At 34.7% G+C, this 62,821-nt stretch overlaps 6 protein-coding genes and 1 non-coding gene across 11 annotated transcripts; 4 read left to right on the top strand and 3 right to left on the bottom strand.

Annotated features, from left to right (window-relative positions):
• Window positions 1–28,358: 28,358 nt before the first annotated feature.
• Window positions 28,359–30,757, top strand: LOC126673911 (uncharacterized). The gene is made up of 4 exons (XM_050368228.2): window positions 28,359–28,617; window positions 28,775–28,901; window positions 28,992–29,064; window positions 30,302–30,757. The coding sequence occupies exons 1-4, from the start codon at window positions 28,590–28,592 to the stop codon at window positions 30,569–30,571; spliced, it is 498 nt and encodes a 165-aa protein (XP_050224185.1). The 5' UTR covers window positions 28,359–28,589; the 3' UTR covers window positions 30,572–30,757.
• A 429-nt stretch (window positions 30,758–31,186) lies between these two features.
• On the bottom strand, window positions 31,187–32,482 carry LOC126673912 (uncharacterized). Its single transcript, XM_050368229.2, has 4 exons — window positions 32,292–32,482; window positions 32,166–32,219; window positions 31,553–31,622; window positions 31,187–31,477 (listed from the first exon to the last, which is right to left on the bottom strand). The coding sequence occupies exons 1-4, from the start codon at window positions 32,352–32,354 to the stop codon at window positions 31,428–31,430; spliced, it is 237 nt and encodes a 78-aa protein (XP_050224186.1). The 5' UTR covers window positions 32,355–32,482; the 3' UTR covers window positions 31,187–31,427.
• Window positions 32,483–33,154: 672 nt separating this feature from the next.
• Window positions 33,155–33,227, top strand: TRNAR-UCU (transfer RNA arginine (anticodon UCU)). Its single transcript has one exon. It is a non-coding gene; the product is annotated as a tRNA-Arg (tRNA).
• A 352-nt stretch (window positions 33,228–33,579) lies between these two features.
• On the bottom strand, window positions 33,580–36,552 carry LOC126673067 (uncharacterized). Of its 2 annotated transcripts, XM_050367033.2 has the most exons (6): window positions 36,385–36,552; window positions 36,233–36,282; window positions 36,024–36,129; window positions 35,607–35,665; window positions 35,355–35,421; window positions 33,580–33,874 (listed from the first exon to the last, which is right to left on the bottom strand). In XM_050367033.2, the coding sequence occupies exons 1-5, from the start codon at window positions 36,472–36,474 to the stop codon at window positions 35,379–35,381; spliced, it is 348 nt and encodes a 115-aa protein (XP_050222990.1). In that variant the 5' UTR covers window positions 36,475–36,552; the 3' UTR covers window positions 33,580–33,874; window positions 35,355–35,378. The 2 variants fall into 2 exon arrangements, with proteins under 2 accessions (XP_050222990.1, XP_050222989.1); XM_050367032.2 differs by lacking the exon at window positions 35,355–35,421 and having other exon boundaries at window positions 36,385–36,549.
• Window positions 36,553–36,694: 142 nt separating this feature from the next.
• Window positions 36,695–37,532, top strand: LOC126672176 (uncharacterized). Its single transcript, XM_050366121.1, has 2 exons — window positions 36,695–36,709; window positions 36,888–37,532. Exons 1-2 carry the CDS (start codon window positions 36,695–36,697, stop codon window positions 37,530–37,532), a joined length of 660 nt encoding a protein of 219 aa, XP_050222078.1.
• A 367-nt stretch (window positions 37,533–37,899) lies between these two features.
• LOC126673066 (uncharacterized) lies at window positions 37,900–44,408 on the bottom strand. Its single transcript, XM_050367031.1, has 10 exons — window positions 43,932–44,408; window positions 42,859–43,246; window positions 41,936–42,133; window positions 41,573–41,794; window positions 41,162–41,228; window positions 40,873–41,061; window positions 39,520–39,611; window positions 39,211–39,393; window positions 38,996–39,132; window positions 37,900–38,441 (listed from the first exon to the last, which is right to left on the bottom strand). The coding sequence occupies exons 1-10, from the start codon at window positions 44,093–44,095 to the stop codon at window positions 38,204–38,206; spliced, it is 1,878 nt and encodes a 625-aa protein (XP_050222988.1). The 5' UTR covers window positions 44,096–44,408; the 3' UTR covers window positions 37,900–38,203.
• A 9,047-nt stretch (window positions 44,409–53,455) lies between these two features.
• Window positions 53,456–62,579, top strand: LOC126672123 (uncharacterized). Of its 4 annotated transcripts, none has more exons than XM_050366059.2 (19): window positions 53,456–53,710; window positions 54,039–54,257; window positions 54,460–54,544; window positions 54,831–54,902; window positions 55,008–55,067; window positions 55,184–55,288; window positions 55,877–55,987; window positions 56,673–56,714; window positions 57,373–57,480; window positions 57,580–57,764; window positions 58,081–58,211; window positions 58,284–58,433; window positions 58,571–58,662; window positions 59,460–59,508; window positions 59,885–59,955; window positions 60,171–60,290; window positions 60,718–60,803; window positions 61,515–61,560; window positions 62,319–62,579. In XM_050366059.2, exons 2-19 carry the CDS (start codon window positions 54,172–54,174, stop codon window positions 62,349–62,351), a joined length of 1,632 nt encoding a protein of 543 aa, XP_050222016.1. In that variant the 5' UTR covers window positions 53,456–53,710; window positions 54,039–54,171; the 3' UTR covers window positions 62,352–62,579. The 4 variants fall into 4 exon arrangements, with proteins under 4 accessions (XP_050222016.1, XP_050222015.1, XP_050222014.1 ...); XM_050366058.2 differs by having other exon boundaries at window positions 53,457–53,710; window positions 54,463–54,544; window positions 54,831–54,908; XM_050366057.2 differs by having other exon boundaries at window positions 53,457–53,710; window positions 54,831–54,908.
• The last annotated feature ends 242 nt before the right edge of the window (window positions 62,580–62,821 follow it).

Below are 62,821 nucleotides of genomic sequence, written 5' to 3'. Positions count from 1 at the left end.
CTTCCTCAATACCTCTTGATCTGAATCATCAACTTTTCAAATTTGCAGTACATATTTAAAATTGATTTCTTAATAAACCCATTATCAAGAAATCCACATCTCCCACATACACATACATATTCCCACCAATTTTATATTGCATGACCTGTACCTTTCTCTTGCCGTGCATCAAATAATCTTTTAGCCAAAATATGATTGACGCAAAATAATCCGACGACAACCTGAATATGTATATCATTCAATAAAAAGCTTATTAAGAAATACATAGAGAACTACACAATAATAAGCAATCTCGTAAAGTTTTAGGAAACAAACCCAACTGAGTATTGGAGTAATTGACACAATAAAGTACCAACCCAGTAAATTAATGTAATTAATAGTTATCAACCGCAGCCGGAAGACGGTGCTCGGGAGACAAAAATGGAGTTAGCAGAGCGAGCAAGGCTGGTGTAAATATGGTAAAACATAAACCAATCCGCTTGGCTAATGCAAAAACCGCCACCATGATAATGGAGAATTATCGTAGCTTAACTCGATCTTGTTTTGCTGTCTCAAATAGGTAGATTCTAATTCCAAGGGCAGATTTTGGATCCGATTAAAATCCACCCATGAATTTCCTTCCAATTCTTATCTCACAGGAACTGGAGCAATATTAAAACACTAGATAAGGTAAACTGATTAGGAGAAAAACCCTCCCTTCGCAGCCTTCTCCATTTTAAAGTTGCCATTGTGAGCAAAGCCAAAAATTAGAGTATTCCAAGTGCGAACGTCTCTATGGAGAATTTTATCGAACATCTAGTGGGCACCATACGTATTTTGGGAATTCTAAACATAACGATTGAAAAGAGGATCACTGACACCAAATTTTTTAAAAGATCCGGTCCTAATAAGATTGGAGTGTAGTAAATTCGAATTTGTGGCATAGCAGAGAAACCTGAGGATGGAGATTGAAGATACATGTGTAAATGTTGATAATGGCGGTGAAGGTCATAATTAAAGGTGTTTATGATATATGTGATTATGGAAGTGAAGAGAGTGAATGGGTTGTTTTATTGTGAAAAAATTTGCTGCTTAACAAGTCCATCGCATTTTACCGGTATACATGGCATTGAACTGGTTTCCGGCCACACTTCTGCCGTTAGCGAACTCCTCCGGCCAAACACCGCGAATATGGACATGACGAGAAGGAAGCTGTAAAGGCTGTTTGTCTAGCGTTCGACTTCGAGCGATGATTGAGTTTAAGAGTTTTGATTTTGATTTTGAAGTTGTTGATGGCAGAAGGAAGAAGATGATGGAAAAATTATCCATTTTGTCATCAAATTTATTTTGTATTACAATACTTTTGTTTACTTATGATTTTATATGAAATAAGTCCTCAAAATTGATTGCCACATCACATTTTCCGTTAGTTAACGGAGAGTGGGATACACTCTCTTCATTCCGTCCAATAAAGGGCATTCAAATCACAAAAATATTAGTAGAGGTACCAGAGAGATAACTTTTTTGAGATAAGGGTCTTCTGAACAAAACTCGTATAGTACAGGGGTCTTAGTATGTGTTTGGCCGGTATATTATATGTTGCACTTTACTTATTTAGATGCATATAATATCTATAACTAAGAAAGTGATGTACAAAATTATCTACTCCCTCTCTCTCAATAATGCGTGTTCCTAAAATATTTTTAATTTATTTTTTTATTCACTATATAAAAAGTATAATCTAATACATTTATAAGTTGATGGTATTATAAAAATATCAAATTTTTACGATTGTGATTAATTATAGTCAATTTTAAAAATAACTAAATATAACAGCCACTTGAAAGACTTAAATTTAATAAAAAAAAATTAATTGTTTTTGAAATTGAGTATAACTGACGTACAAACTGTTAAAACATATTAAATATAATAAATTATAAGATTTGGTTATATTTAGCCATCGAAAGGTAATTTTTCCTCTCAATTTTTTAAAACTTTTTAATGACTATTTTCTTTTTAATTTTGTTCAATTAAGTTGAATGCAAAATAACTTTCTTTTGTCTCTTTATGTTGTCCTTAAACATAGGTTACTAAGTTTTGCCGTAGTCAAATTTAAGCTTTTTGATCTTTTATTATTGTTACTTACCGACTCTTGGCTAAAATCACATTTTGCAGATTCTTTGACAAATATTTGCATGTCATAAAGTCACCCAAAATGATAATTAAATTCGCTGTCCTCCTCTTTTAAACCGCTCCATTAACACTTTAACCTTTTAAAAAAATTCATACTCATTGAAAAACAACAGAAATCGTACAAATCGTCCATTAGCTACTTGTTTTAATTTACTGGGCAATTCAAATTATAGATTAGTTGACTTGCACAATATTAGAGTTTTGTGTTTTTCTAATTAGAGTTATACTAATTGTTAATTTAATTTTTTATCATTAAAAAGGAAAATATTTTTAAAAAAAATTGAACTCACGACTTTAATAGAATATTTAGTATTTATACCATTTAGAGTTTGTTTACACCGGCCCAAAAGGGTGCTGAGTCAGGAGTTTCAAGTGGGCTTACAAAGGGGTCAGGCCCAAATGAAAAGTCTTTTAATTATTGCTTTTTTTTTCTTATTAGGAGTTTGCAACTCATTAGGAGTATTTTATCTTTTAGAATTTTAGTCCTAGTTGAATTAGGAGTCTTGATTATGAAGAGCTATAAATAGCTCAGAGCTTCATTATTTTTGTATCAACAAATCAATTAATCAAAAACCAAGTCCAGTGCTTTTTATCCCGCAATCTCCGGATTGTTTTAATTTAGGAGTAGTTTTCGGTATTAATCTCGCCTGAGTCCGTGACTCCCAGATTATTACTTCTTAGATCACGTGGTTAAGTGTCTTTAACCAAATAAGCCCTGTGAATATCTGCATAGGTTCGTTAAAGTATCAAACCTCAAACCGATCCCGATTATAAATTCAAAGATTCGAGTCCGGAATATTTCCAGGCGAACATCTTTTGGCGACTCCACTGGGGAACAGTTTATGGTTAGCACAAAAACGGACTTTAAGGACGATTCCAGGCACGCTCGGTCCATACGCCGACAACAACGGAAGGAAGGTGACATAGTAGACGAATCAGATTCGGATAGATCAGAAACCATGGCCAAGGACAAACAGGTGAACCAATCAAGCAAGGTGTCGAATACAACGGACACCGAGGGGAGCCTGCCTAAGGACAAGGTCGACGACGCGACCGATGACATGATAGACTACTCGCGCCAGCTTCCTCCCTCTCGCCCTTCTTTATCACAGGCCGACTTCTCGGCCATGAAGGGTGAAATAGCGCAAGAGAACAAGCAAATGTTCGACGGTGCTATGCATCAGATGTCCGAAGTAATGAGGAACATCATGGCCGACCAAACGTCAGTCCAGAGGCAAATCCAAGGGAACTTAGATGGCCTCAACAAGGCAATGGAAAACCTAGGGCGATTATTTTTTGGGCAATCCGCGGCCGATCAAGGGTACAGGAGGGCCGAACAGAACCAAACACCGAACCGTTTTGGTCAACCAGGTGGTTCGGCCGAACAACAACCCAACAAGATGGGGTATACATATGGTTCCGTTAAGCTCTTAACAAGGAACGAGGCCGAGTTCTCAGGAAGGGCCGATCACCCGGGAGCAAGCTCGTCCAATCCACAAGGCGAGGCTAGACCACAAGGAGGAGCTACTGGAGCCAACACCCAGGAGCCCAACACGGGCGAACGATCGTACTCCGAGGGAGGCGATCCAAGTATATACAATCAAGGGCAACTCGTGGACATGCTAGAAAGGCTCGGGGTGGATCTGCGACCTATGCCTCGCCCATCGTACATGAAACCGTATCCAGACTGGATCGACAAGTTATATCCTTTCCCAAGGGGGTATAAAGTGCCAGAGTTCAGTTTGTTTTCGGGCGAGGAGAAGGGCCAATCGACGGTTGAACATGTCGCCCGGTTTTCAGCCCAATGCGGCGAAGCAGCCGCTCACGATTTCTGGAAGCTCCGGCTTTTCGCCAGCTCTTTGACGAAAATGGCGTTCACGTGGTACTCTAGATTGTCGCCCAATTCGGTGGACACATGGAAGGATCTCGAAATCCTCTTCCATGAAGAGTTTTACAGGGCACCACCTGATGTCACCCTGGCTGACCTCGCCCGAATCTCACAGTTACCGAGTGAGTCGGCAGAGAAGTACATCGGCCGGTTTAGAAACCTCAGGACTAGGTGCTCCACCAAAATGTCAGAGGCCGATTGCGTGCCGATGGTGGTAAGAGGAATGAGTTTCGCCATGAGGGAGCACTTCGAGGGCCACAGGTTTCATGACTTGTTCGAGCTAACGAACAGGGTAACGAGCTACGAAAGACTCCTCCAGGAGAAAGAACAGAGGAGAGGCGCATCTAAAGGGACCTATTACAAAGACCAGCTTGACGTGGCCGTGGTGTCCGATAGCGAGGATAGTGGATCCGAAGATGAAGTCAACATGGCCGAATTTTTGGGAACAAAACCCCTGGAATGTTCGGCTTTGCGAAAGCCTGGCTTTGTTAAAAGGAATAAGACCGCGGTGGTACAAAAAGAGTATTCATTCGATCTGACTAAGGCCGACGACATATTCGATGCCCTGTTGAAGGATGGGCAGATCGCCCTAAGCGAAGGTCATACGATTCCACCGTCGGAAGAGCTAGTCGGTAAGGATTATTGCAAGTACCATAACTCCTGGAGGCACAGCACGAACAATTGCGTAAACTTCAGAAACGTGGTTCAGAAGGCGATTAACGAAGGGAAACTTCTGTTCCCAACAAAGAAAGAGGCCGATGCCAAATACGTGTCTATTAACACAGTTCGGCCTCACTTTGATAGCTACCTAGAGCAAGGGCAGATACAAAGCAAGTGGAACCCTAGGAGGCCCAAGCCGAGAGTAGAGACCGACGGTTCAAAGTGGCGAGGAGAAAAAGAGCGACCTCGGCAACAGAAGAGGAAGCGGTACAGCTCGCCCACTGCAGATATGACTTGCCCCTCATGCAGTACGTGTTTTAAGGTCAAAGGAGGCGAGAACACGAGGAAGCATCCCAAGACCTTTAAACCAAGATCGCCCACAGAACAGTGGCAGAGGCATGAGCCACAGCGAAGGCCTGCCACTAATGTATTCAAGAGGATATTTCGGCCAACGGAGGAGACCCCTCGTATGACGAAAACCCAAAAGAGGCGAATGCAAAGGCTGCGACAAGAGTCGCGAGCGAATCACGGTATAGAATCGGTTCCCAGAGAGCAGCACGGAAATAGGCCAATAGCCGAGAGACTGGGGGCAAGGAACCATGCCGATGCGGATACCAAATCACCTGATAGGCAAAATGCCAAGGTAAGGAAGGTTTGGATGCCGAAGGGCGAAAAACAAGCGGCCGATTTGTCTGCTGCGGCAGTAGTTCACAAGGACGACAAAGATTTCAGTGGCCGATCGTCCTACAAGGACGTACTGGTGTCACACCATGGTGGCCAGCTTAAAGCGAGATTGCCCAAAGACCGCGAGGTCGTCGTTTCACACAAGAAAGGCATGTTGAAAGCCTGGGTCCCAGTAGTAAGGGACGAATACGGAGTGAAAGTGGTCACGCTCCCCAACTCCTACAGAAGTAAACTGGGGCAAAAGGCAACGTTGGAAGGCGATGTAATCGTACCTGAAGGCGATAGCGCCGACGATACCGCGGTAGTATCTCTTAGCAAACCTCCAACAAGGATGACTAGACACATTCGGCCGCTGTATATCAAGGCCGATTTGAATGGGGTGTCCATTAAAAGAGTCCTCATCGATAACGGGGCTGGCGTCAACATACTACCGGCGAAGATGCTCAAAAAACTGGGTATAACGCGGGATCAGCTGGGCCCGACCGACGTTTACATGACTGACTTTGTAGGGGGCGAGACGCCGGCCGAGGGGTACATCACCCTCAGAATCAAGGTAGGGCGAGTAGAAACCGAAGAAGGGTTTTTCGTGGTCAACGCCCGGAGCAACTACAACAATTTACTCGGCCGCGATTGGATACACTCTAACATGTGTATACCATCGACCATGCATCAAATGCTCTTTATATGGCGAGATGACGGCGAGGCAGAAGTTGTTCAGGGCGATCCCAACCCCTTCGGCGAGGACCACAATGTGCTTGAAGCACGTTTATATGATGAGGAAGTGCGCAACATACAATCCCTCAGTTCAAAAGGAGAGACGAACGTCCCTCGCCTGCTTGTTAACACAGATCGGCCCGTATCAGTGACCCTTGGGGGCAAAGGCCGATCCACCATCCTCAGAGATCCAAAATGATAGCACGACATAACGAATTGAGGGAGAAAATTAGACAGCTAACCTCGCTGTACGATGTTACATCGGCCGAATGCATATATGAGGACCAAGACCAAGACCCAACAGGATCGTTGCGGATCGGGGACATAAGATTGGCAACCGGGAAGTTAGAAGATGACCCCGCCCAAGTACAGGACGATCTCCTCGAAATCAATCTGGGGACAGAGGAATCGCCTAAACCCATATACATCAACGCAGGACTGGACGAAGGATTCAGAAAGCAACTGATCGCCCTACTCATGGAGTTCCGCGACTGTTTTGCCTGGTCATACGAGGAAATGCCGGGCCTTGATCCTGATATCGCCGAACATAAGCTTCCATTAAAGAGTGGGTTTCGGCCATTTCGGCAACCTCCCCGGCGAATGTCCAGGGAAGTGGATACTCTCATACAAGATGAGATTAAGCGGCTGGAAGACGCCAAGTTTATTCGGGAGGCCCAATACACCGAATGGCTCTCTAACATCGTGCCAGTAATGAAGAAAAACGGGAAGCTACGAGTATGCGTGGACTTTCGGAACCTCAACTTGGCCACACCCAAAGATGAATACCCGATGCCTGTAGCCGATATGCTGATCGACAGGGCAGCTGGACACACGATACTCAGTTTCCTTGATGCACATTCCGGGTACAACCAAGTCCCAATCAACAAGGAAGACATCTCCAAAACGGCTTTTAGGTGCCCCGGGCCGATCGGAGCGTATGAATGGGTAGTAATGCCTTTCGGCTTAAAAAACGCAGGGGCAACATATCAGAGGGCGATGAACAAGATGTTCAGAGGTCTTGACTGCCTTGAGGTCTACATCGACGATGTCGTAATCAAGTCAAATACCGGCGAAGTTCATCTGGCCGACCTCCGACAAGGTTTCAATCGAATACGATGTAATGGTCTAAAGATGAACCCTCTGAAATGCGCGTTCGGCGTTTCGGCTGGAAACTTCTTGGGTTTCTTGGTTCACCAGCGGGGAGTAGAAATAGACAAGAACAAAGCCAAGGCGATTATCAATGCTGAACCACCCAAAACCAAGAAGCAGCTCCAGAGGCTCATCGGTCAAATCAATTTCCTAAGAAGATTCATAGCAAACACAGCGGGCCGACTTCGCAGCTGGAGTGTTTTGCTAAGAGGAAAAGAGACCGACGAGTGGATATGGACGGGCGAGCAACAGCGGGTTTTCGACGACTTGAAAGGTTACTTGGCGAAACCTCCAGTTATGACCCCTCCAAAGCCGAACAAGCCGTTGTTGCTATACCTATCGGCTGCACACGAGTCTCTAGGATGTATGCTCGCCCAAGAGGACGATGGGGTCGAGAGAGCAGTCTACTACTTAAGCCGAGGATTGACGGACACAGAGATTCGCTATACCGACATAGAAAAAATGTGTCTATGCCTGTACTTCACATGCTGCAAGCTGCGATACTATATGTTGCCGGTCGTGGTGTATGTATTATCCCAGACCGATATCATTAAGTATATCTTATCGAAGCCATACCTGAGAAATCGGATTGGAAAATGGGCGATTGCAATGTCCGAATTCACATTGGTGTACGTTCCTCAAAGAGCAGTAAAAGGACAAGTGTTGGCAGACTTCTTGGCCGATCACCCTGGTATTACCCTCAAGGAAGAGACACCTGATCGAGTAGACATCTCGTTCTTCGACATCGACGTGTGGAAGATGTGGTTCGACGGATCCAGAACAAGCCAGGGGGCAGGCGCGGGAGTACACATCGTCACACCCTTGGGGGCATCCTACCAGCTATCATTCAGACTCCAGTTCGAATGCACCAACAATCAAGCAGAATATGAGGCCCTCATATTCGGTTTTGAGATTTTAGCCGAACTAGGGGCAAGGGCGATCAGTGTAAAAGGAGATTCTTTGCTAGTCATTAAACAAGTGACAGGAGAATTCAAATGCGAGTCCGAGCTGTTGGTGAGATATTGCAACAAGGCGAAACACCTGATCGAAGGCTTTCAAGATACGAGAATAGAATACACGGAGAGGGCCGATAACGGCGTTGCAAACGACCTAGCTCAGCACGGTAGTGGTTACAAGGTAAACCGAGAGTTCGACACCATAGAGAGGGAAACACCAAATCTCCACACCGGGGGCATCACGATCGACGAAAGACAGTTCTCGGTTTACCGGCTGGACGTCACCCAAGATTGGAGGGACGAGCTCCTGAAGTGGTTCGAAAAGCCAGACGCCACGAATAGGAGGTTGAGGACTTTAGCCCTTAATTACGTGGTCTTAGCCGGTGAATTATATAAAAAGGGCTTTGAAGGGCTACTTTTCAGATGCATCGGTCCAAAAGAGGCGATGCTTGCTATGGCCGAGGTACACGAAGGGATAGCAGGCGCCCACCAGGCAGGCCCCAGAATGAGGTGGCTTATCCATAAATACGGCTTTTATTGGCCGAAAATGGAATAAGACTGCATAAGATATGCTAAAGGTTGCGAAGCTTGTCAGAAATTCGGCCCAATACAACACGTCCCGGCCGAAGACCTACACTCCATCATCAAGCCATGGCCATTCAGAGGATGGGCGGTCGACCTGATAGGAAAAGTATACCCCGGCTCGTCTGATGGCCATACTTTTATGATTATCGCCACTTGCTACTTCACCAAGTGGGTCGAAGCTAAACCTTTGAAGTCGCCGACACAAGAAGCGGTGATCAAGTTTTTTAAAGAATACATCGTCCACCGACACGGCTTGCCCGAGTCCATAACGATAGATCAAGGGACGATGTTCACGGGAAGCGATATAAGTTGGTGGGCTTCCCAAATGAAGATAAAAATGTTGCACTCAACACCATACTACGCCCAGGCCAACGGACAAGCCGAAGCCACGAACAAAGCCATCAAGCTCATAGTTCAAAAGATGATTGAAGAAAACCCGAGGCAATGGCATGTGTTCTTATCAGAAGCTGTTTGGGCGAATAGAACAAGTCAGAAGTCGGCCACTGGGACTTCGCCTTTCAGACTGGTCTATGGTTACGATGCGATGTTGCCAATGGAGCTGACCGTCATGTCTACTCGCCGCAGATACCAGAACGAATTGTCCAAAGAAGATTACTTTGACAAAATGGTGATAGATGCCCTTGACCTCGACGAAGAACGTTTAACGGCGTTAGATCACTTAGAAGCTCAGAAAAGAAGGGTCGAGAGAGCTTACAACAAACGGGTAAAACGGAAGGCTTTTACCGTGGGCGATATAGTATGGAAAGCAGTCTTGCCTATCGGCCATAAAGACACTCGGCTTGGTAAATGGAGCCCGAACTGGGAAGGCCCGTTTGTTGTGGTCAATAAGCTAACAGGCGGAGCATACTTGTTGGCAGATATTGATGGGGAAGAACACGACAGGGCGATCAATGGTCAGTTCCTAAAAAAGTACGTCCCGAGCTGTTGGGAGGGCGTAGACCGTCGGTTATTTGGAGCCGACGAAGAATAGTGTTGTTGATGCTTTCCCGCCGAACATCCTAGAATGTTACAATTCACGGAGTACGCGGCGAATATAGGTCAACGCCGATCTTTCGGTAGCACCGTTTGCGATTTCGGCGTTTCACATTCTTTGGCCAACGCCGATCATTCGATAGCACCGTTTGCGTTTTCGGCATTTCACATTCGTTGAGTTTTTTCAACGGGTTCTCCGTTTTTCTCAACATATTGTAATTGTGTTAAAAATAATAAATAACATTGTTTCGTATCGGACCAATTACGGACCGATGACATGAAAATAATCAAACATGAAAGTAATGCAAGTCGTGAATAATGGTGCATTTTTCGGCTCTCTGGCCGAATAAACTTTGAAAAATAAACAAAAATACAAGATACGGCCCCCTGGCCGATCAAAGGGTACTAAAATTCGGTACTTCTACAAATACACAAAATGACTTAATTGTTCTGGACTTGTTCTGGACTTGCGAAAATCTAAATGATAAAAAATTGTTCTGAACTTGTAAAAATTTAAAAATGGCTAAAAATGTCGCCCATTTCACTCCGAACGGTGATAAAAGCTTTGCGAGCATCGTCCACCTGCGGCTTCACCCTTGCAATTTTCTGTTTTAAAACCCCTCGGCTCTTTTTGACGTCGATCCCCTGCTGCAAGCTTTTGTCCATGGAGACCTCCAGCTCACCGATCTCTTTCTCTTCAGTGTCGAGCTCTTGCTTGATAGCAGCCAGTTGATCTTGAAGGGTTTTAGCACGATCGCGGCGAGTAGTGAGGGTCGCAACAGCCGACTTCACATGAGCTTTCAGCGTCTCCAGCTTCTCCTTAGCTTCGGCCTCCTGGCTCGCCAGCGTGTCAGCTTCGGTCTGGACGAGCGCTAACTCATCATGAATCTTCTGGAAGGCAGGAAAAGAGGCCGATAGATTCGCCATAGCTCCACGAGCCTTCTCACTAAGCACCTCTGGCGGAGCATCGGCCAGTGCTGTGGCAGCCTTCTTTAACTTTTCTGCTGCTTGAGGCGACTTGAAGATGGAAGTACCTTCAGGCTTCATCTGTGAGATGATGTCCAGGTGATCGCCCCAATTCTCAGAAGGGCCGCTGCTCACTTCTACAGGCAATTCATTCTCCAGGATGGGCAGCTGATCGTCATCACTGTCAGAATCCAAGAAAGCTGCCGCCTTCGCCGCCACATCATCCGGGTCGGTTGGGCTTAGAGGGATCTGCCATGTTTGACCACAATAAAAAATGAGCTGCTAGGCGAACAGTCTAAAATAAGCAATTATTCAACGTACCTTGGAGTTTTTAGCAGCAGGCTGGGCGTTGAAGTTGAGATACTCTGAAGCCAAGAGGGATATACGTTGCGGGGTCTCCATTCGCCTCAGAATCTCCGAAGCGTTAGGAGTCTGTGAGCTAGAGGCCAGCGAGGTTTGCGTGTTATCTCCACCTTCGAAAGGTTGGGATTCACCCCGGGATTGAACATCGCCGCCAGTCTGTGTATCGCCCCGGGAGGACGAATGGCAGCTCTGAGAAGGGGTAGCAGCAGGAGATGGGTCAAATAAATGAGATCCTTTACGCTCGGACACCTCCTTGACCGATTTGCCTTTAGACTCGGCACGTCCTTTCTTCGCCCTCGGTTCTTTGCTGGACGTCTTGGCAGCCCTCTTCTTCTTGGATTTTTTCGCCGGATTCTCTTCTTCATGATCATTTTCCCAGTTATCTTCTTTTTCGAAGTGGGGAATACCAACTGAAAAGGCACACCGAGTATTAGTAAAAAATAGTCAAGAAAGGTAACCAAAAAAGCATTTTCAAAATACCTGGGATCTTCTGGTAACCGATGCGCACCAGTTCGGCCACAGACTCTTCGTAAGGTGGGCATCGGATGCCAGTATATGTGACCCCTAAATCAGTTAAGTCAACTTTGGCCTTCTTCTTTCTAGACCTGGGTTTCTTAATGGGTGTGATAGTGGAATAATTACATTTTGGAACATGAGGAGACTTATACTTAAATTTAGGGCGAACTTTTTCTATAAATAGTTGGTATGGCAGGTGCTTATATTTTTCCTCCCAGATTTTATCCCATTTTTTATAAAAGTTAGACCGAGCTACTCTCCTATGTTCTTGCATTTTAAGGTTCATTCCTGGGCGATCTAACGGGTCGAATTTGAATTTGTAAAAGCGTTCAAAACGAGAAATTTCAAAATGATAGCCGATAATACCTGTGAAGGATTGTCTTTTTGGGGCCTGCAAAAGAAATAAATCGGCATGAGTAGGTTTTCTATTTAAAGGAGGTAAATCGAAATTATGAAGAGAAAGAATTTCTTTGGGCGATAAATCAAAATATGTTTGGACAATGGAAGTCCACCAGTCGGTGAATCCAGGAGTAGGAATGGGATTGACAGAAGGGCGAGAAAGGTCGGATAAAGGGGGGAGATAAGCTTTGTTTAGGCGGTTTATGTACTGAAGTTCGGTGAAGTTTTCTATAGAAGTTCTGTGGGTCCCGCGGTTATTGAAGGCGATCAATAAAGGACAGGGAATTCCTTGGGCGAAACCTAGTTGGCGAAACACGTAGTTCGGACAGTAGGGTTCAATTCCACTACGATTGTAATCCAGTCCAACTATCAAGTTTCTTGATTTAAGGGCACTTCCCCAGTAAGGACCGCCGAGTTTTAACCTAGGGTCTGCCTCAAGGGCCTCTTCCATATTCTCAATATCCCATCCGGCGAAAAGCCAAGATGGGGGATAGGTCAGCTGAAGAGCGGGACACATCATTTCTGGCGATCTTATCGCATGGTTGTTGAAAACCTGAAGCACATCAAGTATGTGAGGAAGTCGGGTGCCGGCCGAGATTAGTTGAAAACCGCACAGCTCGGCCTTGATGGGTGGACCAACTTCGAAAAGTTCTGGGAAGTACATTGCCAGCCACAGTTGGGCGATCCAAAGAGGGCCACCTGGGCACTTGAAGGTGCGAGGGTCTTTGAGAGGCACAATATCACCTAAGGAGCGATATAAGTGAGCTAGAATAAATTCGCCCAGGTTGCATCGGCGTCCCTCGGCGAGTGCTGCAGCTAACATGAAGCAGTCTTCAGTAACCCGGAAAGAAGGAGTGCATAGTATGTACTTGGCCAGAAAGAAAGCCAAGAAGGCGATATGCTCTTTTTGATCAGGCTTATACGGTTCTTCGCCCATAAATAACTTCACAAAGGGACCGTAACTCTTCTGCGCCTTTGACAGGTTGAACTTCGGGCACTCGGCATAGAGGTTTGGAGTGATACGCTCGCCGTTGATAGGGATGTTCAGCATTAGTGCTAGGTCGAGCAGAGTAATGGTCATCGGCCCAGACTTGAAACAGAAGCAGTTTATCGCGCTTGACCAGTAGAGTGATGCCCCCATGATGTAATGTTTTGCGATGGGCCTGCTCGCCTTGCACAGTTCTATTAGATCAAAGATCCCTATGTCCGTCCACAGTTGGCGATAGTAGGGGGAGAGTCTGACTACCCAATTTGAGAAACCCGTGTTTTCAATCGGCCAGTTTCTGAAGGTGGTGCTAACCCACACTGATGACTGATGGGGTAAGGAGAACCTTGGAAGAGCATTCTCGTGGAAGGGGGAGGCTAGGTCACAGAGATGGCTGGGTGAGGTAATAATTGGGCCGACACAAAGTTGATTGTCGCCAGCATCGGTGATTACCTTAAACTCGGTGTTCGGGGCATTGGTTCGGACTTCGTCAATCTTGGCCGATACTTGTTCAGCAAGGTTCATGTTTGGGGCAGCCATGGTAACTGCAAATCAAAAACACTTCTGTAAGGCGAAAAGCTAAAGAGGGCGATCCTAGTATAGAGGACGAGGATAAGAACTTACCAGAGCAGATTTAGCGAAGAGCTGGGGATTGCTTAGAGAGAGAAAACTTCACAAATGCAGAGAGAGAGTAAGTGAGAGAAGAAATGAAGTGTTGTTTTTCTTAAAAGACAAAATGGAAGGTAGCCGAAAGGTCGTGGAGCCAAAGTGTGACATCGTGGGGGACAGCTGGTGATGATGTGGCATGGAGAGGGTACCGAGGAGTCAATAGATGCGCACCCCTTTGTTTCTGCTTCTCAGAGCTTCGGGCCTCGTTGCTGGGCCAGTTGAAGAGAAGAACAAGCCCAAAAATAATTGTTTCAGACTTGTTGGGGGCATTGTTTACACCGGCCCAAAAGGGTGCTGAGTCAGGAGTTTTAAGTGGGCTTACAAAGGGGTCAGGCCCAAATGAAAAGTCTTTTAATTATTGCTTTTTTCTTCTTATTAGGAGTTTGTAACTCATTAGGAGTATTTTATCTTTTAGAATTTTAGTCCTAGTTGAATTAGGAGTCTTGATTATGAGGAGCTATAAATAGCTCAGAGCTTCATTATTTTTGTATCCACAAATCAATCAATCAAAAACCAAGCCCAGTGCTTTTTATCCCGCAATCTCCGGATTGTTTTAATTTAGGAGTAGTTTTCGGTATTAATCTCGCCTGAGTCCGTGACTCCCAGATTATTACTTCTTAGATCACGTGGTTAAGTGTCTTTAACCAAATAAGCCATGTGAATATCTGCATAGGTTCGTTAAAGTATCAAACCTCAAACCGATCCCGATTATAAATTCAAAGATTCGAGTCCGGAATATTTCCAGGCGAACAGAGTTATAACTCATTGATTATATATACTAATTGTTTAAAGCATCCTTATTAAATATACATTCAACATTCTAAAATATTTTTATTAAATAGATAATTTAAATACCCATACAATGTAATATATTTAAGTTTAGTAGAAAAATAAATCTAAATTTTTGCGGGTTGTTGTGATTTTATCCAAAACTATTAACTTTGTTATAAATTAACTCTATAATTACCAAAATTAACTTTTTAAAATTTCAAAATTTAACTTCTAATATTAAAAAAAATAACGTTCAAATGATTAAGTGAATTTGAGTTAATAATTTAAATTTTTTTAATCAATAGGTTCCTATATTTTTAAATTTTTATTTATCTGATCCTTGTATTTTCAAATTTTTATTTATCTCGTGCTTGTATCTTTAATTTGTTATTTATTTAGTACTTCTTCAAGTTCACCCTTATGCGCGTTTCACGGCGAGTGTACTACACGCTCCTTTTTTTTCCAAAAAAGGATTTAGAAATCTAAAATAAATTAAGTACAAAAACTAGATAAAGATAAAATTTTGAAAAAGGACCATATAGGCTAATAATCACCCATGAACCTTGATTTTAGGAACCCCTTACGAGAAACCCCCTCATTTTAAAAAACGATCAAGAAACTCCTAAACTTTGTGGCGCGCGGTGCTCCAAAAACCCCTTAAACCAAAAAAAAAATGTCTTACGCCGTCTATTTTGGTGAGTCATCATTCTAAAAAAAATATGACGGCGTCACGTCAGCTGACATATCATCATAATACTCTAAAAATTTAAAATACCCAAAATATTTTTAAAGATTAAAAAATTGATTAAAAAATTATTCCAACCAAATTCAATCTAACTAAACTCAAATCACTCATCCACAACCGGCCACACACCACCGCCCACCGCCGTTGAATCGTCTTTGCAGACAAATGGAGAAGACGAGAAGTTGTCTTCTTTAGTGTGAGATCAGATCTGGTTTGAGAAGATTCTCATACCAGATCTGGTATGAGAAGACGAGTTGGTGGTCTTCTCAGGTGAGGAGACAACCAGCTAGGTCGTCGTCTTCTCACATGAGAAGACAACCTACGGCGGGCGGTAGGTGTGGTGGCGTCGGTTTAAAATGTGTGTGGGGGTTGGATTAATTTTATTTTATTTTAATTAAATTTTAATAGTTTTAGGGGTATTTTGTTTGTTTTAAGTTTTTAGGGTATTTTAATGACATGTAACCACTAAATGTTTTCAAAAAAAAGATGACGACTAAGTAAAATAGATTGCGCTAGATATTTTTCGGCTTAAAGGGGTTTTTTGAGCGGTGCCACATAATTTAGGGAATTTCTTGATCGTTTTTAAAGATTAGGGGGTTTCTTGTAAAGGAACCTTAAAATTAAGATTCATGGGTGATTATTTGCCAAACAAACAAAAGTATAAAAGTACATGGACTTTAATATGGATTTCGCCTAAACTATACAGGTGTAAATAGTGATCAAGACAACATTTTTTTCATGTAATTTCTATGTCATTTGATTTAGATCATATATTGTTTTAATTTGTTATTCATGATGTCCTTCAACTATTCCTTATAAGATTTATATCTGTTTACGGAAAGTAATTAATAATTATAAATGAAAAAAAGGTTGTTTATGTCCTTAACTATAAGGTCAGAATTTGCCTTAACGTTTAATTTTGGTTTAAATACAACTCTAACGTTTTAAAACTGACTTATTTATGATTTCATATTTGACGGGGTTAAAAAATTTAAATTTTTTGTCATTTCTTTCTTACGTTAATGATGACATGGCTAGTATAATACCTAACCCAAAAAAAAATTTAACCTAATATTTATCCTGAATTTCGAAATTTTTCCTTAAATTAAACACTAATTTTAATTACTAAACCAACCAAGTTTAATCAAACCAAAAACAACCCACTCAACCTTCTAATCGGCAGCCACCCATCCGCTGCCACCAGAAACTGCTGCCAACACTGAAAACAGATCCATCTGAATTTTTCTTTCAACGAAGAATAGATCTAATATGGGTCTATCCTTCAACAACGAAGAACAGACCTAGATGGGATTTGTCCTTCAACGATGAAGGATAAACCCATATGGGGTCCGTTTTTTATTGAAGGACATATGTATGTCTTTTAACGATGAAGGACAGATCCGGATTAGGGGAAGGACAGACCCAGATGGTCTGTCCTTCAGACGAGGCGGTTTCCGGCGGCAACTACAGGTCAGTGGGTGTCGGTTAGGGGGATAGACAGGTAGTTTTGAGTTTGATTGAGTTTGTTTTGATCTAAATTTTATTTAATTAATTAAAATTAGTGTTTAATCTAACAGAAAATCTGAAACTTGAGATAAACATTAGCACTTTAAAAAACCTTTACTTAGGTGTATAATCGAATAAAGGGTCAACGCGCCCCCTGAACTTATAACACGGAGCCATTTAATCCAGATTTAACTTGTTTGAGCTACTAACCTTAAGAGCATCTCCAATGGGATGCTACGTTTTATGCTAAATTTAGCATGAAAAAGTGGTAAAATGCTATAGATAGCATAACATTTCAAATTTTACTCCATTGCACAAAATTAAAAAGAAATGCTATAATTATTTATTAAGATAATTATCTCTTAATTTTATTAATTGCTAATTATTTAATAATTTTTTTAATTAAATATTTTAAACTAAAATTTATGTAATATTTTTTTAATTTAATTATGAGCTTTTCAAAAGATATAATTAAAAGAATCGATGAATTATATAAAAATAAATTATTATTTTTTATTATATTGATGTATGGTCTACTATTAAAAAATCAAATCGATGTTGTAAAATTAAATAGAAGCACAAAATTTAAAATAAAAAAAGTAAAAATAAAATAAAATAAGTAGGTTAAAATAATAAATGCAAAAAATAACCGTGGTAAATTGTAATTAATAGTGAATTGCTATTGGTTGTTGAATTTTAGCATATGATATAGTGTGTGCTAAATTTAGCACGTGATATAGCATATGCTAAATTTAGCACAAACTATAGGAGAGATGCATTTTAAGATTAAATGCTAAATTATGGCATTAGCACTTCATTTTAACAATGTATTGGAGATGCTCTAACATTTCATTTTTGGGTCAAATTGTCCTATAATTATATTTTGAAAACTCTTAAAATACACATTGGAGGTGAGAAATGCAAAAAAAATAATTAAAATATTCATAAATTGCTGTGATAAAATTATCGTAAATCTAGTTTTTACAATAAAAATATAAATTATTGGATAATTTGACCTAAAAATAAAGAATTTTGGGTTAGTTATTTAAACAAATTAAAATTTAATTAAATGATCCCGTGTTACAAGTTGTCACGACCTATTTTCATGAATCGCGACCGGCGCTAGGGTATGGGTATGGTTGTACCAAAACCCGTAGCTAGCCTTACATATAACCTTATAAATACATAACCTGTAAGAAACCAATGCTCGGGGGCAACCGAGACTTCAGCCTAGTTCTAGCAGTTCATAAAATACAACATTTATATAATAAATGGTCGATCAATTCCGAGTCTCCAACATAGCATAAATATTTAATAACCCAAATTATTATATTAATGTCAAAACAACACTTAAATCAATAGAATAATTCTGATAACAAGTATTAGACAAATACGACTTCTAATTACTACTGCGGTCTAAGAATTAAATCAGTTTAATAGTTTTAATAAAATAAAGTAAACCTCCGAAGAAATAAAGAATCGGAGACCAGCTAACTCTCTCAAATCATAACCCTGGACAATTTGGGAAAACAACGGGGTCAGATATACTGAGATGAGTTCATACAACTATTTACATTTATTAAGTGAAAACCTTTAAAAACCTTAAAACATTTGTAAAGTATTTTACCATTATGGATAAGTATTGAAACCCAAAACCACAAATATCTAAATCCAGTTGTCGTGTCGGTGAGACGTATCTCCATAACCAATCACCGACTGTCACTCAAATAAAACACGTGAGTCCCAGGAGACGTATCTTCCACCGGCGTCCTCACTAGGTGAGACGTATCTCTAACCTACCTCAAATACCATATATGATCATACCGGTGCGCATGCAGTCTCGATGAAGCCCATCGAGTAGCCCGTTCCTATTCAGATCCATAATGCCGAAAAACAGTTCGAAAGCTGTTTACACAATATATATATATATATATATATATGCAAAAATATAATTTACTTAATAAAGCGGTAAATAGCGATATAAACTCACTGCTTGCTAATCCACGTGATAACTCCTGACAAGCAGCCTAAACTCGGTTCGCCTCAAAAGCACGAACGGTCGACAGGTCTAGACAAGGTATAAATAATAATTAAAACCAGACCCTAACTCTAGAGAGTACTAGACACCATGTAGGACTAGTACAAAACAATAGAACCAATGCATAAGCCAACATAGATTAATTACACATACACCAACCATAAGCCAAAACCATAAAATAAGTTAAGTCCTATTGGGTTCCATTTGAAATAAAAATTCAGAAACTTTTCCAAACCATTTGGTAAAACATTTCAAGCCACAATGGTACTTAGCCGAGTCAAACAAGACTTCCAAGCTTAACTCACATGTCGAGCGACCCAAGTCTAACCCGACCCAACATAACCAAGTTGTAAATAAATGTTCAAAATCCGAAATCAAATAATAATTCAAAACCCAAGTTCGAAAAACAAGGAACTCAATATCGCTTAATCAACAATTAACCAACACATAGCAAGTGTTTAAATAAAATCCACAACAAATTAATTTGCTTGAAATAGACAACACAAACCATATCTTTTATCTAACAATTTAACAAGTCGAGTTATTGATACTAGAACAACACTTAGCCAATGTAGTATTCCAAGTAATCTTGTAATCAACATACCAAGACACTATAAGAATTTAACAAATGGCATTTGACATAAACAATTTCTATTTTCAGCTTCAATTCCTTTTGTCAAAACATGCCAATTGATCACAATAATTAAACTAATTAACCAACAATTTGATATACACAAACCCCGCTAATCCAACTCTATTACTTTGATTTTAAATCATCAATCACGTGCTAAATCCTTTATTTACAGCGCTATAATCAAGAACAATAAAACAGTTTATAGTATTTCAATTCCCTACAACATTGTAACCATTCAACCTATGGATTTACAACAACCAAGCATGATTTTATTAACTCTAACAACATAGATCCACTTTAAAACATTATGGCAGCCAATGATTCAACTAAAACAGTTTATACAATCCACACAACCTATAATTTGAATCTATGTCACAATAAACAAGATTTAATCCATAACAATGCCAAATATAATGATGCTACCCAAAACATTATAATTCAACCTAAATCATAAAGAATCAGCCACAACATAAACAAAACTCAAGCCACAACAATCAACAATACCAAGGTAATCTACAACCTAACAATCGCAGCGATATAAAACGATTAAAAGCAAAGTAAAAGGGATTAAATACCTTGATAGATCAAAGAGTATAAGAATCTGAAAGGTGGGTTGGATTCGAAGCTACAAAATTGATTTGAATGGAAAACCATAAGCCTCAATCTATTAAACTAAGAATTGAGATTGAAAAACAAGATTTAAACCACTTACCAAGAGTTTTGGACACCACAAATCGAAGGAAAAATGCCAAGGAAGTGATTAGAATGTGTTTAGGGTTTTAGAAATTGAATAGGGGATGTTTAGGTCGAGTAAAAGTCTATTTAAAGCCTCCAAACGAACCCAACCGGTTCTATGGCCGGTTCTGCCCAGTAGAACCGGTTATAGAACCGGTTTGCTCACTGAAACCAAAAAAATCGAAGTGGACCTGACCTACGGCTTGATCTACCCAGTAGGTCCGGTTAACCCGAAAAAAGGTCAAAACGACGATCCGAACGGTCGAATGAAAGATAATTCTCTTAGGTACAACATATCCAAAATGCAGCCCGATCCGACGGTTCAATTGGGAGATATGAACGTTTTACTACAACATGGCAGATTTGGAAAACATGCGAACATTGTTTCGATAACAACCTGAAAATAAATCAAATACTTGAAGGTTCAAGGGGCACACGTAATTCATTCAACATGACACAACCAAGGTACCACATACGCTAATTCGCACATAAATCAATTTGAAAACAAGTCGGAAGCACAACGAAAACATGTCGAAGTGAAAACACAACCAAAGTTCATCACAACCCAAACTTTAATCGGACAACCAACCACCAAAACAAGTTATAAAAATACGGGCTATTACACAAGTTTAGGGGGGCGTTGACCCTTTGTTCGTGTATCATACATGTCAATATTCACATAGGAAAGAGATGGCGGAAAATTTAAATAATGTAACCTCATAAAAAATAGGCCAAATATCGTAAAAAGACCAAACCTTTCATAAAAATTTGAGATTATTAGATATTTAACTAAAAAAAGAGAATAATAGAATATTCTACCTCAATGCGTAAAAGATATTACAATTACCTCAAGAATTTCTTTTATTTATTTTTATACTCTCCATATTAAAATATTTAAAATTTTACTCTCAACTGACAGCCTAGCCTAACCTAGCCTACTCTCTCTCTCTCTCTCTCTTATTTTATTTTGTCAATTTTTTCAATCCTTAATTTCCATAACCACTGAAAGATCATGGATTCAGTTTTGAATCGCAAGGAAAATCTGCTCCGATGGCACCCCCTCACAAATAGTCTCTCCTCATCCGTTAATTTCAGTCTCAGATCCGGTTCGATTTTTGATAGTAAAGTTATTGGCGGCGAAAATAGAGCCGATCTTCGGCGGCGCAGGCAGAGCTGATCTGCGGCGGCGCAAGCAGAGGCAATTTTTGGAGACAGCAGTGGAGGCGATCTTTAGCAGCGGTGGAGGAACGAGGAACAGTGGATTGATGATAGCTTTGGTTACATCGGCAATATATTTGGTTACATCTATAATTTAGATTGATGATAGATTTTGCTGTTTATTTTGGTTTAAAAAATAAGTGAAAATTGTCATCTGTTTATGTAATTTCTCGTTAATGTTATATATTTACTGGTCCTAGTTCTCTTAGTGTTCATTTTTATTTTTGATTTTTATTAGCAGGTTTAGCTGTAAAATTTATAATCAATGGTTCTAAAGGTGCTTCTTTTTTGTATTTATCAAGTTATTGGCAATATCTATGAGTTATATGAACTTATGGGTTTCTTTTAAAGTTTTGTGTGTTGTTCAAATGTTCAAGTTTAAAAGCAATTGGATTATAAAAAAATTGCCATCTGTTTACTTTCAAATTTCAATCTTGCGTATATATGGTCTTTCTAATAGACTTTTAGATTTACAGCCTAAAAGATCAAAATAAATTTGTTTTGAATTACATTTACATTATCATAATATTATCATTAAATTGTCATAATATTATCATTACATTATCGTAGCCTTATCATAAAATTACCATAATTTTATTTTACGTATTTTGCCTTAATATTATCATTAACATTATCATAATATTATCATTAAATTGTCATAATATTATCATTACATTATCGTAGCCTTATCATAAAATTACCATAATTTTACTTTACGTATTTTGCCTTAATATTATCATTAACATTATCATAATATTATCAATTATCATAATTTTATCATTATATTATCATAATTTTATCATGATATTATCATAGACCTATATATTATTATCATAACTTTATCGTAATATTATTATAACTGTATAATACAAAATTATTTTACATGATTTATCATAATCTTATCATAACCATATTATAAAATTATTATAATTGCATTATAATATTATCATAACCGTATAATGCAAAAATAATTTACATACTTTATCGTAATATTATCATAACATTATCAATGATATTATCATTAGCCTCATCATATTATTATCATAATATTATCATAACTGTATAATGTAAAATTATTTTATATACTCTATCATTAAACTTATTATAATTCTTTTTTACATATTTTATCATAGCCTCTTCATAATATTATTATAACGCTTTCCATGACGTTATCATAATATTTTCACAACCTTATCATAACCTATTCATAATATTATCATAATCTTAGCATAAGATTATCAATAATCTTATCATAATATTATTACTGAAATTTATTTATATACGTTATCATAACCTTATCATGACTTTATCGTAATATTATCATAATATTATCATAATATTTGTATAACTTATTTTATATAATTTGTGCAGAATTAGATCACATTTTTATAATAGTTCATAATATTATCATAACTTTATCCAAAATTATCATATAATCTTATCATAATTTTATTATAATATTATCATTAACTTATCATAACTTTATCATTAACTTATCATAAATTAATTAGATATTATAAAATTATCATAAACTTAATTATAGATTAATCAGTTACCATGCACCCCACAAATAATAAGTAATCAGCACTAAGAAAAATATATAAGTTATATTTATATGAGAATTAGAATTATAGCATTTTGTGAGTTTTACCTGTTCATTTGCTTGTCCAAAATTTGCAAAGAGGACATAATACAAATTTATATCTCATATCCATGATCATATCCATGATCATGTATAAAAATTACGCATGAAGCACACAAACTACAAATGAAGAATTGGATAACAATTCACAACTTTAATAGAAATATAGAATGCTTAAAGAAAAGGAAGCCTCCAATTATATTAAAAAATTGTCAAACGCTATCGCAAAAGCAATCAAATCTATCATCCATCCACAGCTTTCCCGCTCCACAAACGGCGCTGAAGATCGTTCTAGTATCGCCTCCACCTCGCCGTTAAAGATCGCCTCCGCTGCGCCGTTAAAGATCGCCGTCGAAGATCGCCTCCACCTCGCCATCGAAGATCGCCTCCGCTGCGCCGTTAAAGATCGCCGTTGAAGATCGCCTCCACCTCGCCGCTTAAAGATCGCCTCCACTGCGCCGTCGAAGATCGCCTCCACCTCGCTGCTGAAGACCGCCTCCACTGTACCACCAAAGGTCGTGTGCCTTTTAAAGAAACAGAAGAACTAGCAAAAGAGAAAGATAGAGTAAAGGAATAATTGGACAGGGTATTTGTATTAAATTAAAAGAGTAAAAGAATAATTAATTTCAGTTTTGAAGTAAATATATAAAACAGAGAAAAGCGTGAGTATTTTATGTAACTTTTTGATCCTGAGGTAAGTTTTACAAATATTTTAAAAATTGGAGTATTTTTTTTAAATTTCTCTAAAAGTTTCACAAAAATTCTGACCTTTCAATTTTGTCGATTTTGGTCAAAAACAAATTATTTGGTTTCAATTGTGGCCAACTCTCAATTTGATTTCAATTTGCCTATGTGGCGCCTATGTAGCGTCTATGTGGCATGTCAAATATTGAAAGGTCAGGATTTTTGTGAAACCAAATAATCTATTTTTAGCCAAAATCGACAAAATTGAAAGGTCAGAACTTTTGTGAAACCAAATAATCAGTTTTTGGCCAAAATCGACAAAATTGAAAGGTCAGGACTTTTGTGAAATTTTTATGAAAGGTTTGGCCTTTTTACAACATTAGCCCTAAAAAATAAAGACGTAAATAAACCAGTTTTAAAACATCATGTGTGTATTTTAGACAAAATCAAATGTAGAAACAAATTCTGACCATAAAATAAATATTAGAGGCATAAACAGACCTTTCTCATTATAAATCAGTTTTTTACTTTGATGATAAAATTAATTCCCCACTTGAAGTCCTTCATAAATTTTGGAAAAAAAAAAACAAAAAAAATTTCTCAGTAGGAAGTATATGTGATTCTGACAAATCAAATAGAATGAAAAACAAAATGCTCTACATAACATCTATCATCATAAATCAAAATCAAAATCATTGGTGGAACCATAATTCTCTAGGGAATTAGACTCAATAAAACGATCTCCTCGAGCTTTACCACCATGATCGTCACATTGCATATCAATCGTTGATTTTTCCTCCCCCTCCCCCTCCATCATGTTCTTCAACGCATCATAATTAATCTTACAACTCTTTTTCAAAATCGCCGTCTTCGTGTTATTACTCGCTTTATCAGAAACACCGCCTGCATCAATTTTAACAGTTTTCTTAGCACTTTTCTTCATCTTCTTGGCTTTTAAAGATTGCCGGGATCGGCTTTTATCGGTGTAATCTTGATTCATCAGCTCCCACATCATTGTTTTGAACTGCATTTGTTTCTTGTTGAGGATGTAATTGGCAATCTCTCTATCGTTGATGCCGCTGAGATCCAATTCACGGCCGCCGGAATTATTATTGTCTCTTTTCTTGTGCATTTGAAATTATTTGCAATTTCAAAAATCAGATTCAATATGCTGCAAATGATTCGATAATCCTGAGCTATTTTTTAGGTTCGCCGCCTATTTATATGATTTTAGGGTTTTATGAGGATTTTAGGTTGTCTTTGAAATTACTGTAGTGACCTTTCTTTTAAAGTGTTTGCCGCGCTGTTAATCTGTGGAACCATCTTGCGCCAGGTCAGCATATGAAGCGTTATTCAACACTACGGTGGGCTCCATCTGGCACAAAATGTGACATGTGTCTGGCATGTTAAGATCAAGCTGGCATGTTTTCATATGCTATAACTTTAAATGACATGTCATCAGAACGTTATACACAACTGGCATAGTCTTTTATGACAGGTGGTCGTAAATTAAGCTCTGTTGGTTTCAAAATATAATCAGTTGGTTTGCATGCTCCTATGACAGGTGTCATAAATTAGCATATTTTAGCAGCAATCATGCCACATAGTTGTCAAGCTGCTAATATTGTACTCCCTCCGGTACATAATATTTGTCGCATTTAAGAATTTTTTTTGATCCATAATATTTGTCACATTAGAGTTTTAAGAAATCATTAATTGCTATTTTTCCAAAATTATCCCTAACAATAAATACTTTAGAAAGTTAAAAGAACTAGTCAAATATAAAATAAGTGATAATTAATATGAACAATTTAGTAAAACTATACAAAAATCAAGACATATTTGTTATTTTCTTAATTTATGTGAAATGGGCAAATGTGACAAATATTATGGACCGGAGGGAGTAGGAGTTTTTATCCCATGCAATCGTTGTGCCATGTCATTTTTACATCAAGTCAATGAGCATTTGCGATAGGGAATTTTTTAATTATTTTTTTTTATCATTCAATTTTCCACATGCCCAACGCATAATTGGTTTGTTGTACGAATGACATAGCGCAACGGTTGTGTGCAATAATTTTTCATATTGTAGATAGGATATTTGCGACACATCATCAAAATTTGAAACGAGGCTGTCCTGTAAGCAGCTATGCTGACAAAACTTGTGCACTGAAACATGGCATAGCCATGTCATCACAATCAAACCATGCAACTGCAAGGTATGATGCCACATTTTTCATTTCAATTGTTTTCTCCGCATAATTAATTTACGAACAGCGTCATGTTATTCATATAATAAAAACCATAAAATTTTTGACATATTAAAAAATTTGATGATAAAAAAAATCAATACAACTCCATCGTAAATATTCATTAGTTTGTTGTGGATAATAACATGGCAAAACATAAACATTTTTATATAGTCGATAATTGTGAGCAACTCTATAAGAGTATGCAAAAGTTAACAAATTTGACTCAATTAGTTTGATTTTATTAGGAAAAAATGGATTTTATTTTAATATTGAGCAAAAAAATTCAATTAAATTATAACATAAAAGACCGAAATAACCAAATTAAACTAAAATATCGACTGAACTAATCGATTTAAAAAAAATTCTTAAATTTTTTAATTCAATTTGAAAAATTATAAAAAATTTACTTGGTTCAAAGTCTAACTGATTGCACACCCATAATTTGTATCACTTTGAATATGTGTACTTAAGAACAAAGGATCATTTCATCCCTAATGTTGGCACGAATTATCAAAAACATCAAAATTACAAAAAAAGTGCAAAAAAAAACCCACAAGGCAAACCGAACAAAAAACCACAAATATGGAAAACCGGATCAACCCCCCCCCCCCCCCCGGAAAAAATGAGAGTGGGTTTCATAATAAATCATAATTTACTCTAATCAATCATAATAAATTTTAATTAAATTGGAGATTTTTTTAATTTTTTTCAATTAAATATACTGTAATTTTTTTTCTTTTTTTCTTTTTTTTCTTCTCTATTTCAACTGCCACCATCTCCGACCAAAACAATCGTCAAATCGCCGCCATCTTCTCCGAATGAACATAGCTTATCTGAAGATAAGATCTATATCGGCTCGTAAATTTCGTCTTCAGTGCTCATATAAGCAGATATCATCTTCTTCGAAGATGAGATCTGCAACTCGTCTTCGAAGAAGACGAGACGAGCTCTAAATGTCAGTTGGTCTAAGTTCGATGGACATTGCCGGGATGGCGGAGATGGACGACGTCGGGATCGTCGTTGGAGTGAAGGTTGAAGAAGATAGATTTTTGGTAATGTCCAAAAAAAAAATTAGATTTTAATTTTAAAATTAAAATGATATTATCTACTTTTGTTTTCTATGCTAATTCAAAAGTGTGTTACATTATATGTGTGAGAGCGAGGAGGGGAGTATTTAAAACGTTTTATCAAGTTTTAAATAAAAGTGATATGATTTTGTTTTGATATTTTTGATATTTTGTGCCAAGATGAAGGGGTAAAATGATCCTTTGTTCGTGTACTTAAGCTAGGTTGTCCAAAATCAATTAGACAACCCAAATTGATAAATTCACTTAATTTGATTTGTTTTAAAAATATTTAAAAATAATTGATTTGCTTATAATATTAAAAAAAGAAGGAAATAAAAAAATGATTATAGTTCGATTTAAAATATATTTTTATAAAATTAATTTATTTCAATTGAAAAAAATGATAATTTAGTTACGTCATTTAAATGGAATACACATTAGTAGGACTACAAATGTACCGAGTCGAGCTGAGTTTTGAAGTGTTCATTTTTGGCTCGTTACGGTTCATCTTTGTTCGAGCTCTAAGTAAGTTGTTCATGTTTTTTCCTTAATTTAAAAATTATAGTGTTCATGTTCGGCTTGTATTCGTCCGTTTAACTGCTAAATGAACGAGCTCACTAATCAGTTCGCGAACAAGATCGTGAAAGTACTAAACCGGTTTGTTCACGTTTTTTTTTTAAATCAAAATTGCATAGTTTATTTAAAACAATACAATTTTAATGTAAAAATAATATTTTATATTTAATTTAAAAATAAACAGTTAAATCACAAACTCTTTATTGAAATTTTACACGAGCCAGTTCGTGAACTCTTTCTCGAATTCAAATACGAGTTCGTTCACAAACTTTTAATCGAGCTTGTTCACAAATTTTTAATCAAGTTGTTTATGAATATAAACGAGTAGAATAATGTTCATGTTTAACTCGTTTAACTAAATGAACATAAAATCGAATTCGAGCTCGGTTCATTTATAATATAAACAAACACGAATAGGGCGTGTATCGAGCGAAAAACCGAATTGCTCGTGAGCAGTTTGATTCATTTGGAGCCCTATTCATTACTAACCATAACACAATTAATTGTGAGAGTCTAGTCTAATGCTAGATCTCTCGGAATTTGCAGTGAAGCCTGGATAACACAATTCACCGGATTATATATGTTTTCCATTGGCATTACTAAATAATATTGCTACGTTCAAGAATGAATCTGGTCCTCAAGCATCCATAAATTATCTCAATCTTACCAATTTCCATTTCCTTGTCTGGGAGCAAACGAGTTATATTCTGCTACACCACAATTCAGATAAAATGAAGAAAATATTTCCAAATTGAGCTGCACTCATATTATATAGGTTCACGTGGCACACAATCAGCAGCCAATTGAATAATAATTTCAGACATCAGAGGCACACGAATCTCACTCTGTTCCTAAAACACCGGAATTAATTATCAGCCTTATATCACAAGTCTGATACTGACTGGTTCAAAACAAGATGATGATTTTACACTCAAAAAATTATTAATCAACTCAGTAATTCAAACTCTGCATCTTCATCATTTCTTATATTTCTTTAATTACTCACTGAATCTCCAATTCCCATGGGTCAGATCCTAGACAAATTCCATGGTCTGCTTCTTTCAAACCCTTAATTTTAAACATTATTTGCTTTTTAACTAATTTTACTCATAGATTGGCTTCTGGGTTTGTTTTAATTTTCAAGATTATGTTCTTAGATAGAATCTCTTGCTTTTAATTTTTGGGTTTGGATTAATTTTGATTGCAGGTAAGCAATGGAGGGAGAAACAGATAAGGATTATAACGGACAAGGTTTATGAACGCATTAAAAGTCAATCAGGAAATTCTAATTTGTCTTTTGAAGAACTTTACATTGCTGTGCTACTCATATACAAGTAATAACAAGTTCATTTTTGTTTATTGTTGTAATTTGTTCGAATTATATATGGGTTTCATGTTTATATAAGATGCTATTTGTGTTGCAGTGATATCAATAAGCGTTTGCCCGGTCCCCATTTCGATCCGCCTTCTAAAGATGAAGTCAGAGTCCTGATGGAGGTACTCTATATTCTTTGATTTTAACATGAAAAGCTATATAGCACGAAAGGCGAAACAAGAACATGTTACAGATTTGTAGTTTTGGAGCTGTGTAAGGGTTTTTGGAAACGAAAATGAAACGACAAAATGTAGAATTAGAGATGTTTTTGTGCAACGTAGATAAAAACCAAGGCTGTATCAAATATTGGTGTGTGCAAATTAGTATTTAGTTGGATTTGTCTTTAGATTTGATGCCTTCTATTAGTACTAGTAGCCTTTCCTATTACCGAGTTTATTGTAGCGTTATAAATTGTAATTATAATGAAATTGAACTTATCTGCCATTGCCAATTCGTTGCTTTCCACATAATTGTGCCAATTTAGCTCATCATTTAGCTGCATTAGATGGAAAAGAAAAAAAGGATTCTTTGAATCTACATAAAGGAGTAGGATGCATTGGCTATTCAGATTGCGGATATTTTATGCATGATAAGGAAGGTCATTGCTATGGACATGTTCAAACCCTGGTTTTTGTGATGATCACCAGTTTTATGACTTCGAATGTTTGTGACATGAGGGCCTAAAATAGCATGTGTGCATGATTACTTTTAGCTTCAGTGATTCATTATTTATTAGGAATTGTTTAGATAATTTTTTAGTAGCAGTTACATTCTCCTCTATAGGAAATCCAAAAGAACTAGAGTTATATAAAGAGTGAAACCCACCTTGATAACTATGTAGGAGAAATGAAGCTACTCATGGTATCTCTTGAAGGACCCATAAGTTTAGATGGAGCATATATATAGAGTGGAACTGATTGTTCAATCTATGATATTATTGACAGCTATCCTTCTACATAACACTAAAAGCATTCATGAGAAGTTAATTTCTCTTTACCAAGAACTAGGTCATACAACAATGGATCAATAAATATCTCTTCGGATCATATAAAAACATTGTACGCAGGCTAATTTCCAGCATACTAGATCTCCTTTATCAAGGTGGTCCGCGTCCACGATGGGTGCAGTCTCAAAATGATTTTTTTTTTCTACTTTAAGCTATCGCATAAAGTCTTTCTGAATCACTATGTTTGTGTCCCCCCCGACTCAACTTGGAAGTCTGGTATCTCTCTCTTATGAATCATATTAGTCAACTTCTGTATTGTATTAACAATTACCAGTAGAGGTGCCTCTTCTAACATATCAGGAAGAAAAATAAAATCTCGTGTTTCAAATCAATACCTATCCTTTTCTTTACAGGAATGTGACATCAACAGTGATGGAGAAATCAACCATGAAGAATTTGTGAAATTCGTCAAGAAGCTAACGGCAGACGCGTTTGTTGTTGTTAGTCAAGGACTGATAATCACTTTGCTTGTAGCACCCACAGTCGCAGCAGCAACAAAGAAAGCTACGGAAGGTGTTCCTGGTGTTGGAAAAGTGATACAGAAACTACCAGCTTCAATTTATGCATCTCTCGTCACTCTTGCAATAGTATGGTTCCAAACTTCTACTCAGGATAATTACTAGAAACTTCAGTTCAGTTCTTCTCTTCCACTCGGGGTCTTGCTGGCTGGAAAGTTCATTCAATTGCTTGCATGTTTGTAATCGAAAAAGGATACGAATGCTCGAACTGGTTCTGAGTATTGATCAATCTTGTTATAATTACTTGGCTTGTGATACATATACATAATATCCAGTCCCCTGATTTTATTACCCTGATCCTTCATCTTGATCTTTTAGTCCAACGAGTCGCAGTAAATTTTTCTCTAAAGTGAAATGATGCATTAATAAACTGCTGTTTTCGGAGATGTTAACGGTATCTGTTTTCGGAGATGTTAATGATAATAATCTTTTAATCAGGAATGTGCATTTGGTTCAAAACAAACCAAACTAAACTTTTGGTTGGATTTGTATCAAAGCAAAATGAAATATTTTTACTTTCAAATCCAAATTTGCCCGCTCGGTTATTTGATTTGATACAGTTTCTGCGCATCCAAATATCCAATTATCACCAGCAGGCCAAGGTTCAGTTAATAATTGAATGCTACCAAACTTTTCTCTATTTGCTAATAGATGAGAAGTCAAAATAAGCATAAATCAAGAATTTATAAGGTTAAAAAAGATGGGGTAATTCGACAACAATTACGACAAGTAAACTGGATTATAAGTAAGAACAAAATACAAAATGTTTCAACTTCTGACAAATTTTTCCAGAACTTAACAAGATGACCATTTCAAGCACACATCTTTACATTTTTTTAAATGCATTGTGGCATTTGAAGGAGGCTAAACTCAGGTACCCGGCACTTTGTGATCAGAAATGGCGGTGCTACTGCGAAGAAAGATATTAGTCGAGTTTTGAAGCAAACGAACCAAATGGTAGTCAACGAGAGTTCAGCTTCCCTAGATTGGCTTTAGCTGAATCAAGCTGCTCTGCAGAGTGTTCAAGAAATGTAAGAGATAGACAATGCTGCAGAATGAATAGATTATAGAAGATATAGTCCGTACTCTGTTCAGATGCTGTTGCCTTTCGGATAGTTGTACGAAAGAAAAGGTTCCCATTTTTTTGATAGACACCCTACGACCAGGAAGAAAATATGTCATTTCCGGTATGATAAATATTCCGCTAAAAGAAATACAGAGCAAAGGAACAGTTTGATACGGCAAATTATTAACAGATTGAGGTCCCAAAGAACAGAAGCATAGGATATTATGCCTATGTATGTGCTGCACTCGACGAGGCAGGATACGTTTCACAGCTCACATATTATCGAGAGCAAGTTTTCTAAAGCTGCTAATTACTGAAAGGCAAATATCACATTTTTAGCATTGATTCAAAAATCTAAATGACAATAGAACATACTCATTCATCAAATGACGGATTACATTACCATAAAATTAAGAGAAGGCCAAATCATTCTTAAATCCAAATTTTTGCTTTATTATCAATTGCGACCAAACTATTTAATTTTACAATTATATCACAATCTAAAAGGTTTATTGCCATTGTGTCCAAATCTTTACATTCCATTTTCTAAATCCAACCTTAGAAAATGGAAATTAGGTTAAATATAGCAGAAATCAAAAGGGTTTCCAATTCAAATCTCAAGAAAGAAATTACCCGAGAGGAAGAAAGATTATTGAGCTCTGCCAAAGCAACTTCATGGCTTCTAATCTGACACAATTAAAGAAAATCAAATTAAGAAGAAGAATATCAATTCATTAGGAGAAAGCATAAAGTTGATACCTTTTTTATGAGATCGAGTTTTGGGTCCGTAGCAGTTGAGGAAGAAGATGCTGAACTCGCCATGGAGAGACCGAAATTTTTGTTAGCTCAATTAAGATTTTCAAATTTATGTGATTTTATGTAAATACTAATTTTACCCTAAACTTTTTGCCGTTTTAGCAATTTGCACTAGAAACCATTTTTATTGAAATTAATTATATTTACTCTTGTTTTGGGGGGAAAGTTATCATGAGAAATGAGTAAGTGCATGAGATATATTTAATTTTATTTATATTGAGTATTTACATTTATTTTATTTTTTTTCTAAAATCAAAGAACAAAAACATTTATAAGAGTAAGGTTCAAAATAAGTCCGATGATCTGACAAAAAAAAATATACTGCAATCATGCAAATCTGTCTTACAACCCTTTAAAAAGATGAATTTAATAATTGCGTCAAAGTTACTACTATAAAATTTGATTATTCAAAAATCTACAACTGAAAAACTTAAAGCATCGCAAAAAATTAGGAAAACCAACAAGTTTGAATATCACAAAAAACTTAAAAACCATCTAAACAACCGAATTTATCAAGAATTAAAATAGATGATTCACCGGAATAATAAAATCTTGATCGAATTCGAAAAATAAGAATTTAGAACATACCTTATTATTAATAACTATTTCATAATTGTTAGTAATTTAATAGAAACGGGATTAATCAACATTTTTCATGCTTATTATTAATATGAAATTACCTGTTTTTACACTTGATTTTTTTTAACTTTACTCTTCATTAGGTCTCATTCAGTAATGAACAAAAATTGAAAAAGCAAAACATATTAATAATTGCATATTTCTGTACGGCCAACAGTGAAGAAATAGCGCTCGTGGCCTAATGGATAAGGCGTCTGACTTCTAATCAGACGATTGTGGGTTCGAGTCCCACCGAGCGTGTTCTTATTTTGTACCTGAAATTCTGATTCCAATTTTATCAGATCATATCATAATATTGCCATTGTTTTACGAAACTATTCCGAACTATTCCAAACCCCAGAGATCATAGTGATCAGTGCATTAACTAGATACTCCATTTTTAAATCGATTAACTTCCAAATCATGCACAATTAAACTTGTTCATAAATATCTCTTATCGATTAAAATAGCCAAATATAAGTTAATTGCATAAGTTCTTTGTTCCTTACAATTTCACTATATTACCATATAAGTTAATTTAAAATTTATATGGCTCATGAAAACAAACATATTTCTTTAGCTTTCCATGCAGATTACCTATTTAATAAATGTATTTCAAAAAATAAAAATTATTAAGACTGTTGTATACTCTGTTGAAACTCTAATGGAAATGTACAATTCCAGCTGAATCGCAAGTCGGCTAAAGTGCAAGTTCAGAGCTACATTAGCCTGCCTAGCTAATGCATACATAACAACATTGCTGAAATTGTCACACTAACTTAACACCATTCATATTTATACAACTAATGCTCGACTTGGGTTGATATCATTTATAGTTTAATTACAAGTGCATAATTTAATACTCAAAAGCTCCCCTTATACCCTCAAGGGACTCCCCCATTGAATCCCTGCAGAAAATTCCAATACATACGAGTCACTGATTTTGTATGTGAATTTGAGACTTTTCAAGATATAAAGAAATAAACAAAGAGTGAATCATTGTCAACATTTGCAGTAGATAAATTTTAATAAGAATCGGAACAAGAAATTTTAAGTCCGCCAATGTTAGAATGATTTAAACACATGCTTTAGTTATGACTTATGACTAGTTCATTCAGGCACCAATGACATAAAAGAGATAAGAAAGCATTTCAGGAAATGACATGCCGTCAACAGCTACACAATTAGCTCGTAAAGCAAAACAACAAAGCACATAAGAACCAAGAAGTCGAACCTATGTTCCTTGAAGCTAAAGCTTTCCGTCATAATTAAGACAATGAATGTAATGTAATGCTCAACCATGCTTTTCACCGTTGAAAGCGAAAACAACAGAAACACAGACACAATTTTTCCTTTGCGTCTTACAGGATCAATTATGAAAACTACCAAAGCATAACTCAGAAACCAAACACATAAGTCCTGCGCCTAATTGTTATATATATAAATTCACTCCGAGCGTCGCAAAATAGTTTAGTGCATATGAACAATTTAACATCTGTCACGCCAAATTTTACAAGCAACAATAGGCAATAATTCTGCTAAATGTGACATCTTAGGACAATAAGGAGACTTCACAATTACAGCCAAGATATGTTTGAAGTTATCTGAAGCATGAAAAAATAAGACTTCAAACTTAAACATGAGACAGCCAACAATTGTTACAAGACATTAAGATCGCACCCATTCGTGCCTCTTAAATTGGCAACTCTTTACCCCCAACCTCAATAATACATTGTCAAAAAAAGGACCAACTATAGGTAAGATGTTAGGGATAGGAAAACGGAGAAAAAGAAAGACAGCAAACTATCTATCGCTAAAAAGTTATATAACACTGAAGTAGCACGCATTAAGATACCGGTAAATGGTTTAAGAAAATGAAGGTGGAGAGAAACTTGTATGGTCACATCTCTTGAAAACCTACACAAAGTCCTACATGCTCCAAACTAAATTTATTTCTGCTATCAATCTTCTGGAGTTAGTGCAAGCTTAGCATAAGTTATTTTGTAAGAACATGAATCCACTGAAACAGAAACGATTCATGCCCAGTAGGAGTACAGCTCTACCAACTTTGAGGAAGACAAAGAACTATTAGGTGCTCATGCTTCCATTTTTTGAACTTCTTTGTTGTATTTGCTGACTAAAAACACTAAAAAGAGACCCTTTCTCTCTCTCTTTAATAATATGGTTGGGGATAAGAAACCGAGAAAGAGAAAGACAGCTAAATATCTATCAGTAGTAAAATGATGACAAACGAGAAGATCATACCATGGCGAATGCTATAAAAGGAAAATAAGATTTCTATTAAATGTTGGACTAAATTTTTCTAATAGCCTCTAAATATTGAGATCTTGCAGAATATATACACAGTATATACACGATTGAACATACATGATAACAGGCCCACGTCCTCCGTTAGCTTTCAGTATGCAGTGGCCCCGTCATTCGCCTAATTTCACTACATCGACTTTGCAGGTAAGTATGACTCATTCACTCAACAAACAACAAAAAATTTCTAAAACCAACACAATTCAACATACTAAATACATAAACATATGTGCATATATATGTATGCATGTTTCAAGATATTATTTAAAATCTACATTAAATAAAATTATCAAAATCAAGAGGTGAAGAACTTACTTATACATACAGTACTTATACTCTTGGCTTCTAGTGTGATCCTTCTCTCCCTCCTCAAGCTACAATTTAACCAAAAAACAATGTAAAAAAACTTCTAAACTAACAAAACGAATGAATTGAAAGGTAAAAAAAATATACTCCCTCCGTCCCGTTTAAGAAGTCCCATATTCCATTTTGGGATGTCCCATTTAAAAAGTCCCATTACTATTTTTAGGATGTTTTTCTATTGAATACCCTACTTTACCCTTATTTTAGTTATCTTAGAAGAGCTCTATAGAAAATTCCACTATCATTAATAGGGGCAAAACATGAAAAAACATGAAAAGACAAGAATAATTAATGTTTTCTTAATCTGTGTGTAAAGTCAAATGGGACTTCTAAAGTGGGACGGAGGGAGTAGTAATTAAAATTACATACCGGATCGCTCTCGTAAATATGCTCATAGCAAACAGGAGAAAGACAGCGTAAAGCACAATTTTCCTTTGCAGTCATTGATAATTTGCATTGCTGTCCCCATAATCCACTGTTCTAATCAGAAAAACATTACTAAATTACACAAAACACAATAAAAATTAACAATTAAGGAAAATAAAGATCAATTCAAAGTAAATTTATTTCTTTATTACCTCTCAACGTCGGCATAGCATTCGTTCTTCTTTTGCCTAATTTCATTCTCCTGCAAACAAAAATCAATGCAAAGATACGATAAATTCCAAAGCTAAAAAATCCATAATCGTTTCTGAAAAAAGAAAATATTGAGAGATTGCGAGATGAATACAGAAATTGGACGGCGAGACTTGGAGAGGACTGGAGGAGAAATTAATGTTACGATTAGCAATATTGTTAAGAGATAAAAATTTCTGGCCATTTACTATATGCTGATCGATCTAAATCACAGATTGTTTTCCAGATTCTCTATAAGAAGAAAAAACACAGTCTCTCAACTTCTTTTTTGCTTAAACTAAAATACAAAAAGGCTAGAAAGATAAGGGTAATATTCACTTACTCTCCCTGAACTTTATTTTATTTTCCACCAAAATTATTTTATTTAATTTATAACTGTAGAATCTTTTACTTTTGAGTTCTATATGGGAAAATTCTACGTTTCTTTAATTTTAATATATTTTATTCATTTAATCATTAGATGAAACTTGAAAGTGATGATTATTTATTTAATAATAATAAAAGGACAAAATAATATTTATTTTATTAAAAATTAAGTAACTGTATAAAACATTTCTTATTATATGATATAATGAAATTATTTCTAATCTATTGCAGTTGGGTTCTGATTCTGATGTTGAGCTTTTCTGTTTCCACCTCTGGCATATCTGGAAATCGAGGAATACACTAGTATTCAAGCATTTGACTACGACAGTCTCGGAGGTTATCTCTCTCAGCATCTCTGCTTGTTTGAAATATCAGGAAGTTCAGTTGCAGACGACTCCTATAGGTCCTAAGGATTGTTTGACTCAGCATATACTTTCTGATCAGAATTCCCCATATGTGTTCCCTTCTTATGCTCAGTCTACAATTATTCTTCGTTATGATGCTGTTGTGGACAAACTTCGCAAATTTGGGGTAATTGCTGTTATTGCTTATGATTATCAGCTTACTGTTGTGGGTCGCTTCTCGGCTGTTTTTCGTCATATTTGGGATCCGGGTATACTAGAACTGCTGGCCCTTAGAGAAGCGATGAACTGGGCTAATAGTAAATGCTGGAAAGATGTGGGTTTTGAAGGAGATGCTCTCCAAGTTTCTGCAACAGTCAACTCAGGCATCTGTTCAAATGTTGGTTGGCAGAACATTTGTGAAGATATATGGCATCTTCGTCAAGCTTTCAGAACTTCGACTTTCCGCTATATTCCTAGACTTCAGAATTGGGATGCTCATGATTGGGCTCAAACTGTTAAGCATTCTGTTTAAGCTTTTTGTATTTTCTTCTGTTTTTTTTCGGTTTTATGAAAAGCTTTTGACTTTTCATCTTTTGTATGTTCTTCAGTGCAATATATATCTATCTTCAGTTAAAAAAAAAATATATATATATATATATATAATGAAAAAAATCTTATTGCACATTTTAGTGTCGATATAATCGATATGGACAAAACGCTAATTTGGATAGAGAAGGAGAAGGTCAAAATAAAGACTTCAAATAAGAATGTTTAGCTGCTCTTTTTTCTTTGATTCTCAAAACTAAAACTAAACTTGACAAAGACAAATCCAATCAGCTCCTTTAAAACTCAGTTAAATTATGCGTCTTAAGTGAATTTGCCGAAGAATCAACCAACTCTAAAGAAGTGGCCTTAGGAGAAACAGGCTCAGCTGGAATCTTATCTGATGAATAATTATTATCAGGCAGTCAGAATAATTATTACGATCGGATACAAAAGTCGGAGAAACATTCAGAGATTCCGACATGAAATGCTTCTCACTTTCGCTACAGGAGATTCAAACAATGATTTAACATTTTGCAGAAAACTGCAAGATTCATTACTGAAAAATGCTGAAGGCCATCACAATCCAATCAAAACAAAAAGGAAATTTGTAGTAAACTTTACATTTTCAAATCCCACTTCTGCAATACTATGTGAACTTCATGACACTGGAGTCATTTCTACATCACTGTGCTTATATTCAGGAAGCACTGTTCCTTCAGAGAAAAAGAATTTCTTTGTCGCACCAAAAATGTTGGCCATTTGCAGAATTGCAGATTGTGATGCAGCCGAAGTAGGCTGGAAGGATGCTGGAAGAGAAGGTATACACTCTGGATGGTATTCCTTCTTGCCAAAGGACGGTCCATACAGTGACAACACTGCCCGACAGAATAAGAACCTGCAGAAATATTTTTTCAATCAATCAACAATAATTGCCCAACTCTACATATAATTTCCAAGGTAAAAGAAAATGTCAGGACGGCAAAGACTGAAACCAAATGCCACAAAAGATACTCCGCCGACAAGCCGTAGATATAGCTATATATTAAGCGATATGAGATCTGGGGAAGTTTATGAGTTTGATAATGAATTGAGGCACTAAAAATACATTTGACCTTCATAATAAAATGGTTCACCGCAGGGTCATATGAAATAATCTAGTTTTTAAATCCCATACGTAAACCAAACATAAGACAAGAAACCTCGTTGTTGTATACGAAAATTGAAAAGGCGTAAAATGGGATTGAGTTTCATATTTTGCATAGCCAACATCCAAATCATACCAACTTAAGAAAACTTGTTAAGCCTTACATTATGAAATGGATTCCGCTCTTTCTCTATGTCACTGTGATGTGATGGCTTTTCAAAGGATACTTTCAGTTATCAAACATTTTACTCAATTTGAGCCACTAAAAGAAGAATCTACCATTTAGATAAGCAAGTGAATGATACCTTAATAGAAGTCTTCTAAGGAATGGATCCCCTAAAATTTGTGCCCAAACAGGCTCCAGTGAGTCTGAAGTTGCCAAAGCTGATCCCCATTCATTCAAGGATGAAGAAAGCATTCTCTCAGCCTTATTGTATGAACCCTGAAGCCAATTGGAACCATCAAGTATAGAGAGATCTAAAACTACCCATATGTAAAGAATAAAGGGGCTAACACTTACCATTTCGACATCAGAGCCTGACAAACCGATCAATAAACAAAAAGCCTGCAGCGGATTTGTCAGAAAAAGAGTAAATAGGCTACCACTCTGATTACGAGAAGATTCAATAGCAGTAAGAGGAATTGAACAACTTGGAGATAGGAGAATTGCAGCTGGTTCTCCTTTCTCAGATCCGCTTATAGCCTGCAAATGCTTAAATATATGAGAATGTGAAGGACAATGCACTTACATCCTCAAATAGAAAGTTTCCATTAAAGCAGGCAAGAGGAATAAAGCACAAAGACACGACACAAGTTCTCTCACACATGCCTTAAATGCTTCACTGACATCACTGTCAATAACTATGAAAAGTGGCCGCCTTGTAAATGGAACTAAATCAGCAGGGTAAAGGCTGTTTAATCCTGGAAAAGGAAAATTGTTAGAGAAAAAAGGCAACTCTTGAAGATTTTTACACATTACTTTCACAATCAGCGATGGGAAAGCTAGACCATATTTTTTTTTTCAACAAAAGAAACAATGTATATGCTTGTAACAAAATATCACCTATTCATCACAATTCTTTAGTCAAAAATTACCCAGTACTGTTTGAGGTAGAAGCAGCATAAGATAGTGTTAAATCAAAGAAATGCACACAAGTCCATAATAATCCCAGTTTGCTTATATTCAGGCGCATTACAGTTATATGTCAGATGTTCAAGTCATTGTATTATGCAAACTGAATTATGGCTCATGTCAAGACCAGCATTTGGGTTTCAATTTTTTGATAATAATTGCTGCGGAGGGAGCAAAAGATATACACCACTAGCATCTAGACAACAGTATGGTGCCACTTTGTGTTATTTGAAGTTTGGGTAGAGAATGTCGGGAGGAAATAAATGCATGGAAGCCCATATTGTCCCACCTTGTCTTCAGGTGCGTTACTGATATATATCAGATGTTCAAGTAATTGTGCTATGTCCACTAGGTCACAGCATCATGTCTACATAGACCAGCATTTGGGTATCAATTTGTGGGAAAAGAATTTTTGTGGAGGTAGCAAAAGTAATGAATCAGAATCACTACTGTCTAAACAATGGGTGTGGTGCCACTTCATGTTATTTGAAGTTTGGGCAGAGACTCTGAATTCTTTGTTTTAAGCTTCATTAAAGGCAAAACTCTAGTAGTCTCCCTAGAATATTGGGCTATGATGGTTTTTTCATATCTTTTTTCTTTCTTCCTTAGACTTTGAAAGAAATAACTATACACCTATTGTTGACATAAGCTCTAAAATTTGCTACTACTTCCCATTTATGCAAGAATATGATGCAGCTGATTAGCATGAAAAGCAGTAGCTGCAAAACACAAAATGTCCTCATGCTAACATAGACCTGTTATTTTTTAGGGTGCTTTCAAGTAACAGTTTATAATAGCCTTGAGGATGAAACATACATACACATACTTTGGACGTAAGGTAACACTGATCTTTTAATAAGCGAATGTGGAATTGTGGACATAACTAAACATTAATTTGGAATAAAGAATTGAATAGACTATCACAAAATAATGGAAATGAGGGGACCATGACTAAGCAAGTCAAACACGCAAAAGTGGAAATGTGGAGATAGTGAACGGACAGCTCGGTGGGAAAGCAAATTATTGATGATGTTCTAAGTAGATACCTACCTCCATTTCCACGAGCACCAAAGTATAAGCAGTCTCCTTTACATCGCCTTAGAGAAGGGTTGGGACAATTGCTAGGTGAACTAAATGGAGATGTGGTGGCAGTATCCGAGTACAAGTTTCTCACAGCATTCTCTGTGGTGTTGATAGAGGTTCCATCACCTGGAGATGAAATAGATTGTCCAACTCTACCTAAAGAATTTAAATTTGTATAAGGTATGACCATTTTGTATTCAGCAGGAAAGGGAAAATTAAGTAACCATGAAATACAAAAGTAAAGCAAAATACGCACCTGAAGCTGACAAATATATTAAGAGAACTCCATCAGCAGGTAGCTCCTCGGAAATCATACCCAGAACCTGCCCAGATAAATCACAAACCTATAAAAACTTGGGTGCGAAAGTCACAACTCTATAACAATCTTAAATATTATATCCATCATTATTCCCCTCCATAATCCATATATCCAAAGAATCTAGCCATAAAAATTGTATCACGATTCAGATCCTCAATAGTCAATATCCAAGTTTAATGGTGATCACTGATCAATGATATCAAAATGTTGCATCTCTAAACCAAGCCTCTTCTAGTCCCAGGATGAATAAATTAATAAGCATCTCTCTAAAACAGATAAATTTCCGATCTCAATTGAAAAAAAAGGAAAGGTGAATGAGTGGCAACACTATGATCAAATCATACTCACTGCTAAAAAATGTGTAATGGATGGACGATACAAGACAGCTTTCCTTGAATTTGGTGGCAATGTAGGATCAGTTATATCTTGGGTGTAGTTAATTCGACTAGGCCCTGGACCTCCATTCTGACCAATTTTAGTACTATTTGATTTATAAAATGAACCACTTTGTTCCCACTCCAAGCATTGAAGCATCCGGAATGTGTCTAGAGTGAGCTCCGAAAACTTAATCTGATCCAGATAAAAATGAATGAATAGGAATTACGTTTAAAGTATGGAAGAAAAGCAAAAAGTTCCAAAGCAAGTCAATCTTACTTGCTAGATCCAGTTGACAGGGGTAAAAAGAGGAAAAGAGAAACCTTAATACCTAACCTCATTATGGTGGTAGCTACTCAGTATTGCATCTCGCAATCTTAAGTTTCTCCTTGTTGCAACTCGTGGAAGTGAATCTGGATGAGTGTCCAGTACAAGACTATATCTTAATGGCCTGATATTCATAAAAGCCGTGTCAGCTTTCAAAAATCTAATTATTTCCTGAACCACCAGCTTCCATTCTTTAAAATCAGTTTCCTGGAGAAAAGTTTATTCAGGTGCTACACTTATCAGTAAATCAGTCTATAAGCAAACAAACATTAGCTGAAATTAAACATGCATTACATGTGATGGGATGACTATCAACAAAGTAAACAAGAAATGCAGTTTCAGTTGCCATTAGAATACATTTTATCATCAATTCATTTTATCTTTGGAAAGTATTAAGTTTCATATTATACAGAATGTATGGAATGAGACTACTTCGAAAAATGCATGATATAAAATATAATAAGTTCGAGGATTCACATGTGTTGATGATATTTCATTACTTATCTCAAATACTTTCATATAGGTATATCACCTCTGAGATAAACTGGGGAATGTAAAGGAGATTGCTTATATTTTCATTGCTTACTTGATGTTCATAAAAGAAAACCTTTCAAAACATATGAATGTACTTTAGGGGGAAAAGAATTGACAAGTCTCCATCATCGACATGCAATCTAAGTTATCTAACATGTTTCAAAAAAACAAAAATCTAACATGTGTCCAAAAAAAAGTTATTAAAAAAATGATTAAGAAAAGTTAACCACAGTATTTATCATTGCTAATTACTGAGCATGTGCATCCTGATATATGGATGCTAATTAGCATCCAGAAAAAGAGCTGAAAAGAAAAGGAAGCATTGGTGGAGCATGAAAGATATTTAATTGAATAATACAGATATTAGTGAAGATTAAGTCAATAAAAAGATTAATGACCTGGAATGTCCTCCTGCACTCGTCAACCAACAGTTTGAGTAAATTAACCAACTGATGCACCATTTCTCTGCGGTTCAACACTAGGCATATCATCAAAAACCTGGCAAAAAACCTCAGCTGTTTGTTTGCTAGACTGAGATCTTGAAACAACCCCTCCTTGAAATACTCACGACTCAAAATAGCTTCATAAAATATGTATGACTCTGATAGATAACCTGCATCACTTGTTCGCATATACTGCCCATAATAGAGCTGGGCAATTCGAGAAGCAATTTCCCCAATCTCCCATCTTTTGAGTCCGGCTTCTACCAGCTTCTGCCGATTCTCTTGTTGAAACTTCCACAATTGCGTATACACCTTAAATACCTTGTAGAAGTATGTATCATATCTAGAACAAAACCAAATTAAATAAATTTATGGCTGATCTTCTTGAACAGAATTTCAAATTCAATAGAAAAGTTTTCTTTAAACTAATTATGTTTTGTTGGTCCAATCTTGATCATCTATTCTAGGTTTCCGGTACGTCGCCGCTTGCATGCACACAGGGTGAGAGATCGAAGAAATACATATCCTTATAGCCATATATAGATTTGTAATTGGTTGCTCTGAATCCTAGGAAATAATTTACCTCTAATCTAAACCACCTACGGTTATGGCTACATCATGGTCTGGAAAACAGCACCTGGTCACTGCTAGTACACAGTATTGAACATGTCGCATAGCTTAATGGCAAAACGACTTTCAAATGCAGCAAGAAAACAATTCAAGTGGCATAGCTTAATAACAAAACAAACATAACATTTTCAAATTCCACCTAAATTTTTGATAATTATCATTACAAATTGGTGCATTCTCTCTGCATAAACAAATTGCTTAAATTCTAGCACGTTTACATTTGTAAATTTAGTAGAATTTCAAAGTATACAAATGAGATACCTACAAATTCACTTAATTAAAAGTTAAAACTACTAATACTCATCAGTTTAAAAACATACAGCAATAGAATTGATAGATATTACGAAATAAGACTTAAAATAGGTTAAAATAAACCAAAATGAAAAAAGAAATTGAACCTGTTGCGTTCATAGTAAGGCAAGTCTCTGATCTTAGAAAATTTCTTATCAGCTTTCTCTACAAGTGACCAGTACACTTCAGTTACTGGAATATTGTTGCTCTTACTATTACTGTTGTTGTCGCTAATAATATGCTGCTGCTGTTGCTGCTGTAGCTGTGACATTTGTCGCTTTTGAAACCCTAACAGTGAATCAAATTGTTAAATTTCCGTCTCTTGAGTAATAATTATCATCGTATTGCCTTTTTTTTTTACTGTATTGCGGTTTCAATTTGTGTTCTCGTCGTTTTTGCAATGATCTGATCGACTCGACGATGATCTGGTTGGTAATGACTAATTAATGGCGACAAGTGGAGCTGAAAATTAAAGATGAAGATGACTGGTAAGGGGTAATTCCGGTGGACTTTATGCGGAAGAAGATTGGCTGGGAAACCGGATGTTAATGGTAAAATTGTCACTCGCTGCCTTCTAGTAAGGCAAAAGGTAAAAAGAAAAAAATTTGTAGTTTTAACGAAAGTATATACATAAGTTTTTAACAAAGGATTCACCCCTTAATTTGGCACAAAATATCAAAATAGTCATTTTTAAAATTTTTGACAGAGAGTGAAACACACTCTCCGATTTTGAATGGTAAAAAATTCAAAATAGTTGTTCGAATTTTTTCCATTTTCTAATTTAACGCTTAATAATTTTTAAATTCAATTTTCCCCTTATATTTTAAAAATCCAAAAATCAATTTATTTTTTAAATAAAAAATGAGGAACTATTTTATCTTTTTTTCCTTCTTCTCTAATTTCCCCTTCTTCAAAAATCAAACGAGGCTCTAGTCCTCGCCGGATGAGGAGCTTCTCGTTTTGGAGGAATAGATCCTCCTCCGGCGGCGGTGGTGGGTATCGGTTTTTGATTTTCGGGCGATAGGGACGGTGGGTGAATTAATGCTAAATTTTCATATTTTAATTAGTGTTAATTTAGATTAATTATAATTGTTTTTTTATTAGGTAATTCACTCTCCTTTTTTGTATCATCCGGTTTTGCTAAGTTGCGGGATGAGTTGATCCGGTTTTACTAAGTTGTGGATTGAATTGTTCTAAGAATCTCGAAAATGATTTTTTTGTATTTTGTACCAAGTTCACGAGGTGAATTGATCCTTTATTCCATGAGTTTTTAAATGAATTATGACATAGTTAAACTTTCATTATTTTAAAACTAAACAATTAAGCCTTTTAAATTTTTAAAATGGTACAAATAAACCCTTCTGTTAAATATTGAGCTTTTAATTGTTTATCTGGCCGTTAGTATAGTTAGATTTACTAGGAAAAAAAGTGAAAAAATGACATTAATATTTACAATCTCTCCCAAATTAATCCTTCAATAGTTTTTTATTAATTGAATTTTTAAATGAGACCTAAGTAACACTTTTTCTTATTAATTATTTATTTTTTTATAAAAAAAACCTTCTCTTGTGACCCTACTTCGCAGTCGGCCATCATATGAACTCTCAAACAAAACCCTTTCTTTCTGAGACGAATCAGGCGAAGAGCCTTCATCTAAAAAGAAGCTCAGACGAAAAGTTTTATCTCATATTTAAATTTGCAAACTAAGACAAAGCTCTTTGTCTGAGCTTCGTCTTATACGAGGCAGCGAGTAGGGTTGACGACGGCTGAAGAGCAGTAGTTATTGAGGTGGTGGCTAAAAAGTTGGATATGAAAATGGGTTAAGGGAGGAGAGAAGTGGGAAAGATGAAGAAAAAAATTTGCTATCCGGAGAGACGCTAAAAAATTAATAAATACCAATAATTAGATGAAGTGGCAAGAAGTGAAAAAAATCCGCTCGCCAAAAGTCGGTTATTTTTCTTTTAAATCATTTTTAAAAAAATATTATGCTATTATTGATATTTGAACGGAGAAGGAAAAAGGGAGAAAAAAATGTATAAAAAATGTATATATATAAAATATGTAAATATTTTAAACACTAAAATTATTTTTAATATACATTATTTTATAAGCTACTAGAACTGTTTGAAACACTTAAAATTGTTGGAAACGGTTGGGATTATTTTTAGCAATTGTTTTAGAAATTGTTTAAAAATATTATAACTTCAAAAAATTTAATGTAATTTTTTTATTTTTCCATCCACCATCAACACGCTGCCGCCAACCACCGGCGCCGGAAAAAATCTAGTATCCACCACCGTGAAGAGAAGCATGCCCATTTGGGTCTCCTCCATTGAAGACAAGCAGACCCATTTGAGTGTGTTCCTCTTCAACAAAGAGGAAAAGCAGATCCACATGGGCCTGCTCGTGGAGAAAAGGAGCGGACCCATCTGGGTTTGCTTCTCATGGTGGTGGTTTCCATAACATTTTTTCCGGCGGGTGGTATCTGGTGTAAAAAAAATAATATGGCGGTGGATATGGAAGTTGGCAAGCGGTTAGCAATTTATTTAGTAAAAATATAGAATTAATTATATCTTTATTAAATTACTAAATAAAATAAATTAAATTTTTTAAAATATGTATGAATTTTAGTAATTAATTAATTAATTATTGACTTAATATAATTTAGGTAGATTTAATTTTGTTTGATTTACTATTTGGTTCATCATTTGGTTTGTTTTAGTTGGGTTATTGGTTTGACTTGTTCGCATGTCAGCTAATTTGCTGAGTGAAAGTGACATGGATGACATGGGGCCAATAAATCCGGTTCGATTTAAAAATGACTGAAAAGAAAACACAATATAGTAAAATTGGTCAATCTGGTGATTTTGAAAGATTTGACTATAACTGATATGAGACGTAAAAAAATTGAAATTTTTTAGTGATTAACCTTAAAAAATAACAAAAAAATTCTATCAAAATTCGAGAAAAAAAAAAAATGTTTTGCAGAAAAGAAAAAAATTTACCAAAGAAAGAAAGAACAAATAAAAAGCCGAGTTTTAATATTGAAAAATGAAAATGTAAGTCAAATTGTAGAAGAATCAGAAAAGAACAGCTATATGACCATATTTGATTCATAGAATGTAATAGCATGGAATAAAATAGTTATTCTATAAAAAATGCAATATCCATTCTTTACTTTTTGATAGGAGTACTTATTCCACACAATCATGAGATATTAATTTTATAGAATATCTATTTCAGGAACCAAAACAAATAATTATTATTCTATACAGAATAACTATTCTATTCCGCATCTATTTTATGAACCAAACATGGCCTATGTGTACTGTAACCGAATTTCATTTTACGAATCGTCCGCTGATTTTTTTACTTTTATATTTTTGTAGTGATGCAATTGTTTGACAAAGTTGATGCCAATTTACAAATTATTTTGACAAATCATGTCTAACATATTAGTGCCTATTTAATGTATTATTGAACCATAATTCTAGAAATCTCATCTCGATCGATACATATCAATTAAGTCAATAAATAATTGTTTTTAATGCTTGGTGACACATGTATGATCACACCAAATATTTTGTCAAATTTAGAAATTGATAGCAATAGACAAAAAGAACATTGACAATCCAATTCAACATTTATGGTTTTCTCTATTAAAAGTGAACCTATAAATTTCAAACTAATTGACAGACAGTTGCTTGTAATTTGAGAAAGTGAATAATATCGGATATACAATGTTAAATCAGCCTAAACTAACTGCGGTAAGGTTCATTTGAAGAGCCTGAATTGTTTGGACTAGACTTTACCCGCGAATAAGTGCTATTTGAATTCATTTTAATCCCCATTATGGGGTTTGGCTTCTCCTAACAAAATTACGAACTAACTGAAATTTGATTACAAAGATAATTAGAAAAAAACGTGGTTTGAATTGCATAATGTGAAATAGACATCAAAACTGACTTAGCTAGAGGACTCACTCTAGCTAAGTCAGTTTAATCTTTACTAGAAGATATCTATACTTGGCGTATTCATATTCATACGCATTGGATTTATCTCATACAAGCAGAAAAAAATGCATTGAAATTGTATCATATGCATTATTACCCATCACTCAAAAATATTAATTTATCCCTTTATGTATATCTATTTTTTTAATATGGTCCATGGATATTAACAAAAACAAGAATATAAGAAAACTGCTTTTTATTCATAAAAAAACTGCTTTAAAGATATTCACGGTTTAAAAAATGCCGTTTGAAAATAAAAATAGTCATCTGCCAATAGAAAATGTCATTTAGTATTTTGATTATTATCTCCACTTTCAGAGAACTATGGAATTTTTAAGTTTACCTCTACATCCATCTGCATGGATTAAAGTTCATCACATTTATAAGAGCGTAAGATAATGAAATATTTTATTGTGTTATTCATACAGATTGTGTCGAATAAATCCACAAAAATAAACTATTATAAATTATTTTTATTTTCTATCCTCATTCTTTCACTTGCTCCCTTCTCATTTTTACTCTCGCGTATTTACTCTAATTTGTTTTAACAATTTCTTATTTTAGGTTAAAATCAAAATTTCTTCACCAATTAGTTTATATTTATTCATCTTTTATGGATTTTTTTAATAAGATATTGTAATACCGAAGTTTCATGTGATTCTTTATGAAATTTTGAGTTTGTATATGTAGTTTTTTTTAAAATTAACGATTTTTCGAGCTCTTGATTTTTATTTTTTTAAGATTCAAAATTATAAAATTAATTAATTTGAAGTATATTTACAAACATAACAAGTTAAGGACTTATCTACATGTATAAATGGTCCTCGAGATCTTTTTGATTTATTTTGCACGGTTAGATTTTTTTCATGCAATCTCTATGTAATTATTTATTTTATTTATCCTTTAGTAGATCAAATTTTAGGTTTATTTTTTTTATTCTTAATATTTCGACATTTGAATTACTTCTATTTAACTGATGGAGTCTGCCTTCTGAACCGGTGAATGAGACCTGCAAAACAGAGTAGAAGCTATCCAGAGGATGGCGATCCGATTAACTCTTCGATGCTAAAGTCAGTTTAGAGTTTTGAGTAGCGTTTTGAGTATATGAATTTAATTGTGATTCTAGGCATACCTCATTCTCCTTTTTATAATAGATGAATGCATACCTTATAGAGTCATAATAGGTAAGTGAATCCTACTTTGTAGGGATCGAGCTACTTTATAGGGATTCACCCTGATTTAGCGTGATCTATCTTATTCAGATATGAGTTCTATTTAGGAATGTCTTCCTAAATAGTCTCGTTTTCTTAATATAGAGCTTATCTTTCCATGTTGGAGATTGTGTCCAAATGGGAAGATACTTCGAGATATTATAGTAGATCATGGCGATCTATCTGAATCCCGAATTAACGCGCTTTGAGCGGATATTAAGGGATTCGGCCTTCATTGGTATATCGGCGGATTTCAAGGGATTCGGCTGCCTTCCCCAATATATTCAGTTCTTCATCGGAAGTCCGGTATCACCTGAGAGTGGATTTCCTGTGACTCGGCTCCATTGTAACTATCGTAGGATTCGGTACATCATTAACTTTTATCTAATACAATCTACCTTTGACAAAATAAATGTATGATAATTGATGGATTAAATAATTTAATTATATAGTGTTCTTTTAGCTATAAATTATTCATGTATTAGTCCTAGTACTTTAATAAGATGAGGATGTGTTCAATAAAAATAAAAATTATAAATTCAAAGAATTTGGTTGTGGATAAAAACTATTATTTAATTTAATTAAACTTAATTTTGATACTTCATGAAAAAATATAGAACTTTACAAAAAGTACAAATTAAATATACTTTTTCTTGAATGAAATGAATATTTTTAGTTCAGAAAATTAATACTCTCCCATCAAACTTATTTAATTTACATTTATTAACAAATTTAATTTTTATTAACTATAATTTTATTAAATAATTGACATATGTATTCAGGACGAAGCTAGAAATTATTTTTAAGGGAGTCAAATTTTATAATTTATCATAAAATAGAAAATCAAGATGGTCAATTTATATAAATCGTGAGTATAATAATATAATTAAAATTAATTTAGACGAAGTGTTAGTATAATTGTTTTTCTAAAAGGTGGTCAATTGATCCCCTAATTTTTCATGTGGGTTCGCTACTGCATGTATTCACCATTTTAATATACTTTTATTAAATTATAATTCAAAATAATTCAAAAATTATATATAAAATTATTAAATACTATCAGTATTAAAACTATAATATGTATAATAAACTAAAAGTACTTTAAATATTTATTTAGTTAATTAATTTTTAAAATATAAAAATAACTCTATAAATTAATTTATCCAGACTAAAAAAATATACGTATATTTCGTATACAGAGAGAGGATAAAAATTATAGATATAAAAATATTTATCAGTATTTGTTTATATTATCTACATGTCACTCTTTCAACCAATTCAATTGTGAGAATTGTCTCTCCTGTAAGAGTAGTTGGCACCATTGGGCACATGCTATGTTGACTCTGACTTGTGAGTAGCGTGCACATTGATCTGTTTCCAAATTGATTTTTCTTTGTATCGGATTTCTTTTTTTAATGGAAGTTCCTAAAATGAATTACAGTCGACCCTCTAATAGTTAATATTCTATAAATTAATAATTCTAATAATTTATAGAAAATTGAGAGAACCAACTTCGTTTCACGTCAGATAATTAATAATTCTATTATTTAATAATTAATAAAATTTAAAATATATTTTACATGAATATTAATTACTAGAGAGATTTTTTTAAAGAAATATATACAATTGATGATTTATTTATGGCAATACTAACCTTAATTCATAAAATGGAAGTTAAAATACCATCAAATTATGACTTATTCTTTTGAAAAATTTTAAAAAAAAATTATTAGATAAAGATTAAAGTAAGTAAAGTATCTCTAATATAAAAAATATTAAAAATTATTTTACTTTATAAATACAACTTCTTAATAATTATTTTTTGATTTGATATCAATTGATATTTTTTAAATGAGTGATTGTAAAATGTATTTAGTTAGTTTTTTTATAATATAATATTAATATTAGGTATATTAATATAGATGCTTTAAAATATTTTTTTATAATTTTTTTATACAAATTTAATAAATTAATAATTCTAATAATTAATAAATTTTTGATCCACCATGTGTATTAATTATCAGAGGGTCGACTGTAACTCAATTTTTTTAAGTAAACTAGATATTTAATTTAATTTACTTTTTAAATATTTATATTAGTTGATTTGTGATATATTTTGATATTTATGTTCACAGAATTTTTCTTTCAGATAAAAAAGAATGAAATTGATTTTTAATTAGATTATAATACATATAATATAAATTTGATTAAATTAAAATATTTATTAAGTTCAGTTATCTTACTTAATAATATAACTGAATTTCACTAATATTATTGATAATAAAATAATTATGTTAATTACTCATTACACATAAATTTAAGTCCAACAAAGACATTATAAAAATTCACAATTTATTAAAATAATAGATTTGTATATAAACATGATAAACTGATTAAAAATAAATTAAAATATAAGAATTCATATTTTAAGACAAAACAATAACTTTAGTAATATTAATACTTTATTTAAATGGATAATTAGAAAAAAAAAGTACCATAATAAAAGCAAGCAGGAATAGTTGATTAAAAATAGGCTATAATATAAAAGAATACGTATATATAAATGAATTTTGATTATGACTGAAATAATTATTTTGAAATGTTAGATTGTTTTAATATAATTTTAAAAACAAATTATTAAAATAACATTTCTATTTTATATAATTTAATTAATTTGATCATTTCGATAACATTTTGATTAAATTGAATTGAAATTAAATAAAAGATCCATTTCGGATCGACCGAATTGATATGAAAGTTGTAATATAGAAAAGGCTTAATTTAAAAACCACCCACCTTATAACTTTTTTTCATTTATACCATGATTTAGGAAAATTTCAATTGTACCCTGTTTTCGATTTTTATGTTTCATTTGTACCCCAAAATTAAAAAATTTGATAATTTAATTAATTTAAGGATGAAAATATTAAAAACAAGATACATAAATGATTAACATTAACGTTATATCATAATATAGGTTAAAAATGAAGGACTAATTTAAACTCTTTTTTTAAAAAAAAGGTCAATTAAACCCATTAGGTAGAGATGAAACATAAAAATCGAAAATAGGGTACAATTGAATTTTTTTTTAGGTCATGGTATAAATGAAAAAAAGTTACAAGATGGGTGGTTTTTAAGTAATTAGACTTATGGAAAACCCACGGAAAACAGTTTTTTTAATTATAACTGAATTAAATTAATCAAAATAAAGTTTTATTAAAATTTAATTTGATCCAATAATTAAGTTAATATTGTGTAACTCTACTTCTGAGCGTGAAAATGCATTTTAATGATATTTCTTGCACGTCATGCTATCGTTAGTAGTGGAGCCATTCCCCACTTTACACAGCCAACTAATTACCTGGAAATTGATTTGATTACTTAATGGCCACCGCACCAAAATGATACATTTCTGTTATCAACCCCACCGAATGGCCCTTTCAAAAAAGTCTACGCCTTAATGTATTTAAGATATAACCGTATATGTTTGGATGTTGTTTTTGGGTTGTGTTTGCGGATAAAAATAAATATATTTTCTTTCTCAAATAATTAGTTCGAAGCTGAATCACGGCTCCAAAACTAATGTCAGAATAAGAAAATTTGAAATTTCAAGATGAAAATGAGTTGGTAAAGCGTTCTATTAATTTAAATAGGGTTAGAGGTTCGAACTATACTCATCTATATAACCGTTTAAAACTTATGATCAAAGTCTGCCTCCTGCAAGAAACTCACACTACCGGTGCATATTAGTCTGAATGTAAAAAATTTAAAAATGTCATCTTATAGTTGATATCCGTTCAGAAAACCTTCTGAACCATTATTAGAAAATTTGATCAGTGATGAAATTTTACTTAACAGAGTAAATATTTTGAGTTCGAACCAAAACTCTCCGCAGCCGGTGTATTTCGACTGAATTACAAAAAGTAGTTGCAATAGGAGAGGATTATCTCTTCTTGTACAGTTCAACTTCAACCTCTTAACTTATGTAATGCCATTTATTATACTAAACTTTTTTATTATACAAAAATTAATAATATAATTAAATTCCATACCTAAAAGATTTACATAATCCATTTTTTATACGTGAAATTTTAATTACTAACTATAATAATTATGCCATGAAGCTCCAACGACCTTACACTAATAAGCAATTGATATCATTAATATATATAATTAATAATATTTAAAATATATAGGTAATTAAGTTTTTTTTTGAAATCTATAAATAATTAAGTTAAGAGCATAATTATAAATTAATAGAAAAGTAATTTTTTTTTATTTTTTTCTGTAAATTTAATTTATTTTTATGAAATAGAAAAGTAATACTACTACTATAGATTTAGTAATTTTGAAAATTAAATGAAGTTGAGTTTTGGCACGTAGGTAATTAATTGGAAAACTAACAATCTTCCTCCAACGACCTTCCACTTTGTTATAGTCTTACTAAAAAAACACTCGCTCCCGCAGATTCTCTCCCATTCTCTAATAAGCTCTGTCCTGCAATATATAAATGAGAAATCTACTAATCCATTAAAGCAGATCTGTATCAACCGTACATAATAAAAGTTTGGGCAAATCTGTACCTGTTATCTTCTTCACTAGCAATCGATTTCTTTTCTAATTTCTTGTCAGTTTCAGCTACGCATTCCTTTTTCGTTTCTGGTATGTAATTAGTTTTGTTTGCTTTGTTTGTTATAGTAATATTAACGAACTTTTCAAATGTCTGTTTCTGCTTTTTTATTTTACTATATTTTCATTTTCACTGTGTTTTCTGTTTAATTCGATTTTCTCAGTAGCCAAACAGTTCTCTATCTCTCCATTTGATGAGAATTTGCTTTGTTTCGTTCATTTTTTTATTATTCATTTGTTTGTTTACTTTGATTTGCTTAGTGGAAATGAACGTTGACTGATTATGATTATGTTTTTTCACTTTTAAGTTGAATTATTGTCAATATTAACTAAAATTTTATGTATATTTCTAACTGTGCAGTTGTGATAAGCTTACCTCACTGTAAAGTAAAAGGCGGTGAAGTAGAAGGCATGAGTGAGTTAATTTATTGTGAAGGAACAACTAAGACATAGTAGTAATGCTGTGAGAGTGAGTTTTAAGGAGGACTCGAGGGATGTCTTCGAAAACCAGAAACTCTGTGCAAGGATTTAACAATGATGAGGCTCGTACTCGAGGCTCTGATTCTATAATCGGAAACAGGTATGTATTGATAAATAAGTGTGTTCTTAATATCTTGTTCTTATGACTGCGTTTAGAATATCGAAAAATCGGAAAATTCTATTTAGCTGAATCTCCTGTTAATGTTAATCAACCTGACACAGACTGGAGTTCACTTCATATGATTGTCTATTAGATATTCCAGAATGTTTTTTATTTAGAGTAACTTCCATGCTTTGTTTAGTAGGTATAATGTTGAATCACATCTTACAGAGAGGAGTTTAAAGGGTGATGGCAATTTCAATTTTTATGAAGATAGAGAGGCAATGGTATTGGACCTTCTTATAGTTTCTTTTCTAGATGTTTTGGTACTATGCTTATGGTGAAACACTAGGTAGCACGGACACTTCATTCAATCGACGTTTCCCGTTTCGGAAACGTTTCGGACACTTGACGTTTCGGACACGAAACTTCATTTTATACATAGAAAACTTTAAAATTATACCGTTTCGCCGTGTCCAAGTGTCCCGTTTCCCCGTATCCGTGTCCGTGTCCGTGCTACCTAGGTGAAACATGATGATTAACTTATCTAATTTGCTTTATGAGTTTATGTAGGAGCTTTATTCACGAGCACGAGCACAGAAAGAGGAAATACAGACTCTCCGTCAACAAATTGCTTCTTCCTGTGTGAGAGTATGCTAAGTTTCTTAAGGCCTCATATAAATATTTGTTAGGGCAAAAGTATTATTAAGTTTCTGATTTTTAAGATTATGTTGGTCCTTATGGATTCAGGAGCTGCAACTGCTGAATGAAAAGTATATGTTGGAAAGGAAGTTCTCTGATCTAAGAATGGTTTGTCTATCTTTGACTAGAAAAATTTATTCATCTTTTTAATTAACTACACATTCCAAGGTGGAGTTCTGCATGTAATTTATCCTTTTTCTCTATGATATTTACTTTGATGATAGGCACTTGATGAGAAGCAAAATGAAGCTGTCACATCTGCCATGAATGAATTGGTTCGTAGAAAAGGTGATCTTGAAGATAATATAAAGCTGACCCATGAATTGAAGGTACACTACTGTTTCTATATCCAAGTTAGAGTTTCTGTTCCATGTGCATTTTCTCTCCTGTGTGGAACTTAATTTGCTAGTCATAATCACATTAAACCAGAAAAGGAAGAGTCGTCAAAGCTATACAAGTAAAGGTGTACAGAGATAGAGTGACAGAAGAGGGATAAGTAACGTGATTAGTTCTGACTATGGGAAGGAAGAATTAGCCACTGTTACAATCTAGTGTATCTTTCTTGTTGGTCTTTTCTACCTTTATTCACAAATATATAAAAAGCACTAAATACCCTCTCTACAGGAATAGTTGTCCTTCATTTGATGCCTTTCTGTCACAGGCTTCATGTGTACACTACCTCTGTCATGACAATCCAAAGCCTGAGCAAAAGTTCTCAAGATATTCACATTCAATTAAGAGAGTGATGTTAGTTAAAAATTCACTTTGCATAAATAATTAGTGAATTTTATCAAATCATGGTGCAGTGTTCAAGTATTTCACATGCATAACATAAAATACAATGAGTCTAATGATCATTTATAGTTCATAAAGTTTATCATCCACAGAGATATGCTACTGATATATTTGATGCCCAGGTTGTAGATGATGAGAAATATTTTTTCATGTCATCAATGCTCGGCTTACTGGCTGAAAATGGGGTTTGGCCCCATGTCATGAATGGTTCTACTATATGCAACAGTGTGAAGGTATTACTCGTTCTTTTATTCCTGTTACAAGAAGATACAGGCATGTTGTACAGGATATTAATTTAGCACTTCTATTTTAATGTTTATCAATGGTTCATTATTTGTTAGACCAAACTTGTTTGGATTGCAAGAGAAGAACCTGTATAGCTAAATCCAATTAACTTGGGTTTAAGGCTTACTTGAGTTGAAGTAGAGTTAGTTGTTCACCGCCTACTTTTCTGTTCTGTGCCTGCCTATTGCTATATCTGATACAATTTTGCCTTTTCAATTTGCTGAATCTTTTGGTAGGCATGATAACTTCTCTTTCCTTTTGTGTTGAAAAATGATACTATCTCATGCCTTCATTCTGTAATGCCTTCTTTTGAATCTGCCAGCTTTTTGAATGTGTATCACTTTTATCTTACATGCATAATCATTCATCAGAATATCACCAAGTTACTGTTTAATGTGAATTTCACCTCTTATACTGATCGGAAAAAATTCATCTTACTTATAACTAATCTGTTTCTGTCTTCACTATTCTTTATTAGTTTGTTTTCCATTTTCCTCATGATTACTATTCCACTGATTGGCGTGCAGGCATACAAATATATTTTTACCTTGCGTGTGTTCTACTAGCTATTAACAACAATTTTTCTATTACCAAATTCATCTTACCTTTCATTTTTTTCTTCATACTCTGCAGCGTCTACATGATGAACTACAATGGAAGATTAGAACTTCACATGTAAGCTTGCAACAATGTATATCGGCTTATGCATTCTCATCTGTCTAATTGATTTTCCTTCATATCTTTACATTAAATATTTGGCTTGATTACGAGATTACAACTTTGTTAGTTATCAACCTGCGTTGGTGGTTCAATACTTCTTCTGGAGAACTTGGATTGAACATTTATCTATGAGATTTAATTCCATTTAACTGAAACTTGTGTTGATTTTGTCTACATTGGCTATCATCTATTAGATACACCTCATACTTTGGGGATCAGAGCCAAATATGATTAATAACCAAGGGGCCAAATCATCAATCTTTTATTTTTAGAGGGGCCAAACCATTATGTTTTTCTTTTCCTGAAATTTCAAGTGCTTCGGCAAGTGCAAAATATGTTGCATACTAGACTTGCAGCTTAGCTATCTATTGTGTGAAAGTCGAAACAAAACTCATTATGTTTCTTCATCTTCCTTTGATCAAGCTTTGCCTCCATTGTTTGGAGGTCACTTTATTCAAATGTTTTTGCTTCTATTGCAACATTCCGTGTTTTACAATGTCGGAGTGCTTCTCTAGTGTTTTTTGTGTTGCTATATTCAGCTTAGACAATAAAATTGCTTATATATTTGGATAATAGTAATAATAGTAGCAGCATGGATTTTTTTATATCATAGGATAAAATCCGAGAGATAGAGGCAGCTGCTCACCCTGGCAGTGAATCTCAAGATACAGATAACCCGGGTCTTGGCATCGCAATGCGTCAAGTTTCTCGTGAAGCCACGGTATAGTTGGCATGTAAACTACTTTGTTTTTATTGTTTCTCCTTGCATCAGCAAATCTCATTACACATATATCACTACCATTTTTTTCTCCAAATGTAGCTTCAAGCTGGCATTTCTCCTTCTAATATTCATCATGATGAATGGAATGTAAAACCAGCTGACACGATAATGAGGCATACACATGAGAATTATGTTTCAGATAAAACAAGGTTAATGTATAATGATGAGAGGCATCAGCAATCATTTAACAACAGTTCACCAGATTTCTCATTTGGTCATGATAGGTTGGTGGTTGTATTTTTCCTTCATGTATCTGCAATTTTTCTTGAATTTGTCATACATCCTCATTCCTGCCACTCAATTTTCTAAACATGTACACTTCATTGCCAAACACTCACTGTATACATCTTTGCCAAAAAGTGGCACGTAACCCCTTTATTAACTTAGCAAGGATTTTAACACTTCTCCAAATATCTTTACATGATTTGCATTTGTTTATTTTATGTTTTAACATCTCTTCGTGTCAGGGAAAGAAATAGTTTTGCATCATTTACTTTTCGGTAGGCTTTTAAATTTACCAATAAATTGTTTTCCTTGCAGTGGTTCAGCTCGTCCTCACTCAAATAGTTCATTTGACAAAGGAGTAACTGATATGGGTTTAGGAGAGGCGATGAAGGACTTTCGGCATCCTTCTAGCTCACATGATGAAGCAGCTTCTTCTATTTCTGATGGTGAGGAATGTTTCATCTAGAGGCAAGTTCATAATCTCTGTTCCAAACGTAATATGACTGCTTGCATTTTAGAGGGTCCTGGCATAGAGGGTTTTCAGATTATTGGCGATGCTTCACCCGGAGAAAAACTCCTTGGATGTGGATACACTGTGCGTGGAACTTCTCTCTGCATGTTTCAGTGGGTTCGCCATCTTGAGGATGGCACCAGGCAATACATTGAAGGTAAGAAATAAATAAATTTCCATCCTTGGTGCTTATCTTTCCTAAATTTGATTGAAACAGAGGATGTGAGTTTATAATATTGCTTTTATCTAAGGTTATTACATTTGTCTAAAAAATCAAAGAAATATTTAACTCAGGAGCCACAAATCCGGAATACATCGTCACTGCTGATGATGTTGATAAGCTTATTGCTGTTGAGTGCATACCGATGGATGATCAAGGCCGCCAGGTTTGTTAAAGTCATTCTTTGGTGACATGCGTTACTAAGGCGTGAATCTCTTTGTTATCCTGTAAAGAACTCAGTAATGCAGTTGCAATGTACTAAACAAAATGATTTCTGGAAAATATATAAATAAAATTTGGAATGAAATTGCTTAGTGTGATGCCGCTGGTTCACTCTGCATTTCTTGCAAATCCAATAGGCTGACTTTATGCTACAAATTACTGGGTTTTCATAAAAATCTAGATTGTAGACGCATTATCACCAGGGAAAGGATTCCCTGAACATGTTCTTAACTTTGCCAATTCCTGTAGCATCTAGTGCTAATGCATGACAATTTTTAAACTGCTGAACTCTTTCTGTTTCCTGAAACAAATGAGTTTCCTTCCTTTTATCAGCACAGCATGATATGAACGTTTTGTGCATATGTTTTCCACTATCCTTTAATATTGGTTAAATGCTACTGATTACAAATTCAATCATGGATTTTCAATAGTAGTTTAGTTTCTACTAAATATTAACTTTCACCAAGCAGTTAGACCTTTCTTTTTCAAAATACTTGTATGTCTTTTTAAACTGGATATGCATCTGATGCTCTTTAGGAGTGAAAAATTACCTTTGAACCTCAGTTTCTTACTTCTGACAGACTTTTCTTATTTGATTCCCCATACTTCTTCAAACTTATCGTTTAAATTAGAGGTTATTTATCTCTATTTTCTTTAAAATGGACTTTTTGCATAAACCATGTAAACTGCTTTAATTTCGCGTGATGATTGAGAGGCTTACTTATTATTCATTCTGATCAGGGAGAACTGGTGAGGCTTTTTGCAAATGATCAGAACAAAATAAAATGTGGTAAGTATTTGAAACTAATGTTGACTTTCAACATCATTAATTTTTGACCATGAAGTTAGATAATTGTTGATACTGGATAGTGACTGTTCTTTACAAGTATGAGGAAAATTTTCAGTTTGGTTATGCTCTAAAAACATTAAGTTACATTAAATGTTTAAATGTTTATCCTTGCTTTTTTTTTTGAGAGAGTTTGCTTCCCCTGTTCCAGTGGTTAAGGTGTCTAACTTCATAATTGAACTTAAAGTTATTTATACATAAACTCACACATTGTGTTTATTGCGATTTTAATCATAAACAGGTTGTACTTATTGTTTGATGCCTTATTTTTTTGAACTTTGTGGTGTTCGTACAAGTCTCTAATTTTCAGCTTCCGCAGACCCAGACATGCAACATGAGATTGATACATGTATGTCGAGAAGTGGAGCCACATTTAGCATTCAGTTGCTGGTATGTTTTCATTGTTGTATCAATACTTTTATATGTAGGTGCCTTCTGAAATTATTTTGTTTTTTATGATGTAAATCCTACTTTGTTCATTTATCACCATTAGATGAATTGATGATGAAATTGACAAAGTAATTGTAGAAAAAGCCTGTAGAGTTAACCGAAATCATTTGTATCAGTTATATAATATGGCCTAACTATTAAATGTCCTTTTATAGACGGATGGTTCTGACAAATGGAAATCAGCAACTCTAATTTTGCAACGTTCGGGCTTCCAAATTAAGAGCATAAGTGATGATATTGTGCTGATTGCGGAGAAATTTTCGAAGAACTTATCAGTGAGTAAATTTTTCGCCAGAGCATTATCCAAATTTGTAGAAAATCGGATTAACTGATTTCACCTATTTCTATTCTATCGAGCAGATGTTAGACTAAGATTTTAGTATTCAAAAAAATGTTCCACCAGGGCTAAATACATAAACCCCACCTATGCTATCAAATAATCACTCCTTTTCTTTGTTATTTTGTTTAACTTGACTTTGAACTTCTTCTTCTCTTTCATTTGTATTAACATTGCAAGCATGTCAAAAGTTTAACTTCTTGCTTATGTCAAATATATTTCCATTACAGAGTTTCTTTAGGAATGCTTTAGGATCTTATGCTTCTTACATATTTGCTGGGCTAAATTTGGAAAAAAATATCTGGAGGTTTAATTGCTCACTTGGAGGATATTTTATATGATATGCTGACTTGTTGAAATTGCAGATTAAAATTCCTTCTGGACTTTCGACACAATTTATTTTGACATGTTCTAGTGGATCTTCTCATCCTCTCAATACATACAATGTTAGGTAATTACTATTTCATGCTCAACTTTTTTATTGGACTTCTTCTAATAGTTGCATTATTTTCGTTATTTTAAGGTTTAATTTAACCACTCAAAAAAGCAAAACTTTTACATGTTGTTGCCATTCTAACCCAAGCTTTTTATAATCGTCAATGTTAGCCTATTTTCCGCATTGGCTTTCAATTACAGCCATTTATTTAATTTAATGGCCTATTCATTCAAAAAATCCCAACTGTTTTGCATCTTTTCAATTCTAATCAAGCCTAACATTTTTTCAATTGAAAAGTACTTTTATAGATTATGATACAAGTGACGAATCTAAAAATTTGGTTATAATGAAAAAAGTCAAAATATTTGGCTTTTCTTGGGACGAACAAGCCTTCAAATTAAGTAGATGAATACAATTGAAATGTACTTATCAAAATTAGGCTAACATCGTTAGAATTGAAATTTGAAACAACCCGTAAAAGTTTGAGTTTTTTTGGGTGATTAAGCCGTATTTTGAAGTAGAGTAATGGAGCATGCGAAAGGGGCTTGTAGTACTGATGGGTTCACCTTTCAGTGATCCAATCATCCTAATTGACTATATAAAAATCATAAACTGCTCGTTAATTTTTAATTTTTCTTTAAAAGAAAACTGTTAATCCCAAATCAATAGTTTTCGTTTGTTTATGAATGCAATTAAGAAAAGTATGATCTTCATATTATTTTGCAGAATGCGCGACACACTTGTTTTGACGATGAGAATGTTCCAGAACAAGGTATATATTCTCTCTCGCAAAGCTTATCTTGAAACATATGCTGTGTGTGCTTATGGAAGTTATGTAATTTAGCATTTTTACCTTGTTTAGAAGCATAGGTAGCACATATTACTAATGTACTATTAAAATGACATCACTTGCATCTTCTTTATGGATAAATGTGAAATAATGTTGACAATAGAAGGAACACATGTGGCATGTCCACCATGATTGGAACTCATTTTTGACTTCGAGAGGCATGATGTCCATTTTCATTATTTTCACGAAATCAAAAACGCTGAAACGGAAAACTCTGAAACAATTTTTCTTAAAAGAATATGTTGTAAATTTTAGGTTTTGGAGTTTCAAAAGTACTTTTGAAAAGGGAAATAAATTGCTTAAACATAGGATTCGACAAGTTTCCATACAACATAAATTATATATATAAATTCTGTTAATACTCGGAAATCCTTCACAGAATCAAAAGCTTTTTTTTATACTACTATATAAGCTATAGTACCTTTCTGGTCCCTGCTTTTATGGATAAATAGGTCAGCTGGATGACCAGAAAGTCTTACCCTGTGAAAAGCACAACTGGTTACTGGTATATAGGGAGGTGACCGTCCATCTTGCCCCTTAGTTCAGCCCTTGTCTACATAATTATTTTTAGCAGAACTCTATATCTTCAATTTAAATTGCATTATATTATCTTTTTAATATTTTCTTTTATCTAAGACTCTTGTTCCATTTTCCTGCATGACATAACCCACATGAAACAGGCGTTGGACGACAAGAGGAAGAGTAGGGCATAAAACTGCAGGTCCCTTCGATACGGTAATATAGTGTTTAGTCAAAATTCATTCATATAGGAGACAATAAATTTCTGAAAAATTTAAATGTGAGAGAAAGAAAAACAGTCATTTGTTGATGTTCGTCTGTATCATAAATTGTGATTCCCATGCTTATAAACGATGAATCACGCATACAAAGCATATAGGTAGCAAAATAACAAAAATAATAAAGTTCTGTGTTTTTTTTAATTTTGTCTCAAATTCTAATAGTCTCAAATGTTATGTCACTTGACAAAAAAAAAATCTTATATGAATTTAGTTCATCACCTAAAATTGTTAGTCACCCATTAATTATACAACATGTGGCATTATAGAATGTGATGGTCAACTAATAAAGAAAAATTATTTCTAACTGATTATTAAAAATTCCTATTGCTTGTCAAATTTTGATTTTATGCTTTTTTTTTTGTGTGTTTTACAGTCCCTTTATT

Source organism: Mercurialis annua, linkage group LG3 (genome assembly GCF_937616625.2).
Source record: "Mercurialis annua linkage group LG3, ddMerAnnu1.2, whole genome shotgun sequence".
In the NCBI taxonomy this organism is placed as follows: Eukaryota; Viridiplantae; Streptophyta; class Magnoliopsida; order Malpighiales; family Euphorbiaceae; genus Mercurialis; species Mercurialis annua.
The sequence above is the reverse complement of the archived record's forward strand: the minus strand, read 5'-3'. Positions and strand labels throughout refer to the sequence as shown.

Excerpts from the sequence above, each read along its gene's own strand:
- LOC126673911 (XM_050368228.2), top strand. The coding sequence starts at position 28,590 with ATGGGTCAGATCCTAGACAAATTCCATG. Across the intron at positions 28,618-28,774 it reads GATCCTAGACAAATTCCATG|GTAAGCAATGGAGGGAGAAA; the intron begins GTCTGCTTCTTT and ends TTTTGATTGCAG. Across the intron at positions 29,065-30,301 it reads AAGTCAGAGTCCTGATGGAG|GAATGTGACATCAACAGTGA; the intron begins GTACTCTATATT and ends TTTTCTTTACAG.
- LOC126673912 (XM_050368229.2), bottom strand. The coding sequence starts at position 32,354 with ATGGCGAGTTCAGCATCTTCTTCCTCAACTGCTACGGACCCAAAACTC. Across the intron at positions 32,220-32,291 it reads AACTCGATCTCATAAAAAAG|ATTAGAAGCCATGAAGTTGC; the intron begins GTATCAACTTTA and ends TAATTGTGTCAG. Across the intron at positions 31,478-31,552 it reads GGCAACAGCATCTGAACAGA|AGCAGCTTGATTCAGCTAAA; the intron begins GTACGGACTATA and ends AACACTCTGCAG.
- LOC126673067 (XM_050367032.2), bottom strand. The coding sequence starts at position 36,474 with ATGGCCAGAAATTTTTATCTCTTAACAATATTGCTAATCGTAACATTA. Across the intron at positions 36,283-36,384 it reads AGTCTCGCCGTCCAATTTCT|GAGAATGAAATTAGGCAAAA; the intron begins GTATTCATCTCG and ends TTTTGTTTGCAG. Across the intron at positions 36,130-36,232 it reads TGCTATGCCGACGTTGAGAG|TGGATTATGGGGACAGCAAT; the intron begins GTAATAAAGAAA and ends TGATTAGAACAG.
- LOC126673066 (XM_050367031.1), bottom strand. The coding sequence starts at position 44,095 with ATGTCACAGCTACAGCAGCAACAGCAGCAGCATATTATTAGCGACAAC. Across the intron at positions 43,247-43,931 it reads CCTTACTATGAACGCAACAG|ATATGATACATACTTCTACA; the intron begins GTTCAATTTCTT and ends GTTTTGTTCTAG. Across the intron at positions 39,394-39,519 it reads ATGTCAGTGAAGCATTTAAG|GCTATAAGCGGATCTGAGAA; the intron begins GCATGTGTGAGA and ends AAGCATTTGCAG.
- LOC126672123 (XM_050366057.2), top strand. The coding sequence starts at position 54,172 with ATGTCTTCGAAAACCAGAAACTCTGTGCAAGGATTTAACAATGATGAG. Across the intron at positions 55,068-55,183 it reads AGTTCTCTGATCTAAGAATG|GCACTTGATGAGAAGCAAAA; the intron begins GTTTGTCTATCT and ends CTTTGATGATAG. Across the intron at positions 55,289-55,876 it reads AGCTGACCCATGAATTGAAG|GTTGTAGATGATGAGAAATA; the intron begins GTACACTACTGT and ends TTTGATGCCCAG.